Source organism: Stylophora pistillata, chromosome 13 (genome assembly GCF_964205215.1).
Source record: "Stylophora pistillata chromosome 13, jaStyPist1.2, whole genome shotgun sequence".
NCBI lineage: Eukaryota > Metazoa > Cnidaria > Anthozoa > Scleractinia > Pocilloporidae > Stylophora > Stylophora pistillata.
The window spans coordinates 2,139,772-2,210,964 of NC_142531.1; the positions used below are offsets into that span (position 1 = coordinate 2,139,772).

A 71,193-nucleotide genomic window follows, 5' to 3' on the forward strand; every position below is an offset into this window, starting at 1 on the left:
TGTGTTATCTTAAGATGTTTTTAACCATTGCGAGAGATAATTTTTTGGAGTTTTTCACTGACATTCTCGATCGCCAAATTCTACACTTCCGTCTCTAATTTATCGGAGTTCACAGTGACATTGGTTCTCAAAGCCATAGTTTTGCTGTGGAACGGCACTGAAAAGTTGACTAAACAAATTACCCTGTTTTAAACAAACTGACTGGCGAGATAACTCTGCTCTTTCCAAGTAATATCCATGCTCCCCAGAGACAACCTTGCACTTTTTATACAATTCCTAAAATTTACAAAACTAACAGAAGAATCTCAAGCAGCACATTGGAGACAGCATCCGAATGCAAAAGTGTTCATAGTTCTTCGGTTCAAATCCTAGCTTCAGACGTTTTCTCTTCTTTTGTTTTGTTTTTTTTTGGCGAGTTTTGGTTACTATTTTAGTGTTCTTTTGTAGCGAATTTTTGTCTTCCCCTCATAATAAATGCTAAATACCCTCGTTTGGTCTTTACAGAGTTTCGTTGTTAATCGATTTAAAATTTTAACAAAATACAAAGATGACTTCAACTTGAAACAAATCTGCAGAAAGACAATAATTTTTTTAAAAAATTCGTACAGTGAAAAGCACCACTTCTACGAGCCAATAATTATAAAAATTTTTTTGTCTTAACGAGCATTTTAGTTAGATTTCTTGTTTTAATCGAAGGTATTCCTTCTTATAATTATTTGATTCATACGTTTGCAAACGCACTAGAAGGAGACTGGGTAACACGTGAAATAGTTCTATTTCTCCAGAGGGTTGTTGATACGCTCGCTAAAAGGCGTGGCACGAAACGGGCGTGGCATATCCGTGACGTATTCATTAGTGGTTGGTTTGTTTTTTCATTCATTATTCATGTGAAATAAAGAATTTATCTCAAACCAAACAAGTCGTGTTCGGGTGAGGAACTTTTAGCTGTGCTGACGGTTATTACCAAGAAAAGAAGTGCGTAAGGCAAGAAGAAGCTTGAAAGTTGTCTGAAGGTGAGCATAGCTCTTCGAAAACTGTTAGTTTAATCTTATTTCCCGTTCTAATGAACTAATAAGCGTAACAAGAGAGCTATAGGTTTGCTTCATGCTTCGTCTTCGGCGAAGATTGTCATTTATTCTGGTTATGAGTCTAGGTCGAACGCTACTCAGCTTACAACTAAGGCTGCGTCAGGATTGTAAGAGAAATTACTTATACTTGGTTACGATTCGACCGATAACGCGACAAGTCCTTGACCAACGATGGTACATGTAGTGCAAGTACAAAATCACCAAGCGTGCTTGATCTCTGTGGCGGTCACTTTCCTAGACGTGGATAAGTGTTCGTGGAGTAATCTTCCAAAAATACCTCGTTGATTTAATTATTACTCACCTTAAATGATCAATATACTCCCGTCCTTCCCATTTCATTTGCTGTTAAATGCTGTTCGAGAATTAGCCAACCGACCGATGAGCTTATTTTTGTCTGTAGGAAGACTGAGAGTGTGAAAAAAGACAGCTCAACAAAGAATACAAAGGGGAGGATAAATTGGCTGAATTGACGAATGTAGAACACATTCAACTGAAAGATAAGAACTTTGAAGTTATTATATTTTTTTAACATTAACGGTGGCTGCCTGAATTTCTTTATTTGCTGTGAAACTCAGCCAGTTTCATTTCATGGATAGTCTTGAAAAATACGAATTGGCACAGGAGGAGGGGGAGGAGGACAGGAACTTGGTGAGTGGGCAGTCACCAATAAAGCTGGATACTTAAAGATGGCAATGAAAGGAAAATAGTATTTGGAAGAAAAAATCTGAAATCTAAAACTAGCGTTGATCGCCCTGGCACACAAAATGATCGAATCCCTTTTCAAGGAAATTATTTTATCCTCGATTGAAGGAATATTTTTGTCACGAAACAGCACCTAAGCATTTCGGTTATTGCCAATTCTCTCTTTGCAAAACTACGATTTTGCAATGAATTGTATAAATTTTTGTCAATACATTGGTCAGTGCCGCCTTTAAATATTCACAGTATTTATAAAATGAATCTTTTTGCAATGGACAAGAGGACAAAGGCAACTGAAACGCACGTTGGAAAAATATTCATATGAATTCCATGGCTATTAACGTCATCTAACTTTTTACAGAGAAACAATACCACCTTAGTAACGATACGTTAATGATACATTAACCGCCACTCACAATGACGAAACTGACTTTCTGTGACTGTTAAAAAAAACATCGCCGCACAGCTAGATAACAAACCATGTTCTCCCAGAACTCGACATCACACACGGTTGAGACTACACAGATCTAATGAGAACAGTTTACAACGCACCAAATAATTTAACAGACACAAACAAGTACTTGAACGTGAATTTTACCAAAAGAAGACTGAGCTACGTTAGGAATTTATTGGACCAAATCAGAACGAACGCCAACTCGACTGCTATGATTACGTGTTTCAGTAATACGGAACAGACCACCGACAATTTTAAAGGAAGATTAAAAAAAAAAAAAAAAAAAAAAAGAAAAAGAAAAAAAGAAACTAATTCACGACGTAGCATGGCAGACAAAGCTAACAGAACGATCTAACCTCAGCAATCACAACTGAAAAATGATTCTTGCAGCCAATGACAACTCAGAAATAATATTGGCTCATGGAAAAGATCACGAGCTAGATATTTCAAACGAACGTTCATCGTTGCCTTCACTCTCTTGTCGTTTTGCAAGTTTTCTTTATAAAACCTAAATGTCTGGTTCAGAAGGTTCGACGAAATCTTCTTGCAAAGAAGTTGATTGTAAAACAAGTTTTATTACACGACTCGAGCAGTCAAAGGGCCAATAACTAAAATCAACCAATCAAAATGCTCTATTGCCGGTCCAATATTCTCTAAGTATTGGACCGGGCACTGTCCCGAATGGTCCCGAATGATACCGCAGTTGTGTCCCTTTGAACTTCAGTCGTATAATAAATCTCTTATTAACCAAGCTTGCTCGGGACCGTACTGGAAGAGTATCGGCCCTCGTTCTTTTTTGTACGGACCTCGCTGCGCTCGGTCGGTACTGTCAAGACCTCGGGCCGATATTCTCCCAGTACGGCCCTCGCGCTTGGTTAATAAGATATATATACAGACCAAACTCTGGCATGTATGCACCGCAATAATACATCGAAAAAGTTCAAGTTTTTTTTTTGTAGATATAGGGCCTGTCGTTTTCTTATGCAAATCTAAAAATTCAAAGACAAAGCTAACAGAACGATCTAACCTCAGCAATCACAACTGAAAAATGATTCTTGCAGCCAATGACAACTCAAAAATAATATTGGCTCATGGAAAAGATCACGAGCTAGATATTTCAAACGAACATTCATCGTTGCCTTCACTCTCTTGTCGTTTTGCAAGTTTTCTTTATAAAACCTAAATGTCTGGTTCAGAAGGTTCGACGAAATCTTCTTGCAAAGAAGTTGATCGTAAAACAAGTTATACAGACCAAACTCTGGCATGTATGCACCGCAATAATACATCGAAAAAGTTCAAGTTTTTTATGTAGATATAGGGCCTGTCGTTTTCTTATGCAAATCTAAAAATTCAAACACTAAAGAAATTGCAATGTACCTCAGAAATAATAGATTGCAAATCAAACTTATTTGCTTTTATCTCGATAAGGAAACTTGGACATTTATCAGAATGAATTTATTCAAATCACAGTTCACTCGATAATCACAGGTTTGTTGTCAAACTCAAGTGAAAGAGAAAGTGGGAGTCGCGTTCAAATCGGTTTGCCGAGCAAAAAAATTTCAAGCAAATGATAACATATTCACGAGTCCGATTTGGACTGAATTTGAACGTTTAAGTAATAGAAAAATTGTTTTAGAATAGTTTCCCTGTGAAATGTTTGAGTGAACATTAGTTAAAAGATGTTTTATGCCTTATAAACTTTCCTTTTCTCCAGCAAAAAATGAAGGATAGCTTTTTTTTCGTTGTGATGTTTGGCTTGATTTTTGTCTGAATAACTTGTTGAAAAGGTTCTAACTGAACGTAAGATTAGAAGCAATGTTTAAATTAAAAAATATCCTTTGAACCAGCCTTTGGGTTTTAAAGTATTTGTACGTAAAAAGACCTTCAGCCTGCAGCTGATACAAAACAGGACTATAGGATATTTTGAAGACTGAAATCTGAATTATTGAATTTGTCGATGAAAAATAAAAGTTACTTACACCAGAAAGTTACCACAGTTACTCATAAAGATATGCGGAACCAAGCAATTATCTAATTGTATGAAACCCTGCGACCAAAAAGAAAAAGATAAAGCGAACTTGATCCATGAATAAGAAAAAAGACTAAGATTAACTTGGTTTTTAGTACTATGAACTCAACTACAATTTTATCGAAATAACTTGCAGAGATAGGAACAACCAAGCAATTTGCTGATTGTATGAAACATGCGACCAAAAAAGAAAAAAAAACACACATTTTGCTTGGTTTATAAGATACTTAGACTTTTAAAAGATCATTTTAGTTTAAAAGTCCTGACTTATTACAAATAAAATAACAGACGGCTGAAAAGGTTCTTTTTATTGGCAATAAGGCAAACTAAGTATTTAATGTCAGTCTTACATTTGAAATAACAAACTACAGCTTGAAGTGGAGATATCACCTTGGGCAAAAAAAAAAAAATCAAAGACCAAACTCTTGAAAGAAACGTTCGAAGAATTTTATGAAAAATGAGAAGAAATGGATGTTTTTGGTTTGGGAGGAACTTTTTGCACAAGGTGATGTTCACATATCTTGGCGGAAAATTTATGGGAAGCCATTCTCAATTTTTTGTCGAAAATGTTGTCAGGGGAACCTCTGTGCAAATTGTTCCAAATTTTCCCGCCAAAAGTCTTGGTATCACTAAGTAATTAAAGAATATAAGAAGAGATTAAACAAATAGAAGACAAATTACTTGTATTCTTTTCTATTGAATGAAAATAAAACAGCAAACAACATTGTTGTGTTTATTGACTTGTATTTAATAACTTTGGAAAGTATACAAGAAAGATATAAAATCCTTAACATCTTACTCAAAAAGAAAAAAAAAAGCGGCGCATGCGTATTTAAGGCGCCCGTATTTCATCTAAGTTTTTCGGCGGGAAAATGACGCCATTTTGAACAGATGTTACAGAGTTTCCATGTGCAAAAATATTGACGCATGCGTATTTAAAGCGCCCGTATTTCTTCTCTAAGTTTTTTGGCGGGAAAATTAAAAATTAAAAAATTTTAAACACATGTTACAAAAGAAAACGCAGTGATAAAAAAATTTGACAATCAACTTAGCAAATTTAGCACTGAACACGAAAAGTGACCGTATACACGAAAAAATGTCCTCAAGTTGTAAAGCACAATCTTCAAATAATGAAAGAAAATTGTTTGGCAAATAGTACGGTTTCAGATTTGAGGCTTTTGTAATGAAACGAAACTAATTCAGCCTAGATTCTGTTCGATTTATTCAAACTTCACTCCTAACAGTTTGTCTGCTACCTCTTCTTTTAGCTTTCCCGTGACTTGGAAAGACATCTTCCTCTTTGTAAGTGCTTGATTTTGACTTAAGCAATCTGCAAAAGCAAAGGAGAAAAGAATTCACAAATTAACCCAACACTATGAGCAAACGTTAACAAAGTTGATGCGATCTTCAATTTAAGCATACTGAGAAACCCCTCACAAGCGAACCGTATCATTAGTCATTCTCTCTCACATCGCGCTACAACAGCATTCAGTTCTTCATAGTGGTCTTACCAACTTTCTTCCTTCTTCTAATTAAGTTATCGGCAGTCTTTAAAGACAAATATGACCTGTACATATAAATTTCAGTAAGTCATGTTGAGAAATTTTATCATGGAAATCCCGTCAAGGATTAGGAGTTTTTTTGCATATTAACAAATGCACGTGCTGAAAAATAATTCACACACGGTATGATCGCAATAGTAGACAAGGTTTTTTTCTTTGTTTGCAATTTTTAAAAAAATTTTTCTCAACCCGTGAAGCAAAATCCAGACGCTCTCCTAATATCTTATTTTTTCAGATTTCTATCAAAAATCCGAGATGAATTTAACTCTAGCCTAGCTATTCTTTCGAAAAAATGTTCCCATTCGTGAAAGGTTAAACTTACAACCTGCTATGATTGATCAAAATGCACAGCAGATAAGTGTTGAAGACGGGAGGCGTCACCATGGAATTTTTATTCATCATTTTGGTGTCGAAGTGAAAAAAATTACAATTCATGTTTTTCCTATGCAGAATGGACACATCGAAACTTCTCCTTTAAATACGTGACTTAAAGCCGTGTAGATTGCTAACAAATTACATGGAAACTAGTTTAAATGAAAAATGAAAAATGTAAAAGTCTATTGTGTTATGCCTCGTTCTTCAAAGCCTCCCGACACATGTAAATGAGGTGGACGGGTATTCTGAAGTTGCTCCAAATCCCAAAATGCCACCTTAAACACACGAATCCGAGAAAAACAACAAAATCCTTGACTCAGACTGAACAGTCACAATTTGCAAAGGAATTATTCAAAAATTAGTCTAGCTCTTTGGCTCAGCTTCCAAAGCGTAGTTTCGAGAAATTACAGAAGTTCTTTAAAGCTATTCTTGCTTCTGTACTTCCAAAACAAAAATTGGTATGAAGACGTTTAAAGAATTTCAGTATTAAAAGTTGTACCCGACTGACTGACTAGACATCGTTCAATACAACAACTCTGCTTTCGGCATTCATCTTTGAATTATAAAGGCTGATAGTTTCTAAAGAAACTCTTTGGCGCTGCGTCGGTGGGGGTAACGAAATAATTTGAATATATCAACAAAGTTGAAATGGTAAATTGGCCACCGTTACGGTTATAAAAGCTGACGTTTCGAGCGTTAGCCCTTCGTCGGAGCAAATGGCGAATGGCGAAGGGCTAACGCTCGAAACGTCAGCTTTTATAACCGTAACGGTGGCCAATTTACCATTTCAACTTTGTTGATAAATTCAAATTATTTAAGAATTATAGATCGTTACAGGAGATCAAAAATTGTTAAACATTTGCAATTGATTTAACTTCACTGAATGTAAAGTCTACATCGTATGCGTCAAATAATAGTAGCCTGAAAAAAATTATACTAGCAAAGCACCGCTTTGTGCATAAAACCCACGCCGATTAATTCTTTAACCGACTTTTTAATCCGAAATTGGAAATCCTATTTAAAGCACTGAAAGCTCATAAACAGCTACAATTGATGTCCAAAGATTAGGTTCCTACATTTTACTCGGGTCAATTATGGTGGTAGATGTATATGTTGGTAACTAGAAATTACCTTTCAAGAAGTTTCCAACGGGCGTTCAACATGCTTCCATTTAATGCTTCTATTTGTCCCTTCTCACGCCCCAAACAAGGCATATCCGCTTTCCAAGCTGAAGGCTTCAAACCATGTTGGTACCAAAGACAAGTTTGGAGGTAAGAGTATTGATAATTCTTGATTTCTTTGTCACAGCTTAACGTTTTAATTTAGCTTCGGTCGCCATTTTCTTCCTTGTGTGAAGATGCACGTGATAGGCGAATAATTTAATTTTAACGTGGGACGCTGAACCTCAAGTTATAAATTTTAAAATTTCTGCTCAACGAAAGACCACAATCCTTCAGTCCCTCGGGATTAAATTTGTTGGCACAATACGATAAAAATAGAGAATAATCCGCAGGTTTAAACATCAGATTGACAAAACAAATGATACCATACATGACTCTTGTGAATTAATTTGCAATCTTCTCCTGTTGCGTGAGATGTCATATGAACAAGTCAAAATAACGAGGAGTAAGGAGGGAAATAGAAAAGAACAAGGAAGAGGGAAAAGAAAAAATGGCTGAAAAACCTTGGAACATCACAAGGGTAAAACAAATAGTCTACTAAATAAAGGATGGATTGAATCTAACTCCACATCAGCGAGACATTTCAAGTTATGGTAAAAAGAGTACATTGCACCTGAAACAGCAGCCCTCTTTTTGGAGCTCACTCGAACTAATTGCACATCCTGTTCAAAATTGTTTAAATTTATTTCTTTGAAAATAATCCTTTTTCATATTCAGAACATGCAGTGACTCCTGAAAGAGCCCCAATTTGTAGAAATTTTTACATTTGTTGAAAATTTGTAGGTATACGATGGATTTTTCTTAAACTGACGGGACTTAGTGTCTATGTAATAAGGTAATGAAAAGCCTAAATCTCGATTTGAAAGCGAAGACTAAACCGAGAATGCACATCGTGAAACAGCCAAAACACGCGTGATCACGCACTCACTCACGCATATAAGCGGAGACGTCAAATTCATAAATGTTCGTAAACAGTTTCTTGTCGAGAGCATTCTAAGATCATGGACTATGAAAACGGGTTGGCTTCATCAGGGGCGCCTTCTTCCATGAGGGATTCGATTAGCGACGTGCCGTTGATAATCTTGGTTGTTGCTACTAGATACTCTGTTGGGCCTGGGGCAGAGAGAATAACTCAACGTAAGTGAATGCACCAAGGGTTCAGCCCTGTAAAACACAGTGGCATAGAATAACTCAGATACTTCGCGCGTTCCCCTTGGTCTATAGGTAAGTTACGCGAATGCGTTTTAGGATTTGTATAACTTTTTCTAATTCTCCCAATCCCACTTCCCGAGTGTTTATACAAAGCTCCGAAATCACCAATTCTTCCCCCTTCTACTTAAGTATGCAGGAACTTTAGAAAACTGACTTGAGACCCAGGGAGAGGGGGTAGGGTAGGCGTTGATTTGGAATCCAATCCATGGGAGGATGCGAGTTTTGGGGAGAGCGGACTTTTGGAGGAAAATTTCCATCGACTCTCAGCTAGGTTCTACGTGCTCTGTGCTACTAGGAAATTCAGTTCCCAAATTTTGCTTTGTCAGAGTTTCATCACACTTTAATGAGATATAAAGTACTAAACCTTTCGTTGGAAAAATCCACAGTCCTCCAGTAAAAACTTTATAGCGATTTCAACCCTCGAAATATGAGAGGAACCTGGAGGGGGTTGGATGTGTTCTATTATCGGTTTCTGGGTTTTAGATTTAGGAGACATCCAGTCTTACTTTGAATAAATAAAACACTTGAGACTTCCTTCTGAGCTGAGGCACGACAAACTAACTTACTACATTCTCTAGTCACCGGACAGCTCAAAATCACTGAACAATAAACTTCCATGAATTCGAACCATACATTTACGAACAGTAACACTCACTATTTTACGTATGATGCACGATCCTCGGAGTAGAGAGCGCTATTTATGAACTTCATATATTCATTGTAACTCACTATTTTCCTGCTGAGCAAGAAATCTCAGGGCAGAAATCTCAGCGTGTGTACAGCCTCCAATGAAGTAAACCAATGTTACTTTAGGTGGACCATCCATGGAACCGTCTACGCTTGTCAATGGCCCTGAAGAGATGTTAAAATAGAGAAAATAATAAAAGTCAATTTTGACCCTCATCCGAACTGGAGACGGAAATAAATTTAATACCGATGATAAATATCTCTCCTAGCCAAATATACATGATCCAACTATTGTAACATTTAAATCTGAAGTCAATATCACTCATCTTCACGATCAAATATCGGTTTAAAACTGTTCACATTTACAGACGTTTCTGTGACTGGAGGATTGGAATGGACACCCAAATAAACAAAAGTGTGTCATTTTCAAATTGAGAATTTCTGTTTTTCCCTAATCACACTGAGCGTTCAAACTTGGTATTACATTCGAGGTTAGTCATTAGGGCGGCTACATAACATTCATCTTTTACGGTGTAGTTGGGAGCTCTAGTAGTTCTTTGGTAAAGGTAGTGGTATCTGGAGGTTTCACCCCATTGCAAGTTTGCCCCGAAAAAGGAAATATGTTCTGCCGTAAGGACACGAGTGGGGCGGACTTGTTTACCTTCATGGGGCGAACTCGCAAAGGTGGTCAGAGGCAAATTTGCAGTGTGGCCCATAGGAGTCTGTTCCCGTTGCATAAGAATGTGTGCACCTTGTACGAAACTGAACTATCAACGTGCCAGAGCGATCAGAAAACTTAGATGTAAAATGACATTTTCAATATTTCAGAGTGACTCTTACTTTTCTGAAGACCAGGGGGCAGCCGTTGGACTTCTTCCACTGCGGGGCCTGGGAGCAACCGAAGGACCTGTAAAAATTTCAAAGAGATTATGTGTGCGAGGTCTTGCTACTCAACAAGAAACGGAGCAAGCTTTCCTCGAACAATAGATCTGAGTTAAGGTGGACGAAAAAAATGTGGACGTGCAGCATTTGAACTGTTTTAGAGATGAAAACGGTTTCCAAATTGTAAATGTTGAAGTGAACAAGCAATCGATGAAACAAATCGCGAGGCGTGTTCTGGCAATTCAGGGAGAATAAGTCATTCTCATGATCAATCGGATGCATTGGGACCAGAATTTCAAATGCCTCACGCTCTATACGTCTTTTCCCGCGTCATGGGTTGCTTTCCAGGTTTTTTTTCTTTCCCCCCGTCAGGCACGCCATTACATTTTTTCGCGTAAAGTACTAGACTCTGAAGGTTCACATGCCGCTCTTCTTCGAATGCTTCACCACCAACACAAAGAAATTTGTACAATCACGTGTCTGTTTACCTCTTCAAGTCCTCTCCAGCCCTGCGGCCGCGCCAGAAACTGCGCCAGCCGGACAGTGAGCGGTGCATATCCTGAAAAGACGTATGCGATGTCATTTGGGTTCTGCAAGGTGATAACGAAAATTAATATCCTGATATCCACACCATACTAGCCAATTCTTTAACATATCCTCGCGGCCATAAGTTCTTGAGATACCTTAAAGTGCTACTGAAACGAAATTTTCGTATCTGAAATTTTTGCTCTAACCTGTAGTTTTGAATATGGTGATCATCATGAGATAACTTGCTTTGGCCAAAATGAGGCGAAAGATATCTTTTTTAACCGTTCAAATCAAAAATTTTACACAAAACCATGTCCGGGCTCTGGTACCGAGCGAAATGGATTGATGACGTCACTGGTTGTGTTCACTCCGATAGCGTGGTTTATTTCACTCACTGTTTGTTTGTATTCGTGGGCGGACGAGATGGCAGATATTGAAGTTTTGTCAAGTGAATCTTCTTCTGAACGAAGTGAAGTTGTCTCCAGTAGCGAAGAGGAAGATGGTGCCGTAAAATGGGGTTCACAGGCCTACACGACTCCCCAGCGTGTGTTTAGAGTAGCCTATTCAAAGTTTAGCCCTCACGAGTATGTCTTTGAGCGACCGCCCTCTTTTGTAAGATACGGGCGGCGGATTTTTGTATAGTTCACTCAGTAGTGGTTGTGTTTCTATTAAATTCCAGTTTTTCATGAGAATTTGCTTTTTGTGTGGCACTGAGTACGCACATCAGGGATTGCGTCTTTTTCGAATCGTTCGCCTTTGTAGATGTACAGCTATTTTTACTGTCTCGATCGTTAAGTTGTCTTGATTGCTTTCAGCTTGCGCCACGCGCGCTGATTCGATCGCACTACAGTTCTTAGTGTTCAGTGTTCCAGCCGTTTTGGCTCGTTTTCTTTTCTTTATTTCGGTATTAAAACGACCGATTTCACGTTCATAGAAGCACATGATCGCCTTTACTGTTTCTTGCTCCGCGCTGTTAAGGATTTGCTTTATCTCATTTTTAAAATCCTCGTCTGCTCTTATTTTGGCCCTCGCCTTATATTGTAGGGATTCTGGACATGTTCTGCTAGGCATTTTGTACAGAGGGATTTGTTCGTTATCCTCAAACTTGCTGAGCAGATCATCTTCAGTGGCGGTGTCGTATGAGGCTTCCATGTTTTCTTCATTCTCTGAATGGCATTGCTTTGGTCCGGGGCGTTTAGTAGCCCATCTGCCGTTATAATGTCTTTCGACATTTTCTGTAGATGGTCAGGCAAGACCGCGGTTTCGATCCTAATCTTGTGGATCTCGTCAGTTGCCGATTAACTAAATAGACTGGCAGAGATTCGTTGTCGGTATCAGTCGGGAATTTTACTCCCTATCCAGGCGAACCTCTCGCACTTACCCAAGATGCCGATATGGCCGCCGATGAAGAAGACGAGAATGGCATTTTGCCCGAAATCCTCTTTTTCGGCTTCCCAACATGCAAGCCACACTCCATGCTTTTACCCTTCTTTCACAGAAGTACACAACCAGTGACGTCACAGGGCTGTTTTGGCCGCGCCAAGATGGCCGCCAATTTTGATCTCAGCCGGTCAACTTCCAGTTGTTGAAAATGTACTTTCCGCTATGCGTTGGCCCAAAAAAAGTACACAGCGTTTGCAAATAACGTTCAAACTCTATTATATTGCAAAAATCTCGGATATGAAAATTACGTTTCAGTAGCACTTTAAACTAACAAACGCAAAAACCCTTACTTCAAACCTTGTAAGATAAATAATACAAATTTGAACTTCCCATCTCTACCTACCTGCTCCTGGACATCTTCTACGACAAGCTTCAGTGATTTGCGCAATAAATTGTAAGATCGAGACGTCTGCGCTCTTAGCAAGCCGGCGGTTTCCAATGTAGAAAGCGTTCTGTAAGTATGCTCAAAACCATATGTCTAGGAATGAGTAAAATAGTGCTTCAGGCTTTGGTTATGACTCAGGAATTTATTAGCGTGGCTTGTAACCCGGCCATAAATACATAGGTTAAAGGAAAAACGGGAGTGGACCGACCACATTGACTCTGAAGAGACCCCTTCCCTCCCCCCCCCACCCTTCCAACACCACCACCACACGAAAAAGGAATCTAAATCAACGAAGTGACGGACGGCGTTTCCTTTCCTTTTCTTTTTCTTTTTTCATATATTTTTTTTCTTTGCTCAGGTGTAAAGACATACTATTGAACTCACCTGTAGGATTTCCCGATAATAAAACTCCAACATTTTCGGTTTAAAACCGTTATTTGTTAAACACTGAGCGCACAACAAACGTAGCACCTTGAAAGTGAAAAAAAGAAAAGGAAATTGAAAGAGAGATTAGTGCAATGAGAAGAGAAGAGAAGAGAAAGAGAAAAATTGGACAAAAGTGAGAGGACTTAATATTATCAATATTGGAGTTATTAACACAGTATCACGAGAGGCTAGACGCAACACAGTCCTACACAAATAAAAGTTAATGTTAAGTTACCAAACACAGTTCAGAAAAAAAAGTTGGGGGAGAGGTAGGGGAAATCATGATCGCACGTAAAATGTACGGTGTCAACTGCAAACGCTTTTGCGTCAGAAAAAAAGATTCAAGTTTCAAGTTTATTAGGTCTTCCAAAACAAATACTAACAATAAACACTGCCTGCAAATAGCGAACTAACTTAGGCGGGCGATGTTAAGGACAAACAAACACGGATTACTAATTGAAGGCGTTAAAAAAGTCGATTTTGAATACATTATTTGTCAAAAGAGGAAAAAAAAAAAGTGATAAAAAGTGAAAAAAAATATTATAATTTATGATTGAATTGTAATTAAGATACCTTTTTTATTTCAGAAATAAGAGTGCTAGTGTCAGCATAACTCTCCAGAGTTTCAAGAGTTTCAAATAGTAATGCTTGAATTTTCTTTTTGAACATGTGCTTTGGTAGTTTTCGATAGCTTTCGGGAATGCTGTTCCAAATTTTAGCACCAACAATGGAAAAAGAGTTTTTATGATGATTGAGCCTAGAATGATTAATATAGTAGTTACCAGAAGATGATGAGCGAGTATTATACTGAGCTATGTCTTGTGTAGAAGTAAATAAATTACAGATATTTATAGGTGCAGAGTTAGCGGTTATATCAAACATTAAGATTGATGAAAGTTTGAAGTAGAGCATTGAGATTGGCAGAATGTTAGATTGGTTTTTTATGGAATTGCATGCGTTCTGAAAGTCAGAAAATTGATGGGACGAACGGCTCTCTTTTGGAGTGTAAGAAGCTTTTCTAAATGAGATTTGGAAGATTGGCCGCAGGTAATGAGGCCGTAAGATATATAGGGAGAAATTAATGAATCGTAAATACTTAGAAGTGTTTTTAAAGGGACAAAGTGTCTTAGTCTCGAAATAATTCAAATATTTCTGCTGATTTTTAGAGCATTATAATTAATGTGGTGTTTCCAGGATAAATGTTCGTCAATTATTACCTCTAAGTATTTAACATTATCCTTCCGTTCAAGATCAAAGAACGTTTAGTGCGGCCATCATAGGCCTTTAGCAAATGTTAAATTTAATACGTTTTTGATATGGATGAAAAATTATATAGTCTGTTTTCTTAATATTTAAGGAGATTCCAGAAAGTAGTACTGTGCATGGGGTTCAAAAACTTTAAAGAGTTGTAACAGGCCATGAGGTGATGCTACCTTCTTTTCTTCTTTCTTTTCTTTACATCTTTATTTAACGAGGGTAACATATTAACTTTTTACAAGTTTTCTAACATATGGCCCTCACATATACCACCCATCCCACCTTAGGGGAGGACATCAGTACACAGTAATCTCGTGCGTGGGAAATTACCGTCTCCTACCCCTAACCCTGCAGGAGACGGGACCTCCATTTATTCGTCCCTATCCGAGAAGACTAGAATATCTAACCATTTCTTGATGTTATAGAAAGGTAGCATATTCTTCTTAATTATTTTAAGACCCTGAGTGTTTGTCCGGCCGGGGCTCGAACCCACGACCTCCCGCACAACAGTTCAGCGCTCTGTCCATTGAGCTAACCGGGAGGCGGGTGTCTGTTTACTTACGGTAATCAGCGGTTTCTTCAATCCAAAGCATTTCTCTATGTACGGGTTGATTTTGTCTGTGTCCAAGCCTTGAGCCAGTTCTGAATAACAATTAGAAAAATTGATGGAAATATATTTTCTCCTTGATGAATTGTTGAATGCAACAAAGCCAAAAGTTTTGAGAATTAATCAAATCATCATCGGCGAGATATTCCGGTTGCTGACACTCTCAGCCAACCATACTCAAATATTAGCGTAAGTAACTTTAAAGTTACATACAAACGATATCGATTAACTGATAGGTTCGCCTTCTTCTTTCCGGGAGTGTCGCGTTCCCGATGCCGCAGACACGTGGTGTTGTGCACCGGAGTTCGCCAGTATAACCACAGTGTTGAACTTTAGACAAGCAGCAGCATCAAACTCTTTATTCACTTAAGCTGGCAGTCTTTGTACAGCACAGGCGGTAAAAACTATAGAACGGATACATGAAGGTTCGAGATAAGGAAAACCGAAAGACTACGAAACTAGAAATGATAAAAATGAGGAATATTACAAGCGTAACTTACATCGGATCTTGACTCCGGGGTAGAGAACTCCTAAACTTCGTTCGGCTCCGAAATGCTTTCGCTACAGTGACTCCTCGCAACTGAGCTACTTGCTTATAGAAGGCGAATTTAGTTCTTACACTTTGACGTACGGGAAATAGAAATGAACAGAGCTTTATGTAGCTAGCTTTGAGCGGATATTCGCTAGTCACGGAACAGAAATCAAACAAAGCGCGCTAACAAATTAAATAGAAAGTCATTGAAAGTTTCTTAGTGTCTTTGTGCTAAAAACGGAAGAGTTACATAAGTAAAAAAGATTAGAGTTCGTATCCGTAAACGTGACAGGGAGCAAGAAGGCTGTCGTGGAGGTTGGAGCGGGCGAGAAAAAAAAACTTAATGCTTGATCCGAAAGAGGTAAAATAAATGACAAGTTTTGAAATAAAACGAGTCCCTGGTTGTGCGACTTTTTGTATAATTCTCTAGAGTTTGTTCATTTTGATCCATGTAAATTGTGAGTTACCTTTGCCATTTATCTCAACAAATTTATTTTCTCTTTGGACAGATAGAAGTCGTCAATTAAAATTCAATGCAACCCCCCAAAAAATTAGCATTTACGTTAGCAAGAAGGCAGCGAACCATTTCACAACAGAAAACAGTTGGATGGTTTTTGTTCAAAACGAGACAGATAACTGCGAATACCATAATACAGTATTGATCGAGTCTCAAAATCTTTGGAGCAGAGGCTTGGCCCAAGAACAGTTTGTTAAAAAAACCTCAGAAAAGCTCTTCAGACGAACGAAAGAGGATTTCAAACCTTAATTTCGCCTAAATGAGCCTCAAGGACATCTAATGTTGTCAAACGACGTCATTGTTGTAACGTTGTTGTTGTAAACGAGAAAGACAGCATGTCAATGACGTCATAGGGAATTGTGTGTTAGTGTTTATGTAAATCTTTATAAAAGATTTATTTGCTTAGAGATGAAATATCGCGTACCTGCTTTTAAGGAAAGAACAAATATCCAAATCGAGGGAGCGACGGAAATTAAGTTAACTCATCGTCGGCAACATTTAAGCACAATTTCGCCCCCGTGAGATTCACAACATAGCAACAGAGAAACTGGAACTTAGTAACTTGCTGCATCGCTCGCTTGGTGAATCAGCTTTCTAACAATCTAAACATTATGGGTTCAGGTGTATCAAAGAACAATCTTAATGTAGTTCATCAACGACCTGAAGTGGAAATGGCTACGAACAGACGTCCGATATCTGATGAAGTTGTTCAACACAGACCACGACAGGATCAAGACCATACGAACGAAGAACGAAGAGAGATGATTTCAATGGTTGAGTGGGAAACCTTACTTACAAGAACGTATAAGAAATACGCGGACAGCTTCCCAGAACTTGAAGATGACCTTCTAACAATTTTTAATTCTCTACGAAAATTAAGAAAAGCCGTCAACGACAAATCCAAGGGACCTATAATTCAATATTCTGAGGTGGAAGAGACCCTCGAGGAGTTGGCTGTCAAAAGCTGCGACATATTTATGTCGGCAGGAACGAACGACTCAGAAAATTTCAACAAACTCATGAGTTTTATAGTTGAAATCGAAGGAGCAACAGTGCTACATAGCTTCGTGAGAAACTGTTTCGAAGATTACTACAATGAAACAACTGACAACGAAATTAGCACAAGTGACCAAGAGGAGATTTATACTTGCTTTGAAAGTCTGTCTAATGCACTGGCAACAATACAAAACTTTGCTGATTTCCACGATGGTTTTTGCTTGGCGAGCGCTCGAGATGGCGTTGTACAAACTTGCATGGACAATATCAAGAGAATCGATCGAGAAAATGACGACTGGCAAGACCAAGATGAGAAATCCGAAATAATTCACATACTGGAGGCGTGCACCGGAATTTTACACAACATTTCTCGAAGACTGAGAGATCGCCAATGGTTTGCTAACAGTGACGAAACTTTACTCGATTTTGCAAAGGTTAAGGTAGCAAGTATCGCTGCCTCGGCCTTGCTGTGTCTGGCGTACCTTGTAAATGAAGAAACTAATCATTTAATCACCGCCGACAAAAATTTGCTTCGCTTCATTATACGTATGTTAGACGAAGCTTGGCAATCAGAAGACCGCCGAAGCGACGGATTCTCCGTTACGGAACTTGCTGAAGGACTGAGTCATTTGGCAATTAACGACAACAATAAGGAAATTCTTGGCAGCGAAGGAGCAATAAGTGTCTTAACGTCAATACTTAAGACCTCAAACGACGACGAGGAACGGGCGAGTGCGGCAAAGGCTTTGTGGATGTTGGCTTTCAAAGACTCTAACAAGGTTATCATTCGAGAGGGAGACGGAATCATGGAGATCTTACGCACATTACAACACAGTCAAAATGCTGAAGTGCAAAAGGCAGCCGCTGGTGCCTTGTGGGAGATTGAGGGAAAGACAGCAAGAGAAAAAACCGACCAGACCAAAGAAGGGTCTGGAAACCACGTGATGATTAGCTACCAGTGGGATGCTCAGGAGGTCTTAGTCCAAGTGAAAAACCAACTTCAAGCCAGTGGATACAGAGTATGGATGGATCTGGAGCAAATGGGTGGGTCCACACTGGAGGCAATGGCCAAAGCTGTCGAGCAGGCTGCTGTTGTACTGATCTGCGTGTCACAACGATACAAAGAGAGTCCCAACTGTCGATCAGAGGCTGAGTATGCCTACCAGTTAAGAAAAGACATCATTCCCTTGATGATGCAGAAGAATTACAAGGCGGATGGCTGGCTGGGTATGCTTTTGGGGACAAAACTGTGGATTGACTTTCAGAGTAAGCATATCGTGGATTCTGGTGTGACAAAACTTATCCGAGAATTAGCGGGAAGAGGGAAAGACGTTGATCACACAGATGGGCTCCCAGCGGCGGTAATTCGAGCAACTGAGGCCACAACTCTAACAAAACAGCCCTCTGGTCCAGATGTGGCCGGATGGACAAATGAGGACGTGAAAAAATGGCTGAGAGAAATTGGATTGGCAGACGTTTGTGACAAAGACATGGCGGAATTCACTGGGAAAATATTGATTGAACTTCAAGAGCTTCGCGGAGAATGCCCGGATTATTTTTACAAATGCCTTGAACACACACTTCAGCTGAAAAACATGTTCCATGTACTCAAATTCAGAAAAGAGTTGGACAAACTACTGGGAAATTAGTTGCGATCAGCGGAATATGTAATACGCCCGCCTCGTTCTCCTTGTTAAAGGACAGTTGCGTGACGTTGGTCATCCAACAGTTATAAGTAGAACGGTGCCTGTGTGTGACCTTGTAGTTGTTGACTGTGAGGAGGACACGTTCACCATATGATATGGACTTGCTTGTTTTCTAAGTTCACACATCCATATCGAGAGAACACAATGGACTCCGAGAATGTGTTTCTGTTTTTACCTACAATTTGTATAGTTTGTACTTGGTTCACCAAGGGCGTAAATCCAAATAGAATACGCTTAGTAATTGAAAAACTCGTGGCACCAACCATAGTCCGTATTGACGTTATAGAAACAGTGTTCGAGTAGCAAATTGAAAAGATGCTCGATACTAGAAATACCTGCGTTACATTTACATTTTAAATTAAAACGTTAGATGAAGAGTTTTAACTCTAAAAACCTCATGGAAGATGAAATTGAGCAATGACTTGATAGAACACCAAAGAGTTGAGAGGCTTCCTAACGAAAGCGCGATTGACGAAAACTATGTAACTACTGTTGGCGTTCAAACTTTTAGTCTAATTTAGTTTGTAATTTTATGTTCGCCATTTCATAAAAGACGCCGAAGAATGTTACCACATTCACTGTAGAATTTTAAGTTCTGTTTGTTTGATTTATCGGCAACGTAGACCTCAACGGCAATTATGCATGAATCTCTCGTTTTTAACCCGTAAAATTACACCACCATGCTAACTGAAAGAGAAATGAGACATTCTTGTATAATCACAGTGTTGTGCACGGTGATAAACAAGCAAGTCTTTTGACTTCAAATGAAATTGTTGCAAACGACTCCGGAATAAACCTTTACCCTGCTCTTACCACCCAATCATGAAAAACTTTAACCAATCTTATTTTAACAGGTCAGCTGTGTACATACGCAGCAGTGCATGACGCCGTGTAAATTGCTGTTCAGCTCCCTTCCTCAACGGCAAAGGAGGAAATTGGTTTTTGAACGCTCTCGAGGTAGCCGGGCAGAGCGTAGAAAACTGTTTCAAGCCATCTTAACCCTATTTCAGGGAAGTACAAATGTAATGAGAAAGTGATCCGTGACTCCGGTCTATTGATATGATTGTCAAACAACGATTATCTCGCCAAACTTGCATAAATTCCGTTTAGAAAGAAAAATTATATTCAAAGATCCTTAGGCTGTTCTGTTTAAGATAAAACTGTTTCACTTAACTACGATCGAAACTGTATTAAGAGGGAAATGGCGGGGTGACCGCTCGGTGACACGTTTCACAGGTTAGGGGTATTACAAGAAACGGTAAACAACGCCACTTTCTGCAATAATTGATCATTTGATGTAAAGAATGTCGAAAGAAAATACTACTTACTTTGATTATGGGAGAGAAACATGGATTAACAATTACTTGAAGGACTATTCTTAGCTGGCTGTTAAATGTGCGCCGAAGACGACATCTTGTGGACTAAATTCCTTTTCCTCTCGCCGAAATTTTCATATTCACGGACAAATCAGCACTGAAATGACTGCAGCCGCAATATAGAAATCGGTGACAATCGAAATTGAGTCTATAACTGAGATATTAAACGACCTCAAGCTGTTAAAACAAAATTGTGTACACACGATCTTTGAAGATCGCAAAAATACATGAAACAGGCACAAAAGGGAAGCAGCGGTATTACAAAAAGAAAGAGATTTGACGTTAGACTGAAGCTATATTTTGTCGATAACTATAAAGGGTTTTTTGTTCCGCGATAATTGGTATGCTCTGGTTAATGTTCGGCAGCCGGCTAAGGTTCTCAAACGACTGAATGACCAGACGAATATTTTTTGAAAATTCAACAAATTGAGAGAAACTACACAATCCAAACTATTTTATGTCGGATACAATGAATATATGAAGTTCATATATTTTGAATTGCGGTATTAAATACGTATGATGCACGATCCTTCGCAGTAGATAGCGCTATTTATGCAATATATCTACTGCGAAGGATCGTGCATCATACGTATTTAATACCGCAATTCACAATATATGAACTTCATATATTCATTGTATCTGATTTATCATCACGGGTTTATTACGAATCAACTTAACGGCCTGCTCCCAGTTGGCTTGTTAGCTCAATTGGTAGAGCGCTGCACTAGTATCGCAGAGGTCAGTGGTTCGAATCCCGTACAGGCCTGATTTTTTTCAGGTCTGATTTTCGCTATTGCATAAATACCGCTATCTACTGCGAAGGATCGTGCATGATACGTATTTTATGTCGATGAGGAACTAAAAGGCGATCTTGGGGAGATTCACAAATCTCATATCTAGCGCTCGGTTTACGTTAACTTAGAATACTTAGAAATTGCGTAAGGTTAACTGCCGAAAGTCGGAAATTTCTCTAAGAATTTAAGAAACCGAGGCAACCTATACAATCCAAACTACTATATATCGACGAGGAACTGCTAAGCGATCCCGAAGAGATTTGTAACTTTCATGAATGACGCTCAGTTTAAGCTGGGCTGAGCGTCAACCTCTACTGAGTTCAGTCCAACTTCAACTTGCATTACATAGGAAAGGATATGCACAACAGGAATCTGTCAACTGTTGTGAACAATGTACATGGTCAACTTCAAAAAGAAAAGTATCACCACCTGCCATCAAGAAGAGGACCAAGACAAGATGAACAACTTCATATTTACTTGAAATTTCTCTTTTCCCTGCCTTCTTTGAAAGATGTAAATTTTCCGTGCCTGAAAGTAAAATTCCTTGACCTTTCCCACGCCATGAAGTATTTCAATGCCTCACATCATAATACTAGAACGAAACACCATTTCTGTGTGAAATAGCTTCTTGTTGACCATGAAAACAATGAAGGAGAGGTGCCTTCTTGCTTTCAGTCTCCTAGTTCAGCTGTCTGTAATCTTCTTTAGCACACACTTTGTTACCAGATGTTACTCTTTATTTTAATCTTATTTTATTCTTAAAGTCCTTACATTTTTCTAAAAGAAACTGAAACAACCATGACATTCAAAAATCGAGCGAGACAAATAGCATTTTTCCGGATTTCTGAATATTCACTCATGCAGATTAAAACACAAACCGGACACTTAACTTCTAAAGCTTAGAATCCACAGGGTCTCTATGAAAAAAAGAAAGCTGAATTTTTGGAAATATTGTGGTAGTTACAGACGCAACGAACATGGACCATTCTCTACGCTTGACTACAGCCGCGAGTGATGCTTACCCATTCAGACCACGTGACCAATTTATAGCTGTATGAAGCTAAAAAGGTCTTCTTGGGAAGGAACGAGTGTCTAACTCGAGGGAGCGGCAGAAATTAAGTTCAGCTCTGATCGACGGAAAAACTCAATGTCGACTTCACATAAGGACAATTTCGTCAACATTTTGCAAGTGACTGGCCACTTCACAAGAAGATTTCACAGATTCGAGATTCAATTTTGAATTGTGACAGATGCAGTGAGATCCAAACATAACAACAGAGAAACTGAAACTAAACTTGCGTCGTTCGCTTGGTGAATCACCTGTCTAACAATCCAATAATCATGGGTTCCGGTGTATCAAAGAGATCGAGAAATTTGAATCTGGAAGATGAACTGGCTCAAATGGACATACCTGATTTAAAGCCCAAAGTTGGTCAACACAGGCCACTACAAAATGATCAAGACCATCGATCAGATGTAAACAAGGAGCACAACAACGAAGAACGAAGAGAGATGATTTCACTGGTTGAGGGGGAAGCCTTACTTACAAGAACGTATATGAAATACGCGGACAGCTTCCCAGAACTCGAAGATTATCTTATAACAATTTTTAATTCTCTAAGAAAATTAAGAAAAGCCATCGACAACAACGACGACGACGACGATGACGACGACAACGATGACGACGACAACGATGACGACGACAACGATGACGACGACAACGATGATGACGACAACGTGGAAGATGCTCTCGAGAAGTTGTTTACAACAAGCTGCCGCACAACGACGAACGATCTAGAACAATCGAACACACTCGTGAATTTTTTCATTGAAATCGAAGGAGCAACAGTGCTACATGGCTTCGTGAAAAACTGTTTCGAAGATTTCTATGATGAAACAGACAACGAAGTTAGCACAAGCGACCAGCAGGAGACTCTTTGTTCTGCACTGGCAACAATACAAAACTTTGCTGATTCCCACGATGGTTTTTGCTTGGCGAGCGCTCAAGATGGAGTTGTACTAACTTGCTTGGAGAATATCGAGAGAATCGATCGAGAAAATGACGACTGGCAAGACCATGATAAGAAACCCGAAATAATTTTCATACTGGAGGCGTGCACCGGAATTTTGCACAACATTTCTCGACGACTGAGAGATCGCCAATGGTTTGCTAACAGTGATGAAACTTTACTCTATTTTGCAAAGGTTAAGGTAGCAAGTATCGCTGCCTCTGCTTTGCTGTGTCTGGCGTACCTTGTTAATGAAGAAACTAATCATTTAATCTCCGCCAACAAGAACTTGCTTCGCTTCATTATACGTATGTTAGACGAAGCTTGGCAATCAGAAGACCGCCGAAGCGACGGATTCTCTGTTAAGGAACTTGCAGAAGGACTGAGTCATTTAGCAATTAACGACGACAATAAAGAAATTCTTGGCAACGAAGATGCAATAAGTGTCTTAACGTTCACAATCATGACCTCAAGCGACGAAGAGGAACAGGAGAGCGCGGCAAGGGCTTTGTGGATGTTGGCTTTCGACGACTCCAACAAAGATATCATTCGACAGGGAGAAGAAACAATGGAGCAATTACGCACATTACACCACAGTCAAAACGCTGAAGTGCAAAAGGTAGCCGCTGGAGCATTGTGGGAGATTGAAGGGAAAACCGCAAGAGACAGAAGCGACAAGACCAAAGAGGGATCTGGAAACCACGTGATGATTAGCTACCAATGGGATGCTCAGGAGATCTTAGTCCAAGTGAAAAACCAACTTCAAGCCAATGGATACAGAGTATGGATGGATCTGGAGCAAATGGGTGGATCCACACTGGAGACAATGGCCAAAGCTGTCGAGCAGGCTGCTGTTGTACTGATCTGCGTGTCACAACGATACAAAGAGAGTCCCAACTGTCGATCAGAAGCTGAGTATGCCTACCAGTTAGGAAAAGACATCATTCCTTTGATGATGCAGAACAATTACAAGGCGGATGGCTGGCTGGGAATTCTGTTGGGAACAAAACTGTGGATCTGTTTTCATAGTAAGCATGTTGTTAGTTCTGGTGTGTCAAAACTTGTCAGAGAATTAGCGGAAAGAGGAAAAGATGTTGATCATACAGATGGGTTCCCAGAGGTATTAATTCCAAAAACTGAGGCCAGCACTCTCACAAAACAACCATCTGGTCCAGATGTGGCCGGATGGACAAATGAGGACGTGAAAAAATGGCTCAGAGAAATTGGATGACACAAGTCCGCGACGAAGACATAGCAGAATTCACGGGGCAAACATTGATTGATCTTTAAGAGTTTCGAGGAGAATGCCCAGATTATTTTTACAAATGTCTTGAACACACGCTTCAGCTTAAAAACATGCTCCATGTAATCAAGTTCAGAAAGGAGTTAGACAAACTACTTGGAAATTAATTGCGATGGGTGAAATTTGTAATGTGTCCGCCTCGTTCTCCTTTTTAAGAGACACTTGAGTGAAGATGGTCACCCAACGATTGATGGAGTAGAACGGTGCCCGTGTGCGACCATGCAGTTTTTAACCGTGAGGAAGACTCGTTCACCACATGGACTTCCTTCTTTTGTAAGTTCACACATCGATATCGAGAGAACACAATGGACTCCTAGAATAGGTTCTTGTTTTTACCTACAATTTGTATAGTTTGCACTTGGTTCGCCAAGAGCATAAATCCAACTAAAATTAGCCTAATGATTAAAAACCCCGTCGCCACAACCATAGTTAATATTGACGCCATAGAAACAGTATTCGAGTAGCAAATAGAATATCTGCTCGATACTAGACATACCTGCGTTACATTTACATTTTAAATTAAAACATTCGTTAGATGAAGGGTTTTAACCCCAAAACCCCAGGGAAAGATGACATTGAGCATTGACTTGATAGAACGTCAAAGATTTGAGAAGCTTACGGATGAAAGCGTGATTAATAAAAAACTCTGTAAATACTATTGACGTTAAAACATGTAATGTAATCTAGTTTGTAATTTTATCTTTGCCGTTTAACAAAAGACGCCGAAGAATGACTGCACCTTTATTGTGGAATTTAAAGTTTTGTTTGTTTGATTTATTGACAACGTCGACCTCAGCGGCAATTGTGCATAAATCTGCCACTTTTGACCCGTAAAATTACACCACCATGCTAATTAAAAGGGAAATGAGGCATTCTTGTATACTTCCTGTGCAGTGCACGGTAATAGACAACGAAGTCTCATGACTACAAATGAAATTGTTGCAAACGGCTCCGGAAAAAGCCTTTACCCTGCTCTTACCACCCAATCGCAAAAACAATTTAACCAATCTGATTATCAAGGGCCAACTGTGTACATACGCAACAGTGCATGACGCCGTGTAAATTAAAGAGCGCTGTTGCGAGTTTTTCAGCTCCCTTCCCCAGCTGCAAAGGGGGAAATTGGTTTTTGAACGCTTTCAAGATAGCCGGGCAGAGCGTGGAAAACTGTTTTAAGCCATCTTAACCTTATGTATTATCTCGCCAAACTTGCATAAATTCCGTTTTGAAAGAAAAATTATATTCAAAGATCCTTAGGCTGTTGTAATTAAGATAAAAAAAAAAAAAAAACTGTTTCACTTAGCTACGATCGAACCTGTATTATTATTATGCATGTTCATATCTTGACTTTCGTTTCCACAGATTAGGGGTGTGACAAAAAATGATAAAAAACGCCACTTAAGCGATAATTTACCATTTAATATACAGAATTGAGTCAGTTTGCTAGACATAACGTCTCGTAGTCACGTTCGACGCACTAAAAACTACTATAAAACGAATACAAGAATTGTAAAAACGTGTAAAATGGTATATAAAAAGTCACTTGTAAAAATGTAGCGGAATTCCAAATCGATTTCGATCAATTACGATCCTCATCAGTAGTACTCCGCCATGTTTAAAATACTCATAAATAATTTATTTATGAGTATTTTAAACATGGCGGAGTACTACTGATGAGGATCGTAATTGATCGAAATCGATTTGGAATTCCGCTACATTTTTACAAGTGACTTTTTATATACCATTTTACACGTTTTTACAATTCTTGTATTCGTTTTATAGTAGTTTTTAGTGCGTCGAACGTGACTACGAGACGTTATGTCTAGCAAACTGACTCAATTATCGAACACGTTCCTGGCCTCGGCCCACAAAATTTCATCACAATATACAGAATCTCGAAAGAAAATACTACTTACTTTGATTTTGGGAGAGAAACATGGATTAACAATTATTTGAAGGATTATTCTTAGCCTTTTTAGAGTGGTCCCGCTTTCAGTGGTCGTTAAATAGAGGTCACATAGTATATGGCGGCTCTGGCGCATTTTACGAAAATAAATGATTCCAACCGCTTTCAGACATACTGTTTCCCGTATTCTTTACCATATTATCGTAAATAACATGTTACAAAGATGGAGAATTCCGAAAATCTTAAAGGCTGCTGGTTTCCGAGAAAAGAGAAAGAATATTGGCATTCTACCCACGCGATAGCGTCATTGAAACAGGAAGTCGATTAGGGATTTTCCCTAAGAAATGAGTGTCCTATCACGGACACTCCATAAATTCCACCTTTATGTCAGTCATCTTTAGCATAGCATCTCAAGACAGAACTGGAGATGTGAAATAATGACAAGGACCGAGCTTATAATATTGTAAACAGGTGTTTCTGAAGTTTTCAAATACAAGCTACTGCTAGAAGAAGAACATCAGATCCAAGATAAAGATCATGCTCTTCTCCCATCGATTTGACGTTAAATGTTTGCCATCAGTACTTTCTGTGCATGTTCATATTGTTCATCAGGTATGTGCTCATCATTCAGAGTGCTGTAGAAATCATCTTTAAAGTTCATTTAATTTTTCAAAACTGGCCATCTAGTCATATGAATAGACACCGTTCTAACACAACGAATATATAGAAACGTATTTGTGTACGATCCTCGCAGTAAAGAGCACTATTTAAGCCATAGTGAAAATCAGACCCGAAAAAATTCAGGCCTGTACGGGATTCGAACCACTGACCTCTGCGATACTAGTGCATCGCTCTACTAATTGAGCTAACAAGTCAACTGGGAGCAGGTCATCAAATTAGTCCGACATAAACCCTTCCATCAAATTAGTCCGACATAGCCACCTTTCTGTTTCCTACTTGTGAAGTATACCTTAAGGCCACATCTGGTAGATCACTCAAAAGTCTGTCCAAACTGCTAGACATAAACTGGAAACTATCAAGGAATACCAAATGTTGGCCTAACATAAATGACATATACTTTTCCGTGATGTTTGGAATTACATTAATTGCCATCTGTTTTTGGAATAACATTAATTGCCATCTGTTTTTGATTACCACTATCATCTTCATAAGTATGATTATTTGCGATTTTCCAAACTCTTGTATGATGAAATGGCAATCATACCCTCTCAGATAAAGGAAAATAACGGGAGTCATCATATTTTTGACATCAATGTTAAGTTTCAAATTACAGTCTTGATGAGCTGATCCTCTGTATTTTCCTGTTATATGATAATGGTATCTGACTCTGATATCCTTCGTTTTGCATAATCTGTTGCAAATATGACAATGTTTAGCATTCTTGAATTCTTTTTCATCTTTATCTGTCATCACTACAGGTTTGTTAAAGTGTATGTTGGCAGTTTTGAGGCAGTATTCAACTTCTTCAGTCATCTGCTCTATAAACTGATATACAGCATTTTCACCTCGATGTACCTGTGATGGCTTGCTGTATTTATCATCATAAAAACATACAACCTTATAGCCATAACCACAATCGGTATGTTTGTGTGATTCTTTTCAGTTATTGATTCTAAATCTGCATAGATAACAAAAGGTATAAGCAATTGTTTGTAATGATTTGTGAATCTGATATTTTCTCAATTTTTGGGCATCTTCGAGATACAGTTTTCTTTGTGATCATTCAATACCTTCTCAGTGCTGAACATTGCAAACGTTGATGCGGGTGTTTTCTGTGTTTCACGCTTTGAATAGCTAGGCGTCAACCGGTTGAAATCTTTGATGAGCACATTGGAAGAAATTATAAAAGAAATTTCTCGGAAACCAGCAGTATTTAATATTCTCGACATTCTTCATTTTTGTAACGTGTTATTTGACAATTATTCCACGAGCGCGCGTTGGATATGAGATGATAGATAGCCAACGAGGCGCGTAGCGCCGAGTTGGCTATAATCATCTCATATCCAACAAACGCGAGTGGAATAATTGTTTTATTAAAAACGCCCCCAAGATATTAGACAAATCTTACCAAATCTTAAATTTTTTAGCTCCCTTTCAATTTTAAGCTGACGCATACGCTTACCATATTTGTAGATTATGGTATATTGGCTCCTATACCATAATGGCTAAGCCAATAAAAAGTCTTAAATTACATTATCCAATGAGCCAGTTTTTAATAATTACTGTTATATCGTAAACAATATGATTTTCGCGTACCAGAAGAACGATTTAAATTGATCATCGAGTTGGTCTTCTAGAAATGGGAAATAGTAGTTTGAAAGCGGTTTGAATCATTTATTTTCGAAAAAAATGCGCCAGGACCGCCATATACTATACTACTCTTAATAAAGGTGAAAATTACAGTGATTAAGTGGAAACAAATTGAGGACTTTGACCACTGACTGCTTAATGAAAGGTGACTGCTTCATACGGTGCGGCTTAATACAAGTTTGACTGTAGTAATTGAAAGACAAGCGGAGAAAAATAGCCACAAAAACAAACAAAAAGAGATGTTTTCATGCATGTCTCGAGAGCTTGATTTATCAAAGTGCTGCTAAAGAAGCATTTATTCCTTCCACTTTCATTTGCTACCACAAAAAAAACTTGTTATGTGGAAGATAACAAGTAGAGAAAGACTGGGGTTGCGAAAAAACCGCCTCTGGCGTGTAAACAAATCTCAAGTGTTCGTAGGGGCTTAAAAAATTGGAGCCTTCGTTTGTTTATGTAGCGGAAGAAGGAAGTTGTTAATCAAATTAAAAGCCTGGCTCGCATCTGTAGACCATTTTGAATGGAATTCGTAGTTCCTTCACGCTTTTTGGATGCTGTATCTTCCATAAGGGTTAGCTTTAGTATTAGGCGATGTCTAAACCCAATTAACAGCTGAGAGAAATAATGACCAGCAGTTGTGTCGATGACAAACGTCACCGCGAGGCATGTGTAAAATGATCAAAGACTTCTTGGCCTTTCGAGTGGCCGTAAAAATAGAAGCACAGAAAACATAAAAGTATCTCAACTTGGACGAGGAAAACGCAAACTACTTTCTCGACTACATAAAACTAAAATTACGACTACATTTCGCAAGTGACTGCCCACTACACACGAAGACTCGACATAAAAAGTTTTACCCCATGATAAACGCATTTGTACTGGTAATCGTGCTAAAAAATTAAATTCTTAAACACCTATTGCTAGACACCGAGCCCTAATAACGTAAAGATAGAACTCGTCAGTAGAGGTTATTGATGTCCAATATTTTGCCAAAAAGTTAAAGTGGCTTTGAGTTTTTCTTGAAACAAATACTTTACCATTGTGGTAAACTGAAATGATCATAAGAAATTCCCCAATTATCATGAGCCACTTTTGATAGAAACAAACCTTGTTCAACTTGAATACGCTCTCTGAATTCTTCCGGATCAGTTTGTTCCTTGATCATTTCCGCTATGGTCGTATCTGAAAATAAGGATTCATATCTCCCTTAAACCTTTTAACTTATCCTGAATCTAAAAGAATCGCGTCCCTACTGTTGGCTTGTTTATGCCAATGGTCCACCTATTCCAAAATTGGAGCTTCACGAATTTATTCACGACACAAGGAACCAACAGAAAAGCTTAAAATTGGATCAACATTACATACTTCATCGACCATGCTTGTTTGAAAATGATGGTTTGATTTTTTTTTTATGTATTATCAATATCGGTAAAAACGAGATTGATGTCCAGCCAAACGGTTAAGAGGAAGGTTAGTGCATTGTATTATTAATCACTTGAACAAATGACTGAAAGGCGCTCAAAACTACAAAAGTGTTGCAGTGAAAATCCTAATGAGTAGCCACCAATCACTTCATACGAATATCTTGCATGTTACACAATTTCTAGAAAAGGATGAACATCAGTTTTGACTCCATGGCTTAGCTTTTCACAAGGTGGATAAATCACTATCAAGCAGATATGTTTTAGAGTTTTATCCACAGCTTTGTTCGCCCTTCAAACAGTCTAGTCCAATATGATACGCTTATTCACTCACGTGTTGCAAGAGACGCTTTTGCTCTTTGCATAAATGGAATCCTCTGAACATACTGCTTCATTTCTCCAACTGTTTTGGCACTTTTGTGCTCCTGGTGAAGCAAAATGTACATTGAAAATGAAAATCCTGAGCAAAGCTGTGAGATAAATGAAAGGAGTCAGGCAAGACATCGAAAGAGCTGAAAATAGCAATTTTCAGTGAAAAAAAAGAATTCGGTCATTTCACATAACTTTCTATAACAGCCACTGATGTAAATCTATCTCCAGAGATGAATTTCGATTTCAAAAATCACACTATTCTTGCGTATTCTAGGACCGCTTCTCTTCTTGGTTTATATTAAAGTGCACCTAAACCCCAAATTTTGTTTTCGCTTAACGAAATAAGCTTATTTTTTGGAGTATTTCTGTGCAAAAATTTTTTAATTTGCTCAAATCTTTAATTTTCTATGCCCAGTCAAAATACGGAAAATCGGCCGCCATCTTGCCCCACGACCGAGTTTAAAGAAGAATGGCTCTATCGGGTAATGTGACGTCAAATCGAGAACACGAAAGTCTGCATCTCACACATTTTCACTTGTTTGGGAAGATTGTCGTCGATATTGTCCGAAATATGCCGACTAGGTGTGTTGTATGAAGAATGCATGAAGCGCGATACCCTCCTGCAAATTTCGCACGTTGCTACATCCTTCTACAACACACTTAGTCGGCATATTTTCGGACAATTATCGACTACAACCTTCCCAAACAAGTGAAAATGTGTGAAATGCAGACTTTCGTGTTCTCGATTTGACGTCACATTACCCACTAGAGCCATTCCTCTTTAAACTCGGTCGTGGGGCAAGATGGCGGCCGATTTTCCGTATTTTGACTGGGCATAGAAAATTGAAGATTTGAGCAAATAAAAAAATTTTTGCGCAGAAATACTCAAAAAAAAATAAGCTTACTTCGTTAAGCGAAAAAAATTTTTTGGGTGTAGGTGCACTTTAATGACCTTCCTCTGGCTATAAAGAATTGCAAGGTGACTTTGTATGCTGATGACACGGTCCTGTACTACTTTGCTAAGGAGCCACACCTGTTGGAAGAGGCACTGAATGATGATCTCTTGCAAGTTGCCCAGTGGCTACATGGAAATAAGCTAACTTTGAATCTTACTAAGACGAAATCCGTGATTATAGGTAGTAAATAGGAAACTTGTTGGTATTTCCTCTTTCTCATTATCCATTTTTGACACTGATATAAATTCTGTAAATAGTTTTAAATATTTGGGAGTTATGTTGTCCTCAACTTTTACATGGTGAGACCATGTTGAGTATATTTCATGTACGGTTAATAAGAACCTTGGTCTTTTACGTAGGATTAAGTATTGTTTACCTTATAATGCCCGGTTACTTTTTTTATAATAGCTTAGTGCTACCGGTACCTATTTTTGATTATGCTGATTTAGTCTGGGGTGACAAGGACAATGTCACACTAATGAAGGAATTGCAAATTCTGCAAAACAAAGCAGCTAAGTTGATATTAGATAGATCACTTCACTCCTCATCCACTGATGCATTAACAGTCTTGAGATGACTAAATCTTGAAGAACGTAGGAAATGTCATGGATGTATATATGCATACAAGTGTATTAATGGCGAAATTAATCATTCTTTGGACATTTTAAGAGTGATATGCACTCCTACAATAAGCGCAGTAACGATACTATAAAGCTCTCCAAAATCAAATACAATTGGGGAAAACATCGTTGGTGGTATCACTGTTTCAAAGATTTTAATGAGTTAGAGAGAACTGTAAGAAACTTAGTAAGCTTGCCAAGTTTTAAGAAGTGTCTCTTTTCTGCTTTTTATAATTAAGTATTTTTTTAAATTAATCTTTGCAGTGTATATGTTGTAATCATTTTTATACTTTGATTTTAGCTCAAATTTTTATATTTTAATTGTATTTTTATATAATACACATCTAGTATTTAGGACCTCTATGTAAACCACTATTGTGATGGAGCTTCCTTATAAAAGATTGTTATTATTATTATTATTACTAAGATTGAAATGATGGGAATGACCGCTTCAAATCAGATGACCATCATAAATCTTGAAACTTAATTCTTGCATTGACAGGCAGACAATTTCTTTCCAAGGTGTGAAATAGAAATATAATCCAATGGATTTGAACACATAATTTTTTTTCTGGGCTCTATAATGTGAAAAAGACACTTGGGATGTTGGAAGAACACTTGGAAAGCTTATAAATCAGTAACGGATCCAGGAGGAGGGTCCGGACCCCCCCTATCAGACCTGACGCTTACAACTTTGAGACTGAAATTCTTACATCCGCAGGATCGTATATCACTTTTTAACTGGCTGATTTTTTAAATTAATGCATCCAAGTAAACGGTAAGCGGCCAAGGAATTATAACGTGCAACCGCGACTGGTGGGAGGGGGTGTGGGGGGTGTGGGGGAGAAGTAATTTGCCTCAAAAGTGTCCAACAGTCCTTTCTGAACCAAAGTTTGGACCCCCCCCCATCAAAAATTCCTGGATACGCCCCTGTAAATCTTGAGCCGAAGTGTTCTTCCACAATCCCACATCGCCTTATTGTGCTATAGAGCCTGGAAATAATGTGTTCTATGAGTGCTTAGATATAGGCCTCCTTTAAACCTTAAGCTCTCAAGATCCAACAAGTTATTCTTGCAACTAACTGCCATACACTACCTTGTAAATGAAACAGGAGAATTCCATTTTAAATCAAATTCACTCTCTGTTCTCATAAACAGTTATCAAATTGAATGTAATGTATTGAAAATCACAAATAGAAATTACAAGACTATAGTTAATCACCTCTGGGAATTAAATGGTTAAATCTGTCAGGCGACAACATTCAAGATAGCTATTTTCTCTTTCGACCCAATACCTTGGCATGTATTGACCAGTTCAGAATAAGGTACAAAAATCTTTGATAATCGCCAAAGATCTTTTTGTTCATGAACTGACCTCGAAGGCAGCACTAATCTGTTTGGCTCTTCTGCTCAAGTGAATTCCCACAGCAGAGAAATTTAGATCTCGAATATCATAGAACAGCTCATCACTGGAGTTTAAAACAACTTTCTTGGGTCCAATGGGTTGTTGTTGTTGAAGTCCTCCAGGTCCTTTCTCTTCAGTTTGAGGAAATCTTTCAGATGGAAACTTTGCCGTGGCTTGAAAGAGAAAATACAAATAAAACAGACTTACAGCGTATTGCTTTCTTCATTAAAATGCAAGGAATTTATCACTGTATTATGAGATCAACTTTGGATTCAATTAGCTACAAGTTAGAATACTCTTATGACTCCAACTATGACACAAACTACCACTTTGCTGCCTGCAAAAATCAGCCTTAACTGTATTTATTTAGTAACCATTGAGCTGCTGTAACCTTCAACTCAATAGTACTTGTACTTACTGTGGTGTATTCCATACAATTCATCTATCAGTCCTTCATAAGTAAGTTGAGTGAATAACGGGGTCAGTAAGTCAACATTACGATCAATTAACAGAAGTGTGTCAATTTGAGGTGAGACTTGGTTTTCTGTATCAGCTGCCTCTCGTTTCTTGCGCATCATCATATCTAAGACGTGCTGTTAACAATATTGGAATTGTAACAATTTAATACAATAAAAAATCTATAATAAAAAATAAATGCATACTATTATTGATTGACAAATTTAAACCTATATCTTACCCTGTGTGAAATGAAATTATAAAAAACTATACAAATTTCATTTAACTGACAAAAGTAGTTGCAATTTAAAATAAAATAAGTTGCAAAATAACCCTTCAACAAAATTTCACTTTGAGGAGCAAAAAAGTTTCTCATAACTAAAAATACTCTTAAAGAGAATTGAGAGGCATAAAAAATTCTTTATCTTAATAAAATCAATCAACATAAAATGAACTATTAATGAGGTTTTACATCAATTATCATTTAGAAGTGAACTGACTACAGTGATACCAAAGAATATGTTTGAAGTGGTAACTTACAATTTTACATTATATGATCAATGCAGGAAATGGAGTTTTATTTTCTCTGGAAATATTTTTCAAAAACACTTACTTTATTTCCATCATTCTATAAATATCCTTGCACCTTGATCAATCTTACCTTTGACATCTTTCCCTTAGCATAAATCTTGGGGATTGTGCCATATAATGTTTGAAGTGTCATCAAGGAATTAGCAACATAAAATAATGATGTAAAGTCATTTTCCAGGTAACACTCCTACAAAACAAATAAACAAAATTTACAATTAGTGAGATCTGGTCTTGAATCATATATTGAAAAGTGATACAGTGACCATGAAGCAGAATATACTGGTAACAAGTACATAACTGACTAGAACAGCTGACCAGTAGTTGGAAATACCAACTTTTCATCTAGTAAAACACTATTACATGATCACAAACTGTCCTTATGCAACACTCTCTTTTAACTAAAAATCAATTTAATTGCACTTTTTCCAAACTAACAGACTTCGCTACTTCCAATCTATATAAATAGCTATACATTGGCAATGTAAGAAGACTACATGTTATGCTTGCTTTTACAAACTCTTAAGAGAAGTTAGGGAAAAAACAACAATGAAAATGCATCTAAACTCTATTAAAAAAAAATTGCAAAACTCAAAATTCAGTAATTCATATAGTATTGGCATGATTTAAGTTCCAGAATTTACCTTGAAGCTGGATTCCATCTCAAGTGACAAGACATCACCGTCCAATGGTATCAGCTCAAGAGGATATTCATCAATGTTGATGAAAGATACCTTCAGTTCCTAAAAACAAAACAGTGCTATAAAAAAAATCATAACATACCCTAATATTTCCAGTACACATCCCCAAACTTACAAGTACAGTAAATATTGAGTTTTGTGATGAGCTTTGCTCACCTTGGAGTCTCTGTAGCCTAGTGGTAGGGCATCAGATCGCAGAATCCGAAGGTCTGAGATTCAATTCCTTGTGGGGACTCAATTTTTTTTTCTGTCCCACACTTGTGACAAGACAAAAAAATCATCTTTCTAATAAACTTACCATCTTTCTCGTTCTGTTAACTAACTGGATGTGCTCAAAAGATACAGTACAGGCGTCTCCTTGAATAAGTACCCAGGCCTCTCCTGAATACCAACCCCTTTCATGCACCTTGGCTAAATTAGGCACACAATGAAAGGTATTCCTATTGTCACTCTATCTAATTTTTTTAAGCATGAATAACAATTCCAGCAGCATCACTATATCGTCGAAGAATAAATTATACGTCTCTAGTTGCCTGTGTAACATGAATGCTATAATTTTTACCGTCATGTTAAGATTTAGCCAAAATATAATCACAACTCTTGATAAAAGTACTTAATTAGAAACATGCTTCCAACAAGTGCCTTAAATTTTTACCTAAATCTTAAATAAGCCTGCAGTTGCCTACTCAGGGAAACATGGTTACCCTGGTTCTTCATGTTCCCAACCTATATTAACCTCAAATCATGGCCCAGGATTGCCCTTAACCACAGCTCTGGATTACGATAACATGAACAATAACAATAACAAAGATATAAAAGGTATCAAGTATGTCTAAAAGTCTATGCAAGTTGAAGACTCACCTCAAGTTTTCTTTGACATAACAAAGTCTTTCTTGGAACAAAGAGGATAGTAAACTCTTTTTTCTTGCTTTCAGTCTTGCCTTCCTCACTGAATCACAGAGGAAAACACTTAGCAACCTTCTTTGGCAGTACCTAGTATTTCATCAAACAGACACAAGGCTGTGCTCTAAGAAAAAGTGAAGGGAGCCCATTGGTCTGAAACTTTGAAATACAGGGTGCCCAGCAGATGCTTTTATATGAAAAAACTAAAATTCCTAAGTCTCCCAAGAGTGAAAGTAAGGTACCAGGGGCCACCAGGGGCCACCAGGTGCTGCTAGGCCACAGCCCTGAGAAGACATGAGGCCTTTAGGCCCCAGTTGTTTGAAGAGTGGATAATGCTATCCACTGGATAATTAACAATTATTCCATGAGTGCACGTTGGATATGAGATGATAGATAGCCAACGAGGCACCTCATTGGCTATAATCATCTCATATCCAACAAGCGCGAGTGCAATAATTGTTTTATTAAAAAAAATGCCCCCGAGATATTGGACAAATCTTCTCGACTTTATTTTTGTAAGAAGAAACCGGATGTTACAATGTACAGATATTAGATTATGGTATATTGGCTCATATACCATAATGGCTAAGCCAATAAAAAGTCCTGAATTGCATTATCCAATGATCCAGTTTTTAATAATGTGCCAAGTACATGTTGTTAGCACTTATCCGCTGGAAAGTGATTTATCTGTTGGATAGTGCTCTCCGCCCTTTGAACAACTGGGGCAAGATTGACATTTTGATCCTCCTCATACTCTCAAGCTAATAGGTAAAGAGAATGAAGATGATTTTCAACTTATAGCATTCTCTCTTGCTGATAATCAGCTTTCAGATAGTTGCTGTGTAACAATTATGGCTAAAAACATTTAGTGTTGTCAATCAGACATAGACTGTATGGCAAATTGGGATAAACTAGGCTCTAAAATAATATTTTAATTGATTAAAACAAGTTTACTAATTTTGTTAACAGGAGAGAACTTTTCTAAACTACGTGGTAAACAAAGTAAACTAAATATTATTTTAAAAAAAAGATCTGACATGGCAACAACCATCCTGAAAATATTCCTCAAATGTACCCCCAAAAACATCATAACATGGCCATATTGTGGTGTACACTTGATTCTAGAACTGCAGTTAGGAATATAACAATAATAATAATAAATAATAATAATGAATATATTATACAGGATAGCCCTTCAGCGCATAAGCACCGTTATCAATGGGGTCCTGTCTAAATAACATAACATAAGGATAAAAACTAGAATAAGATAAGAATGACTATGCAACTAACTAAATGCCCTATAAAAAAATTGATCTAAAGACTCCCTAAATAGTACCCTACTGCTAATTTGGTTGATTTTTAAAGGTAAAAAGTTAAAAGCTAAAGCTCCTAAAAAATAAAAACTTTTCCGAGCAAAGTCAAGTCTCACTTTCGGCAGAGCAACGGTGGTCCCTCTGTTCCTTGTATTAAAATCATGGTTTAACAATTTAAAATATTATTTGAAAGGACTACAAACATTGCCTTTTAGGCAACCAAAAACAAATAAACAAGCCTTTTTCTTTAAAAATTCTCAATTGTGGGTAGACAGAGTTCACAGGTTAGACACTTTGAGTTTTGCAGAATAATCCTGTGACTACGTTGTTCCAGGTTTCTTATTTGGCACCTTCGTGTCTCTGACCAACCAAGCATAATTTGACCGCAATAAGTGAATATGGGCATTATCATTGCTCTGTGGATTCATTCAGTGCTTAAGGTGTCAGTGTTAGAACGGATTTGTCGTAATAAATTCACTCTTCCTGCAGATTTCTTGTATGTTTTGTAAAAGTGCTTGTCAAGATTCAATGTAGAGTCCAGATAGACACCTAGGTACTTGTAATTTGTAGTCGTGTCGATGCGAGATCCATTTCCTGAGAGGTTTAGTTCTTTGCCATTGAAACCACTTAATCTTTTTTCTGTTCCGAATAGCATTACTTCAGTTTTTCCTTTTTTGAGATTAATGATAAGTTCGTTATCTCGAAACCTGGAGGCGAGGCTATTGATGTCTTTGCTGAGGTTGTGTTGGATAATATCCAAGTCTTTCGAGGATGTGAAAATTACTGAGTCATCTGCATTGGTGATAATCTTAGAATAATGGAGCAGCTTGTGGACATCATTAAAATGAATTAAAAACAATAACAGCCCGAGAATACTTCCTTGGGGAACACCTGTGAAAACAGGGTTAGGTTCTGACAATACTCCCTTAAATTGAATGATTGGCATTAGAGGAATAAATAGTCCGTACACCAGTTCAGTTCATTATCCTGTATTCCATAGCCAGACAGTTTTTCCAACAAAACAGAATGGCTGATGGTGTCAAACACTTTAGACAAGTCAATGAAGATCGCTCCTGTAGCTTTACCTCCGTCCGCTTCCTTCCAGATAATGTCTGTAAAGAGAGTTACTGCTAATTCCGGCGAGCGATTGCGGCGATATCCAAACTGATGTTCATGGGGAAAACCGTTGAATTCGAGATATTTTATTAATTGTTTGTGCACTGTTTTCTCTAAAATCCTTGACATAGTAGGGAGAATCAATATTGGTCTATAGTTGTCAATTTCTGCCATGGAACCAAAATTAAAGATGGGAATCACCTTAGCCATTTTCCATTCAGTAGGGACTACTCCAGTTGCAAGGGATGAATTAATTATAAATATTAAAGACTTTGTGATGACTCCTGCTGCATCTTTAAGTAATCCAGGGGGGAGATTATCTAAACCAGTCGCTTTCTTCCATTTAAGTTTTTTCAGCTTGGTAAGAATCTCTTCTTCTTTCACAGCTCTAAAAAGGAATTTCTCTTTTACATGTGGGAGTGTCATTCCGCTAGGGTTGCTCCAAACAAGGTCACGAAGCAGAAACAACTTCTTTTTCAGTTTTATAGCAACATTAGTAAAGTAGTCGCAGAAACTCTCAGCGATGGTTTTCTTATCAGTTGTCTTCGTTCCGTTTATTTGAAAAACTGATCCTTACTCTGAGGCTATCTTTGTAGGGTACAGCTTTTTAATGGCAGACCAAAATTTATCAGGAGAGTCAGCACTGTCTCTGAGAATATCTTGATGAGATTTACTCTTACATCTTTTAATGAGGCCTGTCTCTCTGTTACGCTGACGTTTGTACAAAGACCAGTCATGTTCACAGTTGGTCCTGCGAGCTTTCCTGAGTAAACCATCCCTCAAGTTCATTTCCCGTTTGACCTCTTGAGTTAACCATGGACAGAGTCACCCTCTAACCTTCATATATATCTTCTATATATATCTTATTAGACATTTTGTTGTGTAGTATCGCTAAGTATTTTATGAGTTGTGCTGTATTTTGACGAGCCCATAGGGCTCTTCAAAATACAAACAAGTAAAAATACTCAGCGATACTACACAACAAAACGTCAAATAAGAGATTTATTATCCATCACGCCCAATCATTATTTCAGTGTGGGCAAATTTTGTGGATATTTCTGGAGTACAAATGTTGCATGATATTTGTACCCATCTCACACATTATTTGTACTCTGCAACGCACAGTTGGATAATAATTTCAGATACTCCTTTGTATCTACTTTATATTAGGTAGTGTAGATAGCCATATCTACTCTATCTGGTCTAACAGTGCAGAGAGTTGTACTTGACTTAGAGAGCGGAAATACGTGTACCTATATCTATTGTACATGGTGTGGATAGCTATATCTAGTGTCGATAGTGCAGATAACTGTATCTTTGTTAGACCTAAATATAGATCTTTGTATCTGTATTGTATTGCATTCCATAATGTTACAGAGAGCAACTACTGTAAGAACATTAACAATTTTCCTATGCTCAATCGCCTCTTAAATCTACTTTCCTGCATAAAAGTAAAAGAATTAATTACTGTAGACATAGACATAGATCTTTATGTCTATGAGTGTGTTGCATTACATAGTGTTACATAGAATTACTACTAACAGTACTGTAAGGACATTTCCCATCACTCAATCCTGTCTGAAATCTACTTTCCTAAGCAATAGTAGAATAACTACTTACCAGTATTTTATGGTAAATATACTATCTTGATCATTGAAGAAAAGAGAGTTGAATTACATTAATGAGAGGAGTCACATGACCTATCAATACTCTACAGTATCTAACATAGACAGTATAAATAGCCATATCTATTCTAAACAGAATAGTTAGCTGTATCTAAAATTAGACAATGTACGCACCTGCATCCACTGTAAAACAGTGTTGATAACTGTTTGTGATCTGGACAGTGTAGCTAACTGTATTTACTGCACAGAGTGCTGATCTCTCTATCTGAGCTAAATATTGTAGATAACTGTATCTAATGCAGACTTTGTAGACAGCTGTAAGTATTTTAGACAATGTAGACAGCTTTACATACTGCTAACAGTGAAGATAACTGTATCTAATGCAGACTTTGTAGACAGCTGTAAGTATTTTAGACAATGTAGACAGCTTTACATACTGCTAACAGTGAAGATAACTGTATCTAATGCAGACTTTGTAGACAGCTGTAAGTATTTTAGACAATGTAGACAGCTTTACATACTGCTAACAGTGAAGATAACTGTATCTAATGCAGACTTTGTAGACAGCTGTAAGTATTTTAGATAATGTAGACAGCTTTACATACTGCTAACAGTGAAGATAACTGTATCTAATGCAGACTTTGTAGACAGCTGTAAGTATTTTAGACAATGTAGACAGCTTTACATACTGCTAACAGTGAAGATAACTGTATCTAATGCAGACTTTGTAGACAGCTGTAAGTATTTTAGACAATGTAGACAGCTTTACATACTGCTAACAGTGAAGATAACTGTATCTAATGCAGACTTTGTAGACAGCTGTGAGTATTTTAGACAATGTAGACAGCTTTACATACTGCTAACAGTGAAGATAACTGTATCTAATGCAGACTTTGTAGACAGCTGTGAGTATTTTAGACAATGTAGACAGCTTTACATACTGCTAACAGTGAAGATAACTGTATCTAATGCAGACTTTGTAGACAGCTGTGAGTATTTTAGACAATGTAGACAGCTTTACATACTGCTAACAGTGAAGATAACTGTATCTAATGCAGACTTTGTAGACAGCTGTGAGTATTTTAGACAATGTAGACAGCTTTACATACTGCTAACAGTGAAGATAACTGTATCTAATGCAGACTTTGTAGACAGCTGTGAGTATTTTAGACAATGTAGACAGCTTTACATACTGCTAACAGTGAAGATAACTGTATCTAATGCAGACTTTGTAGACAGCTGTGAGTATTTTAGACAATGTAGACAGCTTTACATACTGCTAACAGTGAAGATAACTGTATCTAATGCAGACTTTGTAGACAGCTGTGAGTATTTTAGACAATGTAGACAGCTTTACATACTGCTAACAGTGAAGATAGCTGTATCTACAGGAGACAGAGTGGATTATTTTAAATACTCTATGTGGTCTTGGTGTGGAATACAGAAAGTTTTTGAATAATTTTTAAGTAAAGTACATATGATGTTTTTGATAAAATGATGATAGGCTGTCCTAGCATGAAACATAAATCAAAATTATTAACATCTTTATTTAACTTACAAAAACATTCTTCTTTTTGAGAGAGTTGAAAATTCAACTTACCTAAGGACATTATCAGCAATTGTGTCCATCAATGATGGTTTAGGTCTTGTGATAAATATAACATTATGCACTTGTGATGGAGGTAACCGACCAGGGCGAAGAGGAAACATGACTTCAACTTCATGTTCCTATGATATTAAGTAAGGCATGCATGACGGAACAAACTGAAGATCTATTCACATTTACAATTATTTTAATCCCCCATCATGAACGAAAAATTAAAGCCAAAGTGACAGCAATTGCACAATCATAATTGTGTTTTCACATGTTCAAATGGAGAGATATGATCCTAAATTTTTTGTTTTGCTATTTATTTATTTTATAAATTGGTTTACATTTCAAGTTCTCTGTAACCATTTTGTTTGATGAAAAACATAGGAAAACATAATCTTATTGTCCAAACAATTAGGATGACAGCAAAATAGAGATTTTTTGCCTAAAAGCCTTCTCTCCTTCCACAATTTAAGTTTACAGAATGTGTTCGAATATGTCATACCTTTAATAGCTTGTACTCAGCAATCAAACCAAATGGTCCTGTAAGCTTGTCATCCCAAACCAGGGCCTGTTGTAAAACCAAAAAGAAAAAAATTCTACTCTAACCTTATTGTTTACTTTTAATAAACTCTTGAATAAGATGCATTAAAGCCTGAATGACAAGCATATTTATTTATAAATGGTCAAAACATTGATTGTCTTCCTACTACATCCTGTCTCAAGAAAAAGGAGAAAACTCCATTTTGATTTTTATTACATGTAGGTTCAAAACTTGCAATTTTGTTTTCACTGGTTTTTTGTACACAATCATTTCCTATTTCATTCACCAAATGAAGTAATCAACTTTCCTTCCTCTGATTTTAAGATCAATTCTCCTCAGACACCTCCTGACTTTCGTTAAACAGTTATTAGATGAGGTTGAGCATGATGTCATGAGATGGTAACCGGTCGTTTCACCAACATGAAATCTGTACTTAGTTATGCGTTTCACCAACATGAAATCTGTACTTAGTTATGCGTTTCACCTACATGAATCTGTACTTAGTTATGCAGTACCAGTGTTCTATTACTCGCTGCCATTGTATCTCAAGACAGAACTGGGGCGTGTCCAAAAAAGGGCGCTGGCTATTATTTTCCCGGGGATAGACTACAGCGATGCTTTAGTCAGCACTAAACTACCAAGCATTGAATGTTACAATGAAAATATTTGTAAGAAGACCTTTAATTCTATTTTAAATGATAAGAGTAACCGGTTAAGAAATCTTTTACCCTCAGCCCATAAGTCATCTTATCATCTAAGACGATGCAGGCGTTTTGAAACACCAAGGTGGAAAACAAATAGGTTCAGGGACACATTTTTAATGAAATCTTGTATTGAGCATGATATTATATAAACAAAGCTTTATTATTTTTAATGATAGGTTTCATCATTTTACAGTTACTGTATTCAGTTTCACTTTTAAGGCGGCAAAATACGAGATACAAAAACCCTCAACTTGGCGCGCAACATTGTTTCATTGCAAGTTTTGGTTGGTGTTTCTCGTTTTTCACCTTGCGTGATCAACTTGTCTCACAACAAAACATTTGTTGCAGGTTGAAAAAATTTGTTGCGAAAAGTAGAGCACGGGTCAAATTTTCGCAACAAATTCCTTCAACCTGCAACAAATGTTTTTGTTGCGAGACAAGTTGATCACGCAAGGTGAAAAACGAGAAACATTAACCAAAACTTGCAACAAAACAATGTTGCGCACCAAGCTGAGGGTTTTTGTATCTCGTATTTTGCCGCCTTTAGGCTTATCATTATTCTTACATTAGTCATACTATTAGATATTCTGTTACAATTTTTGTAAATATGCAATTCAGCCCCTTAGAGGGCTGCCATGTATTTATTTGTGAAATAATCCTTTACCTGTATTTATTTGTGAAATAAACCTTTACCAACATGTCAGTTAACCAATGAACAGTTCACCAACATATGAGGTCAATTCACCAACGTCTAATGTCAGTTCACTGATGCTTATATGTCAGTTTGCCAATGTCCAAAATAATTGTAATTACAATAACATTTTACTTTTGATGTATTCACAGGTGTTCATAGGTTAGTATCATTTGAAATTGTTAGTTTCATTCTTCCCAATCTCTCCTCACACATAGCAACACAGTCTGTTAATCAATCAATGGCTGATCATAATTTAAAAGAGCTTTGAAAACCATCCACGGCTTTTACCTGGTAGAGTATGAAGCTACCGTAAAACCTTTTTATAAAACATTTGCATAGCTAAAGAGCTCCTGACTCTAAATATGTTTGCTTGATTACACATGAAGAAGCATTGTTTATTAATCACTTGTTGAACTAGCATAACAACAAAGTGAAATATTGGTGAATCAACCTCATACATTGGCAAACTATTCGTTGCCGAACTGAAACATTGGTGAAATGACCAGCATTCCATGGGATATCAGAACTGAGGTCTGGGTTGTCTGCTGAAGCCAAAGGCTGAGGCAGGCAACACTGACACAAGGTTTGATAATTCTTGATATCATGCACAAACCGAATTCAATAATTGTTTTATCATATATTTTTGAAAAAATCTGTAAGAGACGACACTTCCCTCTGAGTTTGCAAAAGTTTGAGAACAATACACTGATGAGGGGCTTGGAAACTATGCAGACTTTGAGCTTGAACATGATAAATGCAATATCCATTGCAGATGTTGATTTATGCTCATGTATAATGATTGAATGCTCTCAACAAATCAGATTCTTCATATATGGCAAGTCTCATGTATAATAATTGATGATATATATAATATATATACATAAGTTAAAGATCTAAAGAGGATGCATCTATTTAACTGTGACTCTGAGTTTTGCACCTAAGTGCTCACCAGACAGAACTTTATTCAATGAAGAATATACCTCCTTATAGGGGAATCCTTGTTTACAATATTTGCCTTATTAGCATAAGCAATTCAGTTTCTGATGGAGCTAAAAATAAATCAGTTCTGAATATCAACAGGTCAAAGTATGATTAACTCGGCCAATGAATACGAGCCTGATGCATTGAATACTTTTTGTGCAACACGGGTTTAAAAACTCAAAATTTTACATAGATTGTATAAGCTCATTAGCGCTTTTGCCACCCAGTAATTTTGCAGTTTTTGATGGACTATTTCTCCTTGAATATTACACCCAAAGAGCTAAAAAATTTCACCATGTGCTGAGGTTTTCTAGCTCTTTAGCTGCCTGAAGTCAATTTGTATCTAACATGCTTCCTTCTTTACACAAAGCCGTATGCAAATGAGCAAAAATGTAAACAATGACGTCAGCATGAATCCACCTATATACAAATTAGATAAGTAGCTAATTAATGCATTAGTGTGATGATCTGATCTACGTGTGAAATAAAGGTTCTATAGAGCTATTGTTGGCAGCTTGTGAAATTTGCTAAGTAAAACTTATATTTGTGGTGGCATTTAGAAATAAGTTCTGTTCTTTTGTTTAATAAAGACGGCTTCTTAGCTCTAACTGACTAAATAAAGTTTATCTGTGAGGCACAAGTGGCATCCCTTGCTTTTGTTGCTGTAGTCCAGGGCAGTCACTAAAATACTCCAGTTAATTGTAGAATTGGTGTTGTTGTCTTTGAGTGTCCAGATATGTTTTGATATTTCCGTGCTGCTTGAATAGTTTCTGTTCTGAAAAGAAAGTTTGTGTCGTGTGTAACATTGTTTAAAAGTTCCTTCTGTTAGTCCAATGTAATTCTTTCCAGTTGTGTCACTTTCTGTTGTTACGTTGGCATTGTAGACGACACTTGAAGTGAGGCAGTTGTTTTTCAGAGGGCAGTTGTTTTTTTTCCTGCAGTTACAGTTGTTTTCCATGGAGGGTGTCTTGCTTGTTTTGAGGATTTTTCTGTTGCGTTTCTTAATTATGGTTTGTAGGTTGTCTGTTCGTGCGGCTGTTCTGTGCAGTGTGAGATACAGATTTCTTGCGTTCAGTGTAGATTAATTTTTCGTTGTGTCCACTTTGTTTAAGTGCACTTTTGTAGTGTGGTTTGGCTTTGTTAAAGAGTTCTTTGCTTGAGGAAATGTCAGAGATTTGATGGCCGATGGCTGCTGGTAGGTGTTTTATTATTGTAGGTGGATGATTGGAATTGGTGTCGATGTAGAGAGTTTCATTGTTGAGCTTTCTGTGTAGATAGTGGGTTCCATCTGTGAGGTTTAGGGTGACATCGAGGAAGTTGCAGATTTTTAGGTTTGTGCTTGTAGAAATGTTCTGTCCTTGTTTCTTAAATTCTCGTGTGATGTCCTTTCTAGTCCATTCTGATTGTGGTCCGCTTGTGTTTCTTAGAAGTATCAGCCTACAGCAACAAAAGCAAGTGGTGCCACTTGTGCCTCACAGAAAATGTAATTTGTGGTAATCCTAATTAGCATAAATTAATATTTTGCCAGCACGTATCGGAGGACTGGGGATGGCTGTGTATGTATACTTAGCTCAGCTACCACAGCACTGAGCTCTTTACGCCAAGGTAGACTCTACCCCCACATATGTAGACATATATTTAACAATTATTGCACAAGTGCACATTGGATATGAGATGATAGGTAGCCAACAAGGCACATAGCTATAATCATCTCATATCCAACAAGCATGAGTGAAATAATTGTCTTATTAAAAAAAAAATGCCCCCGAGATATTGGACAAATCTTCTTGACTTTATTTTGTAAGAAGAAACCGGATGTTACAATGCACAGATATTAGATTATGGTATATTGGCTGACATATACCATAATGGCTAAGCCAATAAAAATTCTTGAATTGCATTATCCAATGATAATGCAAGTCTAACCACTATATATATATATATATATATATATATATATATATAACTGCAGACAGTGCGCACTGTTTCGACCTATGTGGGTCTCATCAGTGCAGTGCAGACACTGGGCCAAGCTCTGGAATAAACCATTGCCTGGGCGCTACACTTGTGGGACCAAGTGCAGACATGTTGCCATGCGAGAGTGCTCAAATCACAACTAAGGTGATGAGCTTCGCCCGAAGGCTAAGTGCATGGCAACCCCAGTGTAGAGTGCTCAATCGCAAGGTAGCCAAAAGGCAAAGCCAAGCGAGAGCTATCTAACCACTATATATATATAGTGGTTAGGATTTACTGTTAATCAAAGAATATCATTCCTTCTTTACTACTATCAACTGTCTGTTTGACAATGTGTTGATATTGTGGGGGACGGGGTGTAAGTGCTGTTCACTCGTGGAGTAAAATGGTTTAATAGCAAATCATTAATCAGCAACAACTGGTTTGAACTTTCTCATGCATGTTTATATCTTGACTTTCGTTTTTCAAGAAGATCAAAATTCTAAGCAAATCTATCAAATCAAATTTCATCACCTTAGATCCAGGCTGTTTATTCAAGCACTGAAGAAGTTCCCTCCTTGCGCATTCTCGCAGCAAGCCCACATTGACTCGACCATTCGACAAGTGACTTCCTCCAGCGGCCGCCATCTTGATTACATTTACTGTACACCCTGTGAGGAAATAGATGAAGATACTTGCATTTACTCGTAACACCGCTGGTTATTAAGCGCCGCCAGGGTGAAAGCGACAAGAAAGATACGGAGACATTTCCAGTGTTTTTGAATGGCTTTCTTCCTTTTTCATTCGAGGATAGCAAGCTTGACGGCACTTCCGGGTATAAAAGCTAGAATTTTTCCTGATTTGAGAACAAAATGTGTACTTATTAGAACAATAGTGACGAAAACTAAAGGCAATTCAAGCACGCTCTTAGTTGGTTGGCGGCCTCCATGGAACCCGAAATTACTTTCAAACGTGAAAGGGTTTTCCTCAAAATCCTCAAGTATAAAATCAAGAATGTTAAAAGGGTTTAGATACTTGTGCTTGGCTGGTGGTGTAGTATTTTGGTCGTGCGTTGCTGTTTCCTTGACGTTAAGTGCGACCGGTTTGTTAACATTTGGGATCGAAGAGGAGACAGTAGAAGTAAAGCACTCGAACCCGCATATGGCAAAACACATAGCGTCCATGTTTCAGTTATGTGACGATCCCGAAGACTTATCAGATTCCTTGGCTCTTATGGAAGAGAAAAGAGATGAATACGCCTTGAAGAGAGCAGCTTATAACTCGACCTGGAAAAGGCTGTCCAATGAGGAGGGCTTCCGAACAAAGTTTGGAGAGGAGGTGCTTGTGATAGGGTATAACCGCCAGGAAATCTCTCTAATTGAAGCACGTGACGGAACAGAAAAAGGCAATATTCATAGAAATGAAGACAAATGGAAAGTGTGTGTTTTCATTGTTGGCTCAAAATTATCTGGTCTGGTGACGATGGAATTTCATAAAGTGACAAAGGGTGAAATCAAGTGGATCCCTGTGTCACTTTCGGTGGAAGAAATTCCGAGATCAGGAATTAAGATTTGTGATATATCTGCTCCCCTTCCAAATGGTGTCTCAAAATTTACCCGATTCATGAATGACGACTAGTGACTCCTATTTCTCTGTATTTTTTTTTGACAGACTGCAGGTTAGGAAAGGGATAATGGACAAAAAAAAAACATGTGAACAATGGTGCTGGAGTTTATTTTGATAACTCCCTGGTGGGGTCCAATCTTTTGTTTTTGTGTTCACATGGCCCAGCAGCTCAATTCCAAAGGAAAGGAGGTGTTTTTGTCATTTAGAAACTGCTGATTTGTGAACCTGTAAATTTGACTAGGATTCAGATATGCTTCAGATTAGGAGTTGACTTGGTGAGCTGGAAATACTTCCTTGTTTTCTCCAACTAGACCATTCAAGTTGGTGCCTCAACAAGTTATGCGATGACCCAAGAAGTTAACGCAAAAATTGTTCACAATACTTAGCACCCCTAGCCATACTGAAAATAATTTAAGAGACAAGCACCCTTTCTTGGTATGAAAATGAAAACAGCAATAATGAGGCCTAACTCCCTCTTGTGTTAAACAACACTTTTCTTAAATTGTTTATCTTTTCCTTTCTTTTCTTAAATTCTTGTTTTAAACAACACTTTTATTAAATTGGTCTCACAATGTTTCTTTCACTGTTCAAGGACAAGTAATACTGTTATTTTAGAAAAAAATATAAATATAATTTTCCTTTATTTATGATTCCCAAGAGTATCAAAAGCTTTCTTTATGCTCAGCATCCTACCACCACAAAACTTGAGAGAAACCAAGCGAACTGACAAGGAGTTTAACATTCAGATAAATTCAACTTTGAAATTATAGGAAAAATGAGGTTCCCAACTAGTATTTTATAAAATAACTTTCTCAAATTCTTAGAAAGAACAACATTGTTAGAACAAAACAGCAAAATTACTGGCAGTAAAATACTGCCTTTGCAGTTGAAGTATCACCTAGAACTATAGCCTCCTTTGCAGACGTTCTTCGGGTGTTGAATTAAAATAACATAAACTTGATTGGATAACTACAAACAATACTGAAGGCAAATCTCACTTCAATGGAGCAGACGTTCATCAACGGAGAATTTTTAATTCGACACCCAAAGAACGTCTGCAAAGGAAGCTACTAGAACTACCCATACTTTTGCTTTTGAGTGAGCTAAGACACTTCTGTCTGATTTCCAGCACTGATTTCCTCAATTTCACACACTGGCTTATGTTTTGGTACATTTCTAACCGATTTTAGACCCTAGCATCAAATTTTGGACAGTTCATCTTAATAAACCACATCCCTGAATGAATCAAATTAATGCAACCACACTTGTCTAATATAAAATGTTTAATAGTGGGTTTAAGTTAAGATAACATTACAAATGGACACAGCTTCAAGAAAGTAGAAATTGCACAAGCTTAGACATAATTTTTACAATGACATTAGCTTGCATTAGCAAACAGCTGATAAGGCAGAAAATGGTACCGGACTTAAAAGAACTTTAGATAAAATGAAAAGGGTTCATGTGAGGTAACAAAGAACTGGTTTCCTACATTCAAATGTCTGAATTTCACTACATTAATACCTTTCTTCTGTAATTTCAGGTAATTCATATCAAATTGGGGCATGCAAAGCTACTTACTGCATAACTAGGAAATACCATGGACTGTGCACTTCTGAAGGCAAACAATTTTGGCTTGTATAACAACTGGTATATTAACTTATGACACCTTAGGCGGGCAAGGAATTACACCACTTCAAGTAAGGGATTTCAATTGTAAGAAAATTTTGAGCTGTCACTCATTATAACAATGATTTCAGCCCTACATTTTTGTCGGAAATTGCTCAGTTAATTGAGAATTTATTCTCAAGCTGGATAAAAAAAAGAGCTTGACAGTACCACATCAGAATCTCTAAATTTATAATCCATTGTTAACAACATTTTTTCATAAACATTTTATTTTGCATATTTCAACATACAGCTGAGGAAAGCTGAACAGTTATCTACATTTGACAATAACCAATACCTTGTGATCAAAGTTGACAAAATCATACAGGAAAATAAATCAATTCTGGGTTTAGTCCAATATTAGTACAATAAGGAAACCAAATTTCCATCAGAATTATTTCCAGATAATGAGATTCCTATCACATTTATAACACTAGTGACTGCTTGTCTCCATCTGGTTACAACCACATCTAAGCCCTTAACCAGCTTACTGAAAAGAAATTTTAGCATTTCCTACTTACAGTGCATTGCAAGCATGCTAAACTCAATTAAAAAGCGTAATTTATTTGCTATATTCAAGCCATTTACAAGTGCATATGTGCTTGATATTTTTCTATTGATGTACTAATTATACAGTATGTCAACATAAATTCAACTGTGGGCATGATGAATGAATTTGGCAATTCAATATAATTAAACTCCTTTCCGAGTGGCTTCATAGTGGAAGGTTTGACTACAAAAACAAACAAAAACAACCAACATTAGTTATCTCTTGGGCAGCAAGTAATGCAGTGAAGTGTAATAACCATCATCCACCCTCATTTGTTAATTTAGTAGCAGCTTCAGCTATCTCCATTCTTTTTTTTTACCTGTCATTAAGTGTGTAGATTCCTACTAATACATTAATGTTGATTGCTTTCTCATTTATGGTCACATTCATTAATTTGCCAAACACCTACATGTATTTAGTAATTCATTCAGTGAATCTTATCTAATTTCATTTTTTAATCACTCCACATAGTTCTTAACAATCTGTACAGTAATGTGATCAACCAAAAAAGAGAAATTACACTTAATACTTGGTCAAAATCAAATCTACAATTGTTACAAAATACACCAATGACATTCAATCCAATAAAGTTATCAGTTGTTTGACTTTCAGATGTCAACTTTTGATTGGCTGTCTGCTCATAACAGCAGTATATAGGAACTTATAGAATGAGAAATATGGCATATTTTGAGCTTTGTGGTGGAATAAAGAAAAATGTTATTTGCGTTGTCAAGAACCTAGGACAAAGAAAAAAAATCTGTGTTTCTATGCAAAATCAATCCCCTTGTCCCTTGCAACTTATTTGAAAATTATCATTCAACCTCTTGTAGGCATTTGGTTTTTGAGGTGGTTTTTTAGCTGTGTTCCAGTCTGTACCTTTTTACTTTGTTTGACTGGTCTTCCTTTGATCATTCCATAGAGCACACAGGTGATCACCATCACAAATAAGAAGTAACTTGAGTACTGCAGTCTTAGATTAACAGCTGAAACATCAACCTGATGAGAAAGTAATATGTTGATAAATATACCGTCTTCCTTTGTTGACATGAAGTCTTATTACACTGCTCACCGCCAAGTAGTTAAAAAGAATACTGTCATGTGATGAAACATAACATCTACCTCAACTAAAATAGACCTCTGTCTGGATTTTGTTGCTAAAACTACAATATGATTGTGCAAATGTCCACGAAGCAGTGACTGATAATTTAGCAATGTGGATGGAGTCATCATCATTTCTCACTGTAGAGGGTACCCAAATTACTTCACAAGATTCCCAAGCTCTACACCTAATGTTTTGATTATTGCTTACCATTGTCATTGTTGCAGTAGTGGCATGCTGCTGATTCAGTGGCAGAGATGTCTCAGCCTTGATACCACTGAAACAAAGTTTTTCTTCATGTGTGGTAATGCTGACCATTTCTACAACATGGAACTCTGATGACCTGTTGCACGTCCTTCTGTACCTGAATCAGCACAAATTAATGGTAAATCATGAGCTTGTTTCTCAGTAGTGCTAGGAAATTGATTTTGGTTAAACTAAATTATCCTGCTCAATCTTAACACAGATGAGCACATTTCACAAGGTTTCTAGCTTTCTGAAATTCAATGGATTCATTTCAATTTACATTGTTGGAGTTCACACTCATTTGCGTAACTGACTGCGAAGAATTTTCAGCATTTGCAGCATTTTGAAACGAGATTGCCTAAAAAATATGGAAACATTTAAGGGATGGTTGTTTGTGTCAATGCTGTATCTACATAATGAATCAAAGTTACTCACTGCAAATGTTTTGGGACAATCTCACTTGGAACAGTAACAAATCCACAAGCTTCCAAATACATTGGTCTACATTTGTCTTGGCAATCTGAAAAAATATAGTTATATTAGTTTTGTAGCCACTAGAATTTGTATTTCTATTTGTTGTCAAGCAACTGCAAAATAATTTCATATCGTTTTTCTTTCTACTGTATTACTATAGTAACGTTCTGTTTCTATCCAATTAAGTTCTAGTTTTTGTGTGAGGTTATGTAAGAATTATGTCACACTAAGAGCTATTTATTTTCAGAGTATGCGTGTTGTTTTCGTAAAATAATTTTCATTGCTAATTGATTTCAACTAAGTCAGTCGTTTTGTTAGTTTTTGCTGGCACTGTGTTGCTGGACCTGGTCACACCAAATTGTAAGTTTGTTTCTATTCCAACTGTTTTTTGTCGTTGTTCTTGTTGTTGCTATATTTTGTACTTACATATTTGTATTAATTATTTTCAGTCAAAGCAAACACGCAACTACAAATCATTACATCTAAATAGACGTCCATTCAGCAAATAAATTGAATGTCCATTCGCTTTGTGGCATTAAACATGTTGTTTTACCCTTCCTGAGTAAATGACCTGATTTAAGAACAAGCAAGTGTCTCAGACCTTAGTTACAAGTCTTGATTTAAATCTACAAAATTCTTAAAAATTACATTCACTTTACACACGTGGTCTTGAAACCAAACTAAATGATTACAATATAGTTGCTCCACCAAACCTATCAGTAAAACTGCAGTGAATTGATTTTAACTGGTCCTTTCTGAGTGTTTCTTACATGCTGGGGCTCTTTATATGTGCATGGTGTAAATAAATAAGCCAAAAGAATAATAATAATATCTGGTTATGGCCATGCTAAATTGCACAGTCAACATACCCATGAACCATGGTTGGTGAAAAAAAAACGTGACATTGATCAGTGAACTTCCCTGGAAACCTAATGACAAGAAAGGAACAATTAATGTTTGATACTCTCAAGCCCAGCAAACTCAGCAATTTCAGAGTCAAAAGTAATCTAGGTTGAGTTGTTTTTGCCTTACTATGGTCAAACTTGGATGCTTTCTCTACATTATTCCAGTGGTCTACATCTTGGAGTCCACAAGGATTATCATTTACAAAGCTTTACAATCACCAATTATATCAAAATGAAGAATTTTCAAACATAAAACTAACCTTTTAAACCCAATTCTGATATTGGTATTTGTGCTGCAACATGGGTAACATTCTCCACTACAGAACTGAAATTAACTAAGGGGTTCAAAGCCAGATGAAGGATTGGTATGGTTACTGTAGTAAACCCAGTAGGTGTAGCATCAGTTATGTTTGTAGAATTGTAACCAGTGGTATTTCCAGAGAAGCTTTGGTTACCAAATATGCAAAATTCAGTGGAACTCAAATAGCCTAGTACAGAACCCCATTTCTAAGATTGAAAAAGAAACAAAATTTGTAAATGATCAAATAAGTATCTTAAATGAAAAATAACTTCCCAATGACAATAACAAAAGCCTACCATCTTTTAGGCTATGCTGTAACATGACTGCTGCCCAGTAATTTCTACAGGAAAATACTTTGACTTCAACAACATATTAGATACATATATCTTATTAATCAAGCGCGAGGGCCGTACTGGGAGAATATTGGCCCGAGGTCTTGACAGTACGGACTGAGCTGCGCTCGGTTCGTACAAAAAAGACCGAGGGCCGATATTCTTCCAGTACGGTCCCAAGCAAGCTTGGTTAATAAGAGATTTACTATACGACTGAAGTTCAAAGGGACACAAGTGCGGTATCATTCGGGACCATTCGGGACAGTGCCCGGTCCAATACTTAGAGAATATTGGACCGGCAATAGAGCATTTTGATTGGTTGATTTTAGTTATTGGCCCTCTGACTGCTCGAGTCGTGTAATAAAATCAAAGACTCCCTATGAGCAACTTGTTTGATACAGCAGAAGTAAGATTCCAATTTATCTTTCAGATGAAAGACGTGTTCTGGTGAAATTGCCATTTGGTAGTAATACCCAGCTCCTAAAACCTAGGAATGAACTGGTTGGATAGCCAAGTCTACTCTGCATTCAACTTTAAAACCAAATTTGATTTTTTTTCTTAGATAAAATTAAATCTACTCACCATCAAAGACAAGAGAGGTCACCCTTATAATTTCCCCATGTACTATAATCATTGATTATCAATTATTGTTATAACATAACCAAAGTAAGGTGCGCGCTCAGATTGGTCAATTTAGAGTCCCCCATTTGCCCATGGGTGTATGCTGCTGACGTGAGCAAATGCAAAGACTATTTTTCCATGCGTGCTTGTTTTTTTCTGGTCACGTAAGATTTGTTAAATAAAAGGGAACTCTTTAGCTACAACGTATTAATGTTATGTTATAAAACAAATGGTAAGCACCACAGCGTACACTATTGAGTTATGGATGCACTTGGGAGGTTTGCTAAGCACTCAAGAAGCTAGAGTCACTCTTGGCAATCGCCTCGCATGACTCTTACGCTTCTTTCATGCTTAGCAACCTCCCGCGTGCATCCATAACCCAATAGTGTATGCTGTGGTGTTTACCATTTGTTAATTAAAATTACTAATGTCATGTTCTGAGAATTGTCTTGGAAGTGTTCCCAGCCCCCCCACCCCCCCTACCCGGTTCAATTCCTAGTGTGACATCCACGTCAGAAAACAGCTAAGAGGGTGACCAGTCTCGGCGTATATTGACATCTAACCCAGATTTACCCATGAGGATATGGAAAAAATCAGATACAAACCTCTTCACGAGCACTCGCCGTGTCAAACCAACCATACGTCTTAATGAAACAGCCAAGGGAATATAAACCAATGGCGAAGGCTGCTAGACAAACTATAAAAACAACACATGGCGGTCTAGCGACGGCGAATCCAAATAAGTTCTTTCCACCCTTGCAGTCGACCATATTTCAAGGCTTTTGACTCCTTCTGTCTTCTTTAAGTCACAGACTTGAAGAGAACAATGAAAAAATCGCAGGTGTCATTACAGCTCAAAGCTTACACGTTTACATGTGTGCACAGAAGCAATGAGATTTGGGATGTAAATTAAACGCCATCGAAAGTCGTTGAATTACCTAAATAGAAGAGTATTCAGTCCAAAATTGGTAAAATATCCACCGCCACTGCAAAGGACAGTGAAAGTGACTTTCCTGAGTTTCTACATCTGCGAATTACTGTTTCGCTTTCTCGCCGCCATGTTGACTTACTCGTGAGCTTGGTATCCGCGCCGATTAACATGCAAGCCTTATCGAGCCCCGGTTAGGCATTTATAGATTATGCTAGCATAATTTTTGGCATAATTCGAGCAAACTGGCATAATTTCTGCCAAGTAGCAATGCTAGCACAATTTGCGCATTTTGATAATTATCAGATCATTTTAGATGCCATTATTTGATCATTTTTTGTCTCTAGTTCCAAGCACTTGGTGACCTTAATCGATATTTAAAGTTTTAGTTAAACTAGTGGCATTTGTAGTTCACTGTGAAGCACTGAGCCCGGGTCTAACCAGAACCACATGTTTATTTGAAATTAATTGTGGATTTGTTGCATTTCTTTCCTGTAGACGAACGGCTTCTAGTTAAAAAATATATATTTTGGACTTATTTGCATTTTTTCAAAGAGCATAATTTAAAAAAACGGTGGCATAATTTGGAAAAAAGAGCATAATGTTAGCATAATTTGGCCAAAAAAAAAGCAATGCTACTAGCATAATATGTCACTTTTACTAGCATAATCCATAAATGCCTAGCCCCGGCCGGACCAACACTCAAGGTCTTAAAATAATTGAGAAGAATATGCTGCCTTTCTATAACATCAAGAAATGGTTTAGATATTCTAGTCTTCTCGGATAGGAACGAATAAATGGATGTCCCGTCTCCTGCAGGGTTAGGGGTAGGAGACGTTAATTTCCCACGCACAAGATTACTGTGTGATGGATGTCCTCCCCTGGGGTGGGATGGGTGGGTTGTTGTCTTGCGATTCATACATGAGCCTCTGGCTCCGGCAATATGGGTAACCATGCCCCACGTAAAGACATTAAACTTTGATTACTAGGTCCGCCATCAATCACTTTGACGTGTCACGCCACACTAACTTTCTCACAAAAATTTTTCATTCCATGAGAATCAAACAAACATAAAACTGTGAAGGTGTAGTCTGATCGTCCAGGTGAGTGTAGTCTTGAGAAGGACTGTTGTTGGTGGTATAGTGACTGACGTTTCGACAACCTGAGCGAAAGTCATCATCAGAGTCAAGTGAATGATTGTTGTCAGTAGAATGGTTGTTGTCTACTGACAACAATCATTCACTTGACTCTGATGATGACTTCCGCACAGGTTATTGAAACGTCAGTCACTACCATCGACAACAGTCCTTCTCAGGACTACACTCACCCAGACGATCAGACTACACCTTCACATGTTACCCCCGGGTTCAAGTCATTTACTGCAAAACATAAAACTGATTTTAAAATAATTGTTGAAAAATTCTTAGAGCTACACTCTGCACGACGCATGTATTTTGACAATACTGGTTTCCTAGTCAGTTCAAGGGGCTCATCTTGGGGCAAGCGCAGGAAGCATCGATCATTCATTGTTGTTTCGAAGAGCATCGCTCACTTGACGCGTGTGAAAGTAACGTGGCTTTATGGATTTTGATAACTTGAGCTGAAAACCAGGAGAGAGGGAGGAAAGAAAATACCTTCTATCGTTACTTTATTCCAATGGGTAGTGATTGGTGTAAATCTAGTTCTAAAAAATTCCCATCAAACAACTCCTTAACTAACTTAAAGCATTACTCTTCCCTACGGTAGCCGAAAAGGGACAATCCAAAAATATTCTTCAAATCTCGAAAAATATTTCAAATCGCAATATCTATTTTAAACTCACTGTTGAAAAGTTTGACAAATCCAAAGATATTTTGCAAATCCAAAAAAATATTTAGAAAGCCAAAAAAATTTTTTCAAAATCCGAACATATTTTGCAAATCCAAAAAAATTTTGAAATCTGAAAAAAATTTTTTCAAAATCCGAAAATATTTTGTGAATCCAAAAAAATATTTTGAAATCCAAAAACATTTTGTCAAACTCTGAGAATATTTTGCAAATCCAAAAAAATTTTGTGTTAAATGGGAACACTAAGAACTGTAGTACGATCGAATCAGCACGCGTGGTGCAAGCTGAAATCAAGACAACTTAACGATCGAGACAGTGAAAAAAATAGCTGTACATCTACAAAGGCGAACGATTCAAAAAGATGCAATCCCTGATGTGCGTACTCATTTTAAACAAACTGAGACATTCCTGAATACACACTATAGTTCCTGTCACCCACAAGGAATTAAAAGAGACTTCATAAAAGGGGAGACCCTCAGACTTCTAAGAACAAACTCCTCTGAAACAATATTTGAGGAGAAAATTACAAATGAAGCGCACTTGCTAAAGAGAGGCTACCGAGAGGACCTCATTAGCACAACCCTCTCAGAAGTGAATTAAAAAACAGGAAATTAGCTAATCAACAGAAACAAAAGACGAACCAACGAATCTTGCCTTTTGTGGGTTCTGTCCTCGTGTACCGGTTCACAAGAGCCGTTACAAAAGACCGAACAATGCACAACAGCTAACCAGTGACTCCTAAACAAAGAAAGAACAATGGTAATTCCCTTGTGAACCGGTACACCAGGACAGAACCCTTTTGTGTTATACAATACTAACCATCAATGCCAAACCTAAAGCAAATTTCCATGAGACACTGGTACTTAATAGAAACACAACCACTACTCAACGAAATATACAAAAATCCGTTTCTCGTATCTTACAAAAGAGGACGGTCGCCCAAAGACATACTCAATGGGGTCAAACTTTGAATAGGCTACTCTGAACACGCGCTGGGGAGTCGTGTAGGCATGTCAACCCCATTTGATAACAATTTCTCGTCTAATTATTTCCCGAACAGTGTGTTCTGAATGAAGGAGGTTTCTTTGTAACCCAAAGTGACGTAGCCTTCTCTTCAAAGTCCTCACGTTCATTGAAATCCCATGGTATTCTGCCAGAAAGTGAACAATGGTCTCGTAACGAAATCCCTTATTAAAGTACTGTTCTATAGCCAATCTTTCGTCTCCCGAGCTGGACTACACACTTTCCTCTTCACGCCATTTTAGTGTTCCACAACAACGGCAGAATGTTTCATTGTTCCCACATTCTCTTCCACATTTATGACAGAACATGTTCTATCCTCGTTCCTTCGCCATTTTGTATGCGGGATGATGCGGGACATGGCAAGAAAACGCTGGGTGACTGCTGGCGCAAATAGCACGTGACAAAATATTTTTTTGGATTCGCAAAATATTTTCGGATTTTGAAAAAAGTTTTTTGGATTTCAAAATATTTTTTGGATTCGCAAAATATTTTCGGATTTTGAAAAAATCTTTTTGGATTTCTAAATATTTTTTTGGATTTGCAAAATATCTTTGGATTTGTCAAACTTTTCGACAGTGAGTTTAAAATTACGGAAGCCGAAAAGGGACAATCCAAAAATATTTTTCAAATCCCGAAAAATATTTCAAATCGCAATATCTATTTGAGTACGCACATCAGGGGTTGCGTCTTTTTTAATCGTTCGCCTTTGTAGATGTACAGCTATTTTTTTCACTGTCTCGATCGTTAAGTTGTCTTGATTGCTTTCAGCTTGCGCCACGCGCGCTGATTCGATCGTACTACAGTTCTTAGTGTTCCCATTTAACACAAAATTTTTTTGGATTTCAAAATATTTTTTTGGATTTGCAAAATATTTTCGGAGTTTGAAAAAACGTTTTTGGATTTCAAAATAATTTTTTTGGATTCGCAAAATATTTTCGGATTTTGAAAAAATTTTTTTGGATTTCAAAATATTTTTTTGGATTTGCAAAATATTTTCGGAGTTTGAAAAAACGTTTTTGGATTTCAAAATAATTTTTTTGGATTCGCAAAATATTTTCGGATTTTGAAAAAATTTTTTTGGATTTCAAAATATTTTTTTGGATTCGCAAAATATGTTCGGATTTTGAAAAAATTTTTTGGATTTCTAAATATTTTTTTGGATTTGCAAAACATCTTTGGATTTGTCAAACTTTTCGACAGTGAGTTTAAAATAAATATTGCGATTTGAAATATTTTTCGAGATTTGAAAAATATTTTTGGATTGTCCCTTTTCGGCTTCCGTATAAAATAAATGTTACGATTTGAAATATTTTTCGGGATTTGAAAAATATTTTTGGATTGTCCCTTTTCGGCTTCCGTACTCTTCTCTTTGATGCACGGCAACTAAAAGTGGAAAAATGTATTGTCGTGATGTTTTCGGGTCAAACATGTCAGAAGCAGGAAAAAAACGGATCATCTTAACGAAAGATTCTTGATTTTGGAGTTTTCATGTTACTATTGTATTAACATCTCGCAAAGAGTGGCTAATCCAAATTTATGTACTAAAAATCTGATTTTCATAGACACAGGGAGTCGGTGAAAGGAGAATTAATTATTTTATGGGTGTGTTTGTGTACATGTGAGATCGAGGCTTAGCCACATGGATCTCAGTTGTGGCCACGTGGTTTTAATTCCCTAGTTTCTGATTGGATCAAACTGTTTGAGCTGTCAATCATCTCGATAAATTCTACGTTCCAGCACTTTGAGCGCTTTTGTTCCGACCGTGTTGTTATTAGTTGAGAGTGCATATGGATTGATCGACGGGTAGTGGGAAGGTATACGCATAGCGCTGCCACAAATCCTTGGAGGAAATTGTCTAGTTTCTTTTGTTCGCGTTATGGACACGTTGCTTGAAGCCGCCAAGTTCGTAGAATCCTCCGCTCGAGGAACATCGAAGGACGATTCGGCAATCGCACGTGGTACGGTCGAGTAGCCATGTGCAAATATTCTGTTGGTGCGAAGGCCTGTGTTAAAATTCTTTCTGCGATCACGACAATTCTCCGATGACATTGTATTTGGTCTCTCTTTATGCATTCTAGTTCACTCTCCCTCCGTTCACACCGAAAGGAGAAGAGCAATTTCGGAATGTGAGCCCCTTGAGAGACGACGAAGACCTGGAGGGTAAGTTTGCATGTAGATGCTCGCCGCTTTGGAAGAAGGCGGTAGCTGTGTCTGTTATGCTGGGTAAGATTTTCTAACAATCTGTTTTCACTTCCAGGGCCGGGACAAGAGAAACGCACAACAAACTAGAGAAAAACAGGCAAGTGATTTCTCAAGTTAGATTCAAAAGATTGTGAGGAAACCAGATTTTAGGCTATCCGCACGCGAAGCATATTGTTCAGATCATGGCCGTTCTGTTAACTCGTCTGCGCCTGGTACACGGAGCTATGAAGCTTTAACTGTTGAACTTTGTTTCTGTTTTTCTTTCATACTTACTGAAAGCATCATTTTCTCTCTGAATGTCTGATTATTACTAATGAAATTCGTTTCTGCGTGATCTGACGAGATAATACATAAAGTACCGATATAATTAAGCTTAGAGATGAGAAAAATCAACCTGAAAGTTGAATTTATAATTGATTATTTTATTTGCACATCTAGGCGCGCGCACTTGAAAGAATGCTTCGATATCTTGAAGAAAGAAGTTCCCTCGTTGGAAGACAAGAAAACATCTAACTTAAACATCTTGAGAAGTGCGTTGAAGCACATACAGGTAAGGACTATCATTAATTTTCCTTAATCGAACATCGGTCTATAGTACAGCTTCTTAAGATCTGGTTGGCAACTGTTCTGTCTGTATAATTTGAATTTGAATAGCTATTGAGTTTATTGAACCTATTGTGCAAGGTGCGAACAAGTTCAGGCATAGCAAACTGCGTGTCTCGGACGATTTCACATCGACCATGGTAAAGTAAAACATGTGTTTAAATGTACATTTAATGAACGAAGTCCGTGGTAGAGATGAAGTACTGTCAATCGTCAGTTGGTGGCCCAAAAAAAGTGCGATTAATGCTTGTGTATCCTCATCAGCAACTGCTCTTTCTCCGGGCCTCTGCATTAAATTTTACGTCTACTTTACACCCACTCAGTGGAATATCAAAAGTATTACGTTACCGCAGATGTATTTGCCAATAGCTGGCCAGATTTTTTGAAAGTAAATACTTAACTTTGTTGTGGTCGGTTTGGAATTTTGTCCCACGCGAGTCACGAGTTCCGGCGTCTTTGTGTTTTGATTTTCACGGTCGAGTGATTTCTGTCTCATTTCGTAAATTCGGTGACTGATGACTGAAAATTTGCGTGCGTTTGATGTTTCAAGGACGGCTTAAATCTCACGAACCCAGCTGAGTTGCAAGTAAACCTCATCAGATGATTGGACGAAGCCAGTTAAATATTGGGAGTTGGAATGGCTTTACTATTCTCCAAGAAATGTGATTACACAGCAGAATTCCCACAACTTTCTTTATCTTTACAGTATTAAGTAGGGTATTTGATAAATCATGTTGTGTAATAACATTGCACTGAAGTTTTCGTAACTTCGTTTGAAATGATACCAGGTTAAGTCTCCGTGAGAAGAAAGTGGAATTAAATAAAACTGTTTGAGTTCAGTTTTCTTCAAAGATCATGTCAAATAAATCTTCACAAAATAGATAACAGCTCAGTAGAAACTTCTGAAATTGTTTTTGTTTCCATTTTGCCACACATTTCTTCAGAACATAATATTTAAGCATGTCTCTAAATGTCTTAAGATCAATTGTCATCTTATCTGGAAGGTCATCCATTTTTCAGAATCTGTTAAACCCTTTGCAATGCATTCAAACCTCTGAACAAAGGTTCTATTGCAAAAATTTGAAAAAAATCTGAACTATTTTAATTTGACAGGAAGTTAACAGAAAATGTCATTACAATACTGGCTTGTAAACTCCACTAAGAACAATTCAACTTATGAACACTGAACAATACATCACAATAGATTCTTAAGAGTTAATGTAGAGTCTAAGAATATGCTTTGAGAATCAACTGTTTATCCTCTTTACTTTTGGAAACCTCAAGCATTTGGTGAATTGCATTTGTTTATTTTAAGTTATTTTCAAGGTGTTCAGATGACAGAGACTGTCATTATGAAAACTACATTATTTGAGGTTTCCTTTAGAAGGAGAACAAAATAATGTTTTTGCAGAATTGTTTTGTATCATAGAATATGTATTAGATGAAGGCATAAGCAGTTGACATCTTATTTCATGAGATGATTTGGGAAGAAAATCAGATTATGTCCTCATTGAACACATCTCTAAGTTATATGTGAAGTAAAAAGATTGAATAATAATAAAGAGTATTTCTATAGCGCACTACTCCAATAAATTACCTGTGACGCTTTACAACAAATAAAAATAAATTATAAACAAACTACATTTACTAACATTCGCTAACAAACATTTTAAAAAGATAAGTTTTCAAAACACTTTTAAAATGTCAACAGAAGAACTCCTATGTACTGAAAGAGGCAAAGAGTTCCACATTCTAGGAGCACATACTGCAAACAATTGATCTCCACAAGTTCGCATTTTTGAAGATGGCTCTACAAGGTCACCATTACTAACAGATCGCAAAGAATAAGAGCTCCTACGATAAGTTAAAAGATTAGACAAATACAATGGGGCCTTACCATTAAGAGATTTATAAACTAAAAGAAGAATCTTGAAAACAATACGATGCCTAATGGGAAGCCAATGCAGATCAATTAAAGTCGGAGTAATATGATCGAACTTCCTGGTCATACAAACTGGATGTGCAGCAGAGTTCTGAATAGACTGTAATTTAGCAATGAGGAACTTAGGAAGTCCATAAAGTAGAGAGTTACAATAGTCAAGTTTAGGGGTGACAAAAGCATGAACAACCATTTCAGTGGTTTTGCGGGTTAAATACTTTCTAATTCTCAAAATAATCTTAAGATGAATGAATGCAAGAACAGAAATGATCTAGCTCTCATTGAAATCTTCAAATTTAGAAGGGAGAATGTTTGAGAGGCCAAAGTTATACTGTTGGATTTCATGTAACATTTTCAAATTCACACGCTCACGAGCTCTTCATATAAAGTACATGATAGAAATAAATTTAAAAAGTAAACAATCACAGAATATATCTTTGTGTGTAACATATTTGTTGTTTTAGTTTTTGTTAAAATGGAAAGAAACTTGTGGAACAGTCAGCTTTGTAAATCAGAACTGAATTATTATTTTTTTCTATTGAAGGGTTGATAAGTATGGTTTCAGAGGTCTCCCTTTGACCCTTCACTCTCGGTATTTATATTCCCATATACTGTTTTTTGTTTCATATTCCCCATGGTAATAAAATTGAGATTTTCATTTGACACACAGGAGCTTCTTAAATTGGTGACCACTCTCTTTATTCTCATGACATTTAGCAGGTCTTGAAATTGCACCTGTATCAGGTGCATTTGCAATTAAAGATTTCACTTTTGCAACTAAAATTTCTCCATTGATAGTGATTTTGTGACTGTTTTACAGCCTAGCTTAGGAATAAATCATTTAACAGCCTTGTGTCGTTCTTGTTACTGGTTACTGTAGTTTTATCCGAAAAATCCTGCGAAATTCAAGTTAAATGTTTTGTGACTTTAATCATTGATTTCTTACTGAGAAACGTATCACAGGCCCACTTTTTCAGAAACTAAATCATGTAATGCTCATGAAATTTCTAGGAAATCTTCGTTTCTAATTTCCGGTTCCTGTATAAGTAGGTTACTTTTTCAACTAAAATTTTTAAACTTGTGGCTAAATTTTAAGAATCACTCGCAAATTGCAATCAAGAATTTTGTTTTAATTTTTAACCCTGTTTACATTTGATTCAAGAGTCATACTGTTAGGAGAAATTAGAAGCCAGTCACTCTGAGGAATTAAAGTGTGAAAAGTTGTCTTGATCTAGGGATTCCTGTTCAAACTGACTGCTACTGGTCTGCCCAAACTGACTGCTACTAGTAGTGCCCCTTGTGTCCTCATTGACATGATGAATTTGAATCAAATCAGAACCCTTGTCAAACCCTGTTGAAAAACCAGCAAGGAAATTTTTTCATACAGTCCAATTTTCACAGGGTACTAACTCTGATGAAGGGTAAAGGGGAAATGTATGTAAGCATCTGTTAGACTTGAGTAACAAAGGACCATAGTTTTTGTCTCCTTTTGTGACTCCTTATGTGAGACCAATTAGGCCATTGAAGCTCGAGAATACTTAAGAACAAACTAATGAGTCAGTGGAAGTTTTATTGAAGAATTTTGCAGTATGAAGAAAGCCCATGAGAACTTAACAATGAGAATAAGGGGAAAAAGATGAAAGATTTTGTTTTCTTCTCGCAGAAATTTTGTTCAAAATATTTTATTGTATACATAGCCACTAGCAAAGTAACTTGCAACTTGTAACCTTGTGCTCATTAGAGAATTTCACTTAAATCAGGAGAGCAGGGATGCATGATGGGATAGTAAATGGGAAACTCTAGGGTTTCATAATCAAAATTTAAAAGTTGTGAACTTACAATTGGCTATTACAATTTCCAACAAAAAGGAAAAAGAAGAAGTTCTAAATACCCCCCTTCACTAAGTTGAAGTAGACAGACAGACAGACAGACAGACAGACATCTATATTTATACAGGATAGCCCCTTCAGTGTAGTAAACACTGGTATCAACGGGGGTCCTGTTACCCACCCATCCCACCCCAGGGGAGGACATCCATCACACAGTAATCTCGTGCGTGGGAAATTAACGTCTCCTGCCCCTAACCCTGCAGGAGACGGGACCTCCATTTATTCGTCCCTATCCAAGAAGACTAGAATATCTAACCATTTCTTGATGTTAAAGAAAGGAAGCATATTCTTCTCAGTTAATTTTAAGACCCTGAGATAGATAGATAGATAGATAGATAGATACTTTATTATAGGCACAGAATCCATAAAGCTAAGTCACTTATTTACAATGAAGCTGTGCATCTAAAATATTGGAACATACACACACAATTATATATATTAATACAATATAATCATTAAAATAAATAAATAACCCTTTGCCCGTGTTCCATTAACAATAAACCTACGATGCCAAATTATATAGATTATTGCAAGTTATTTTGGCCAATAGTTATTTACAAACTCTTTAAGTGTCAGGGAGCATTTTGTGGCATGATCAAGGTTGTTAAATAGTTTAGCAGCTGAATAGGCAAATGACCTGTAGCCAGATTTAGAAGTTATTTTGACCATATGTAGATTCGCTCTATTTCTGGTATTGTAATGGTGGAATCTCAGTGACTGAGTACTGAAATTCTAGTCCCAATATCTAAACAGTTGACATTTTCTTTTCATTAAACTGAATTTTTTGTTCATGTAGATCTTGTAGTGCAACATCAAATCAAGTATTTAGAAGGGGTTTTGAAGAGTCTCTAGAATTTTGTTGATAAAATTGGTGAAAGGGGCCTTGACACAAACCTGTGGTGTTAAGGTTTTTATGGGGTACTGATAAATACTTTCAAATTTGCAAAAAAAAAAACTCTTCAATTCCAAACATCTTTTGGTTGACGGTCTTCTTGCAGAAGAATTTGTGCTTAACATAAACCTTAACTCTTTAACTCCTGTGAGTGACCAAAACATGATTTCTCTTTACAATATCAAGCAAACAAGTGAAGAGGAGAAAATTGAATTTCAATGGGGGGATTATGAGTGGATCCAATACAAAATTCTCTGTAAAATTGAAGAACAGCTCCCCAAAATATCAGTCGGCCGATTGTTGGCAAACAAAACACAGAAACACAACGAAAGTACGGGCTCGTGCAATTTTGTGAGTCTTTGAAAAAATTTACTCATATTGTTAAATCTAAGTAACTTAACTCTTCCAATTTCAGCAGAATGAAGTGTTTCAGTCAGATACTACACATCAAGTTCACAAAAATGACGATCAATTTGGCCAACAATGCCTCGCAGTCAAAATTTACCTCTATCGCGTGGTGTTTGTCAAAATTCATTTTGAGGTAATTGTGAAAGTTCAAACTTACCAAGATGACAGTCTATTTACTTGTGTCTGAATTTGTTTTCATTGTGTTTTCTGTGTTTCGTTTGCCAACAGTCAGCTGACAGATATTTAGGGGAGCTAAAAAGTGGTGTTTATCTGTCACCAAATATGATGATACAACTGAAACTAAAGTATTTGGCCTTGAAATAAATACAATAAACTAGAGAGAAGTTTGTTTAATATTGCTTTGTTGAAATTAATAATGCACCCTCACTAGAGAAAGAGAATTTTTCAAACTGCGAACAATTATTGTCTGAAGCCAACCAGTATGCCTGAATACATTCTAAGTCCATAATTTAAAATGGCTCTACTCATCTTTCATACGATGTTGTGTACTTGTAGACTTTAAAAAGGTTTTTGACAGGTTATGCTGTTATTATAATAACTTTCAAATAGAATAGAAGGCCACTACATACCCCTTCAATAACGGGCATTTTTGGATAAAGGAAATAGCAGAAAAACTAAGTGAAGAGGAGTTATAAAGTGTACTTAATATTCGTGTTGCTTTTAAACATTTCCCAAAAAATTAGCCTTCTTTCAAGCACTGTCTACAGTAAGACAGGCATTCTGAAAGGCGTACCCTCTGTGAAAAGCTTAACTCTTAACGCCCCAGCACTACTAATTAGTATGCATATTCTTCACTCTTTTTCCCGAACATTTCCTGTGGTATCAACAAGGAAGAACTTGTCAAACAATCAAAGAGCTCAAGGTGGCGATCAGTTCCTATATTCTCATTCTCCTTATGTTTGTGTCGAGGTGACACTGTAAGTGGGAAGGGGTCGGGAGGTAAACTGGCTTTTGTACATTAGATTACTGACTGACTGAATGACTGACCGATTGATTGAGTGACTTCGGCCAGAAAAGAGCTTAGAATAGTCGAAGAAAGAGGCGCTTTTTTCGTTTTTGGAATTTTAGTCAGAATATAAACTTTAACGTAAAATATATGTTGGAGTCAAAAGTCAATATTAGGCGAGGCAGATTCCCTTGTTTAGTCTCGGTACAATATTTTTCAAATTGAACGTAGAGTTGTGTATGGTCTCCACGTAGTATTTTTTCTGTCAATCTTTTTTCACAGGTTAAATAAAGTAACTACCGTAGAATTTATTTCACGTTACATGGCGCGAAAGTTGAATGCGATTATTTAAGGTTTTGCATGTTACTTTGTTCGTTAACTTTTTAAATTGTTCCTAGACCTTGAAGAAACGTGAACGTGATTTTGAAGCAGAGAGAGACCTTCTGAAAGTCAGCAACAGCACCAGCAAGCAGCGATTGTTAGTATTGAAGAACGAGTTGATCCTTCAACAGGAACTTATAAAGGCTCCCTCGCAAGGAGGCAACGATTCCAAGGCTTGCCAGCCTCTCAGTGAGACAACATCGGTGCAGACCGAGGTAAAAGTGAAAAGCGAAGAAAAACAAACCTCACCAGTTTCCGTTGCAACTCAGACCTCGTTCACCTCTGGTGAGGAATCTGATGTAGATGGCACCAGTGTGAAAGTGGAAGCTGTCACTAACGGAGAGGTGGAGCACTCCAACGTAGAGAAGCATGAGAAGGAAACTTCTGAGGACGACGAAGATGAAGACGTAGACGTGGAAGGAGAAATTACAGACGACAACACTGAGGACGTGGATGCCTCGGTGAAAGCGGAGGTGGCGAGGTTACCAGACCCTGTGCTTTCGTCTGGAAAAGTCTCTTCATCCAAGAGGAAAGCAGCAGCTGGAGATGATGGCAATAAATTGGAGGCCAAAAAGACCAACATCAAATGCTGCGCACGTGTCAGCTGCTAAGCACGATACTGAACAAAATATTTGATGAGGTCATGGCCAATCTCACTGTTGTGTCACTCAGTGACCAGATCTTGCATACCATGTATGGCTACTAAGGGGAAGTGTGGTTAGGTACCAGATCTGCAATGCAGGTTGAAACGTTGTAATTTAAATATCTCTTTATCTAGGTATTGGGGTTTTCTGTTGTGTACGTGAAGATTTCTTTTAGGTTCTCTCTTAGCCCCTGTAGCTTGAGCTTTGATGGCCGAGCGCGAGTAGTCGATGGCGTGTTAAGACACGTGTATTCCTTCAAATCAACTTCAAGCGTTTTGCTGTTTGCTCGTTTGTAGCCGTCTGGCAAGTTTCTTAGATATCACTTGCAAGGGAGGGAAACAGTTTTAAAGGGTTGAGAGGGTTGTTATCTTTTCGAAAATAGGGTATTGCATCGGGTCTAAGGTTCTTGGACCAAAAGAAAAAATGAGGAATGTTTGGTTTCAGTTAAGTTTAGTTTTAACTCAGTAACGGCTCTTCAGCATAGCTGGAAAACAGCGTTGCAATTTGATTTAGTGTTGTTTCAGATGTGTTGCTAAGCGACGCGGCCTAACGTTATAACGTCATGCAGCTGTAACGCGGGTGAAAAACTCCCAGTTTCTCGACTGCTTGTACTTCAGTTTGACTAAATGGCGGTCATCATTACTCTTCGATTCAGCCATTTTCTAGAGATGTTCAAGCCTCGTTTGTCAGTGTTAAGTGTATTTAAGGTGTTTTAAAAGTAGGCGAACAGTTGAGTAAAGAACTTCCACTAAAGGATTGTTCAAACGACTGATAACATTCCATCCAAAATTCTACTTATTATAACGATCGTTGTACAGGGTTCTTTCGTCACGGACGGCCCTCTGCGTGGCATTATTTTCCATAACGCAATTGGCTCTGCTCAGGGTATATCTTGCTCTGATTACATTGATTCGTTAAGAAATGTCGTTCTTTCTCGTCGCATCATGACTCCATGACAATGGTTTGGAACAAACCCAAACCAAAAACGAAGTATTAAGGATTATCCCAGAATCATTAACCCTTAAGTGAGAAATAGTTGTTGGGATTTTCATATAACACTAATGATGTCGACCCTTCCACCCCTCTTATTTTAGTAGTATCGAGTGATACTGCTAAAGTATTGTTTAGTAAGACCGTGCTATTTAAGGATACGCCAAGAACTCTCTTGTACGATTGACGAGAGAACTGTTTATTTTTTTCATGTTCTAACCTTGTGTGGAAAGCTATATGTGAAGAAATAGCTTTAAACCCACAAGGTGCATGTACAATTTGTGATGTCTAATTTTAATTTCACTGAACAAATTTACAAGTGGCGTGATTCAAAAGAAATCTCCTGAGCAGTGTCTCATTTTGTGGCCAAGTACCGTTCCGTGTATGACGAATTCAACGCCTTTGAGCGGTGCCTATATGAAGTACCGTTTACTGCAGATGACAGAGTACTTGAGAAGGTTCTTCGTTAGTCCCCTGTATGTCGCTCTGAGTGACTCAAATTGAAAAAAAATCCTTTAGGGTAACCATAGTGGACGCTTGTGTGGTACTGTTGATCTTTTTTGACGTGGAGTTATTTTTTTAAGTTTTAGACTTTGAGTGAAACAGTGCGAATCCTTAAAGATCCCATGTTTTAAAAAAAAGCAACATTTCCTATCTAGACCTTGTGCATTTATGAAATAATATACTGCCTCGGTGTATGTTAGGAAGAAAGGAGGTGGAGAAGTAGTAGTTGCTACTATGTAGCTTTAGAGGGGTCTGTAAATGAGACTGCTGTGAATAAACAGGCCGTATTTGTCCATTTTGGGACAGTGACACATGGCTTTTGGTGTGGTTGTAAGATGATGCAATTAAGTCGTAACGTAAATGTGCAAAGTGAACAGTGGCCTTTTCAGGCCCCAAGTCAAACCATCGCACAGGTGGGCGAAAACTGAAAAATTGTCAAATGAAGTAAGAAAGCATAAGAAAAGCCTTGAGACATTCGTTACCAGAGTTCCTCCCTTTCTTTCTCCCCTCTCCCCTCCTCCCCAGTTTAAACTATGAAGACGCGAAAAGGTGATAAGATATCGGCCTTACACCCAGTAAGATTGGTGAATCGTCTACGACTGAAGGAGAACATGATCTTTCAGCACCTAAAAGAGGTTTGTCAGAAATGTTTCATTGCACTTATTGTAATTTTTTTTCCTTTCCTTTTCTTGCGTCTTGCCTGTCTTTCCACGCTTGTCATTCGTGAGGTAGTACACTCCTCACCGGCCTCACCCATATCTCAGGTTCGAAGGTCGCCACAATTCTTTTCTTTGAATCCTTTTTAAAAGCTTCCGTGGGGTCCGTAACTCTGTCAAAGATATCGTTTTCCATTGTCCAAAGGTATAAGATCGGTGAAGGAGATTTTGCAACTTAGGCTTACACAATCTACCTTTTTACAATGGTATTTCGAGCACTACCTGTCCTGAACAAAGTAGGTGTAATCGTTGCCTTCTGCCAACATTTAAGAGGTCAGGTTTGCAAAATTAATCAGTTCGAATGTCTCGTAAAGATCTTATTCGCCTCCCGCATTTGTCAAAACTAATAAAAGTGGTTTGGGTTAGCCAAAAGAGAGAAAAAAAAAAAAGGGATGTGTTTGACAGCTCTCTGTGAGAATAGGTATAATTTCCTCCTCGCGCTGATCCCTTCACGCCCTGACTAAACTTCCCCTGTGGGTTTCCGTCCATGCCCCACAACCGGTGGGAAATGTTGCCATTTCTGACAGTGCAACCTTGGTCATTTGAAGTACTTAAATTACAACTACAGAGGGCATGCAAGCTTTAAATTGTTCGATTAATTTCGCATCATTTTCTCGCACGAAACTCATCTCACTTTTCTTTTTCAAGCAATGAAGCATTTAAGGCCTTTCGTTTCGATGAATCACGGGGTTGTTTTCACAAACTGGCGACAGGTATAGAGTTGAATACTTTTAAAATCATGATCTTTGTCAAACTTCGTCGCATCGTGCTCTAGCCACTGCTGAGGGGAGAGAAACAGAAATAACAGTGATGCATGAAGGGTTCTGTTAGCAGTTTTGTATTAGCACTTGTATTAACACGTTCAAAGGTCGATTTTTCTCGGCTCAATATTGTGACCAAATAGCCGTAACATCCATCTTAACTAAAGCTTACAAGTTTCATAACAATTACGATGTCACGATAGGATTGGTAACAACACAAACACAATCACACTCACGTAACCATTCACTTTGATAGACCACCACTGCAATGAAATAATTTAGCTAGGCCTTAATTACGTGGGCGAAACGCACTCAAGATCAAGCCAAATTCAACGAGAACTCCAAATCATCGGGAGAACATGGAAACTGATCGACATTTCCTCTCAAGAAAAACATCCTTTAATCACGAGTGTAAAATAGGAAATTGATGTAAAAGCTATTACGCCGCAAGTTTTAAATTTTTGTTCACGCAGGTTATG

At 37.5% G+C, this 71,193-nt stretch overlaps 6 protein-coding genes and 1 long non-coding RNA gene across 9 annotated transcripts; 4 read left to right on the forward strand and 3 right to left on the reverse strand.

The window, feature by feature from the left end:
* Nucleotides 1-4,560: 4,560 nt before the first annotated feature.
* Nucleotides 4,561-7,913, reverse strand: LOC148717244 (uncharacterized). Its single transcript, XR_015994614.1, has 2 exons — nt 7,339-7,913; nt 4,561-5,600 (listed from the first exon to the last, which is right to left on the reverse strand). It is a non-coding gene; the product is annotated as an uncharacterized LOC148717244 (long non-coding RNA).
* Nucleotides 7,914-8,053: 140 nt separating this feature from the next.
* LOC111344972 (vacuolar protein sorting-associated protein 33A) lies at nt 8,054-46,905 on the reverse strand. 3 transcript variants are annotated; one of them, XM_088743098.1, is made up of 17 exons: nt 46,756-46,904; nt 41,851-41,916; nt 41,355-41,482; nt 35,659-35,746; nt 34,741-34,839; nt 34,170-34,286; nt 33,471-33,645; nt 33,023-33,225; nt 30,035-30,125; nt 29,387-29,461; nt 14,771-14,850; nt 12,910-12,996; nt 12,484-12,618; nt 10,658-10,759; nt 10,128-10,194; nt 9,330-9,452; nt 8,054-8,501 (listed from the first exon to the last, which is right to left on the reverse strand). In XM_088743098.1, the coding sequence occupies exons 1-17, from the start codon at nt 46,867-46,869 to the stop codon at nt 8,395-8,397; spliced, it is 1,857 nt and encodes a 618-aa protein (XP_088599224.1). In that variant the 5' UTR covers nt 46,870-46,904; the 3' UTR covers nt 8,054-8,394. The 3 variants fall into 3 exon arrangements, with proteins under 3 accessions (XP_088599224.1, XP_088599226.1, XP_088599225.1); XM_088743100.1 differs by lacking the exons at nt 8,054-8,501; nt 9,330-9,452; nt 10,128-10,194 and having other exon boundaries at nt 10,713-10,852; XM_088743099.1 differs by lacking the exons at nt 8,054-8,501; nt 9,330-9,452; nt 10,128-10,194 and having other exon boundaries at nt 10,731-10,852; nt 12,402-12,618; nt 46,756-46,905.
* LOC111344961 (uncharacterized) lies at nt 16,246-19,152 on the forward strand. The gene has a single exon (XM_022952228.2). The coding sequence runs from the start codon at nt 16,476-16,478 to the stop codon at nt 18,507-18,509; it is 2,034 nt and encodes a 677-aa protein (XP_022807963.2). The 5' UTR covers nt 16,246-16,475; the 3' UTR covers nt 18,510-19,152.
* LOC111344951 (uncharacterized) lies at nt 21,693-24,998 on the forward strand. The gene has a single exon (XM_088743097.1). The coding sequence runs from the start codon at nt 22,078-22,080 to the stop codon at nt 23,974-23,976; it is 1,899 nt and encodes a 632-aa protein (XP_088599223.1). The 5' UTR covers nt 21,693-22,077; the 3' UTR covers nt 23,977-24,998.
* Nucleotides 46,906-46,942: 37 nt separating the features above from the next.
* Nucleotides 46,943-48,407, forward strand: LOC111344984 (uncharacterized). The gene has a single exon (XM_022952245.2). The coding sequence runs from the start codon at nt 47,005-47,007 to the stop codon at nt 47,857-47,859; it is 855 nt and encodes a 284-aa protein (XP_022807980.1). The 5' UTR covers nt 46,943-47,004; the 3' UTR covers nt 47,860-48,407.
* Nucleotides 48,408-49,112: 705 nt separating this feature from the next.
* Nucleotides 49,113-55,138, reverse strand: LOC111344995 (transmembrane protein 248). Its single transcript, XM_022952254.2, has 8 exons — nt 54,979-55,138; nt 54,646-54,853; nt 53,047-53,293; nt 52,751-52,810; nt 51,843-51,927; nt 51,372-51,525; nt 50,939-51,058; nt 49,113-50,245 (listed from the first exon to the last, which is right to left on the reverse strand). The coding sequence occupies exons 2-8, from the start codon at nt 54,808-54,810 to the stop codon at nt 50,228-50,230; spliced, it is 849 nt and encodes a 282-aa protein (XP_022807989.2). The 5' UTR covers nt 54,811-54,853; nt 54,979-55,138; the 3' UTR covers nt 49,113-50,227.
* A 4,424-nt stretch (nt 55,139-59,562) lies between these two features.
* Nucleotides 59,563-69,546, forward strand: LOC111344548 (max-interacting protein 1). The gene is made up of 5 exons (XM_022951793.2): nt 59,563-59,776; nt 59,897-59,978; nt 60,076-60,117; nt 60,459-60,570; nt 67,117-69,546. Exons 1-5 carry the CDS (start codon nt 59,695-59,697, stop codon nt 67,708-67,710), a joined length of 912 nt encoding a protein of 303 aa, XP_022807528.2. The 5' UTR covers nt 59,563-59,694; the 3' UTR covers nt 67,711-69,546.
* Nucleotides 69,547-71,193: the final 1,647 nt, after the last annotated feature.

Excerpts from the sequence above, each read along its gene's own strand:
- LOC111344548 (XM_022951793.2), top strand. The coding sequence starts at position 59,695 with ATGGACACGTTGCTTGAAGCCGCCAAGTTCGTAGAATCCTCCGCTCGA. Across the intron at positions 59,777-59,896 it reads CGATTCGGCAATCGCACGTG|TTCACTCTCCCTCCGTTCAC; the intron begins GTACGGTCGAGT and ends TATGCATTCTAG. Across the intron at positions 60,118-60,458 it reads AACAAACTAGAGAAAAACAG|GCGCGCGCACTTGAAAGAAT; the intron begins GCAAGTGATTTC and ends TTGCACATCTAG.
- LOC111344961 (XM_022952228.2), top strand. The coding sequence starts at position 16,476 with ATGGGTTCAGGTGTATCAAAGAACAATCTTAATGTAGTTCATCAACGA.
- LOC111344951 (XM_088743097.1), top strand. The coding sequence starts at position 22,078 with ATGGGTTCCGGTGTATCAAAGAGATCGAGAAATTTGAATCTGGAAGAT.
- LOC111344984 (XM_022952245.2), top strand. The coding sequence starts at position 47,005 with ATGGCTTTCTTCCTTTTTCATTCGAGGATAGCAAGCTTGACGGCACTT.
- LOC111344995 (XM_022952254.2), bottom strand. The coding sequence starts at position 54,810 with ATGGTCGACTGCAAGGGTGGAAAGAACTTATTTGGATTCGCCGTCGCT. Across the intron at positions 52,811-53,046 it reads ATCAGAATTGGGTTTAAAAG|GTTTCCAGGGAAGTTCACTG; the intron begins GTTAGTTTTATG and ends TCTTGTCATTAG. Across the intron at positions 51,928-52,750 it reads TCACCAACCATGGTTCATGG|ATTGCCAAGACAAATGTAGA; the intron begins GTATGTTGACTG and ends ATATTTTTTCAG.
- LOC111344972 (XM_088743098.1), bottom strand. The coding sequence starts at position 46,869 with ATGGCGGCCGCTGGAGGAAGTCACTTGTCGAATGGTCGAGTCAATGTG. Across the intron at positions 41,917-46,755 it reads ATAAACAGCCTGGATCTAAG|GCCCTGGTTTGGGATGACAA; the intron begins GTGATGAAATTT and ends GTTTTACAACAG. Across the intron at positions 33,646-34,169 it reads CTAAGGGAAAGATGTCAAAG|CACGTCTTAGATATGATGAT; the intron begins GTAAGATTGATC and ends TATTGTTAACAG.